Below are 72,089 nucleotides of genomic sequence, written 5' to 3' on the forward strand. Positions count from 1 at the left end.
TGCACATTGGGAATCACTCAGGGAGCTTGTTCAATATGAAAATTTGCAGATCTCATCTCCAAAGGATCTGATTCACCAGGAATATTGTAGGGCCTGACAGGCTGCACTTTAATGAAGCAGCCCAGTGACCCCGATAGAGGTGATTTGCAGACCATAGTTTGGGAACACATTGGTGGTAGAAAATGATAAAACAGGATCCAGGTTTGTGTTCTCTCGGGAGACAGAGACATGTGGATGTTAAAGTTTTACTTAGGGTAACTCAATTAGGATTAAACTGGGAATGATAATAATAGGACTTACAGCAAAAGATTTTTAGTCTTCCAGTCAAGATGCTGGAGTAGGTAAATGCTGTGCTTGCCTCCTCCCATGAACATATCAGAATTACAACTAAAATCCCGAACAACCTTCCTTGAGAACCACCTGAAGATTAGCTCAACAGAACTTTTTTATAACTAAACATACAAAGAAGAAGCCACGTTAAGACTGTAGGAGGAGTGGAGACACGAAACAGGCTGATCCCACACCCATGTGTGGTGGTTAAGAATCAGGAAGGATATCTTGGCTGTGGAGGTCCCCCTGAGGAGCAAGGGACCCCAGCCCCACACCTGGCTCGCCAGTCTGGAGCATGAGTGCTGGGAAGAGGAGTCTCCACAACAGTTGAAAATCAGCTGTGAAAATTAGCAGGGACTCAGTGAGACGGTGGGCTGCTGTAGACCCAGTGGTCCTCTTAAAGGTTTTGAGCACAGACTCACTCACAACACTTGCCCTAAGCTCCAGAGAAGGGATAACAGCTTGAAAAGTGCCAGGGACATATGAAGGGGAATTGTGTGGCTTCAGGGTGAGGGCTGGAGAGGCAGTGACTAAAGTGCCAACAGGTGCCATTGTTTCTTTGTTGAGTCCTTCCCCCACACAGCCTGCAGGCACAGGCGGGCGCTAAATCTGAGCTCTCCATTATTCTCGCTAACACTGCTCTCACCCCACTCTGGTGATTCTCCGAGACCTCACCCCACCTAATTCCTGTGCCCAGCCTTAACCTCTTTCAGAGACTAATCCACATAAGTGGCTGGCCTGGGCCTGTGCTGTGGACTTTCCTAAAACCTCTCAAAGGTCCGCATACCCCAAACAAGCAGTTGCTGGCTTCAGCATGCCCTGTACCTCTTGCTAAGCAGACCCAAGCCTCAGGGAGCTTGTTCAATATGAAAAGGTAGTGGCAGCTAGCCTGGTACTAGTGGCAGCTAGCCTTTGTTCACAGCATAATCACTCCCAGGTGCCTCCAAGCCCAAAACAGGCAACTACCAACCAGATCACTTTGTAACTCCTACCACATGGTGCCAGGCGGGACACAGGCAGCAGCTGACCTTGGCCTGCACCAGAACCTGCCAAGAGGTCTGAGAACCAACACACCTAGTGGTCGGCTTCAGACCACACCAGCGTACTGCCCAATTAATGCCACAAATGACACACCCAAAGGGTGGACTTGGTAGGCAGCAGAGCTCTGCAAAAGTGAATCCCACTCTATGGGGTCAGCCCCAGTACAGCAGCTTGTCTGCTGAAGGCCATTCCTGACAGCCAGTCAGCCTGCGGGTCAGTTCCTCACTGGCATGCCACCAACACGCACGTTGTAACTAAAATTGGAGAGCACACACAACCACACAAGGGACACCCCTGGGCCCCTTGATCAGATGAATGGGGAGACTGGGCCCACCAGGACACCTACAATGTAAGGCCACCCTGCCAAGCCTAGGGGATGTAGCAGATCTACCCAATACATAGAAACAAATACAGGGAGGTAGTCAAAATGAGACAAACATGTCCCAAACAGAAAGAACAGGACAAAACTCCAGAAAAATAACTAAATAAAATGGAGGCAAGCAATCTACCAGATGCAGAGTTCAAAACACTGGTTATAAGGATGCTCAATGAACTTAAGGAAAGAATAGATAATCTCAGGGAGAACTTCAACAAAAAGATAGGACATAAAAAAGGACATAGAAAACATAAAAAAGAACCAGTCAGAAATAAAGAATACAAGTGAAATGAAGAATACACTAGAAAGAATCAACAGCAGTTTAGATGAAGCAAAGGATAGAATCAGCAATTTGGAAGACAAGGTAGCAGAGAACACCCAATCTGAACAGCAAAAGAAAAAGAAAAAAAAATGAGGCCAGTTTAAGGGGCCTTTGGGACAACATCACGGGCAACAACATTTGCATCATAGGGGTACCAGAAGGAGAAGAAATGGATTGAGAACCTATTTAAAGAAATGACTAAAATCTTCCCTAACCTGGTGAAGGAAATAGACATTACAAGTCCAGGAAGTGCAGAGTCCCAAACAAGATAAACCCAAAGAGGTCCACACCAAGACATATCATATTTAAAATGCCACAGGTTGAAGACAAAGAGAATCTTAAAAGCAGGAAGAGAAAAGCAGTTAGTTACCTATAAGGGAACTCCATAAGACTATTAGCTAATTTCTCAACAGAAACTTTGCAGGCAGAAGGGATTGGCATGAAATATTTAAAGTGATGTAAAGCGAGGACCTACAACCAAGATTACTCTTTGCAATAAGGCTATCATTTAGAATTGTAGGAGAGATAAAAGAACTTCCCAGACAAGAAAAAGCTAAAGGAGTTTGTCACCATCAAAACAATATTATAGGAAATGTCAAAGGGATTTCTTGAAGGAGAAGGAGAGGAGAAGGAGAAGGAAAAAGAAAATAAAAAATATGAATAAGAAAATTTCATGAAGGAAAAAAGTTCGCACAAAGGTAAACACATAATAAAAGCAGTGGATCAACCAACAGTAAAGATAGTACAGTGGTTAAAAGGCAAAGTAGGAAGATCATGCATAATTTTAACAGTAAATGAAGGGATACACACACAAAAGTAAAAAACAATAAACAAACAAGCAAACATGGAGGATGTGAGTAAAAATGATACTGATTTTAGAAAGTGTTTGAACTTAAGCAGCCATCAATTTAGACTGTTTGATAAATGTGAAATGCATTGTAACCACAAACCAAAAATCTGTAAGAGATACAAGAAACAAAGAGAAAGGAATCCAAATACAACACTACAGAAAGCCATCAACATAGAGAAGAGAAAGCAAGGGAATAAGAAAGGAACAAAGAAGAACTACAAAAACAATCATAAAACACTAAAATGGCAATAACTGTACCTGTCAATAATTACTTTATATGTAAATGGATTTAATGCTCCAATCCAAAGACAAATGTATAAAGAAGTGGTACATATATACAATGGAATACTACTTGGCCATAAAAAGAATGAAATCTTGCCATTTGCGACAACATGGATGGACCTAGGGGTATTATGCTAAGTGAAATAACTGAGACAGACAAATACTGTGTTTCCCGAAAATAAGCCCCAGTTAAGATCGTCAGCATGATGGACGCATTTAGTATGTTATGACAATGTTCCAGAAGAAGATGACATGACTGTATTTGAATAAATGAAGATTGTTGTACATGAAAAAACAAGACATCCCCTGAAAATGCACCATAATGTGTCTTTTGGATCAACAATTAATGTAAGACCCGGTCTTATTTTCAGGGAAATATGGTACCATATGATTTCACTTATATGTGAAATCTGTAAAACAAAATAAATGAACGAACAAAACAGAAATAAACTCATAGATACAGAGAACAAACTGATGGTTGCCAGATGGGAAGGGTATTTGCTGGGTGAAAAAGGTGAAGGGATTAAGAAGTACAAATTGGCAGTTACAAAATAGTCATGGGGATGTAAAGTACAGCTTAGAGAATATAGTCAATAATGTAATAACTATATATAGTGTCAGGTGGGTGCAGGACTTATTGGGGGATCACTTTGTAAATTATCTAAATGTCTAACCACTATGCTGTACACCTGAAACTAATATAATATTGAATGTCAACTATAATTGAAAAATTAAAGGTTTTATAGAGGATTGAATGAAAGAGTACACAGTGCCTGGCACACAGTAAGTGTTCTGTAACATAACTCTGACTCATTACTGAACTTAATACTTTGCTTATTAGTGTTCTTAGTTTACTTGCTTGTTTTTGGTGAAAGCTACTCATTTAATAATATTTTTTTACTTTTAATTATCAACAGTGTCCTTGGTTCCTTTTTGAGATCATTTTTCACTATACACAAATTTGTTGTTTAAAATTATAGTTAAAACTGTAGTTGAAAACTACAAAATCTCTGCATAAATTGAAATGGGGATGGGAGGGCATCAGCTAGGTTTCCTCATCAGCTGAATAGTTTCACCCACTGTTCTTTTAGTGCTCACGTTTCGAAGAATTACCACAAAAATTGATAGGGAATAGTTGAAATTAAAACTGTTAAATCCACAAATGCTATCGATTTGTATTATTAGTTAGTTACGTACACTGCTAGTTTTTTTTTTTTTTTTTTTTTTTTTGAGAATCTATTGAGTTACATAGACATGATAATATACTTGCAGAACAGAACAAGCAAATGAGAGTAATGTTAGGTACTAAATTAAGCCAAAAGCTTCTTGAGGCGTTGCTTGATTCCTAAGCTATAAATGATATTCTGGTGAGAAAATTGGAGAAATGGCAGTACAGGGTTGTTCATTTAGATGTATAGAGGGTGGAGGAACTGGAAAGATGGATGGCTAATGGATCAATGCAATGTCTGAAGGCTCTAGAGGCATCCTGTAGAAATCCACCTTATATCAGGCCTGCCCAAGCTTTTCTTAATATATATGGTATATCGTCACCATATTTGAGTATGACATAAAAGTAGGAGTATTAGTAAATATGTAAGATGATAGACTCTAAAACATCAATGATGTTGGAAGGCTAGATCGAGAGTTGAATGTTAAAAAAAAAAAAAAAAAAAAAAATCACACCTTAAAAGAAAAGTCCTGCATTTAGATGACTAAAATCAACCATCCAACCAACCACTCAACTAACCAACAAATGTTATAAGTATGGAGTGTGGAGAGGGGGGTGGCTTAACAGAAGTTCTTGACTCAGAGGTTTAGTTCGCTCATTCATTCAGCCAGTACTTATTGACCACTTTCTGTGTGCTCCTTTCCTAGAAGTGTGCTCTCCATTAAGAAAGCCACAAGCCACATGTGGCTATTGAGCATTTGAAATGTGGCGAGTGGGAATTGAGATGTGCTGTAAATATAAAATACATGCTTCACGTCAAAGATTTGATATAAAGAAAAGAATGTAAGCTATCATTAATTTTTGATATTAATTACATGTTGAAATGTTAATATTTTGAGTATATAGTTGCTAAAATAATTATCTAAATCAATTTAACTGATTTCTCTTTAGCTTTTTAATGTGGCTACTCGGAAATTTAAAATTGTGTATGTGGCTCACGTGATGTTTCTATTGGGCAGTAGACACTGGGCATACGTCATTGAATACAACAGACAAGGTTTCTGCCCACTTTTTCAACCTGTAATTATTGAGCACCTTTTATGTACCAGGCACCATTCTTTTAGAGCCTACATATCAAGAGAAGGAAGACAAATCATAAAAACTAATCAAATAAACAAGATATTTTTACGTAGCGTGAAGTGCTGTGATGAAAATATGAGAGTGATGTAATAATGGTTGGGGGGAAGGGCAGTAACATATATTGTGAGGTTGGGGAAGGTCTCACTGGAGAGGTGTCATTTTAGCTGAGACCTGAGTTACCAGGAGGAGCTATACATAGGAGAATGGTCAGAGCCTGACAGTCATAGGAAGCACCAAGTACAAAGGCTCCAAGGAGGGAAATAGTTGGGCATATTTGAGAAGCAGCAATAAGGCCAGTGTGGTAGGGGCTGAGTTGGTGAGGTGAGGCAAGACCCAAATAATGTGGGGACCTCGGCTGTGGTGAGGAGTTGGCTTTTTGTTTCAAGGGCAAGGTGAAGTCATTGGCTGGTATAAAGCAGGTGAGTGTCATGATTGAATGTAAGTTTCTATAGGATTATTCTGTTCAGAAGGAGAGTAAGAATGGGTGCAGTGATGCTAGCATTTTGGGCAAGAGGTGATGATGCCCTGCTGCAGGGTGACAGCAGTGAAGTTGGAACGAACCCTCTGAGTTGGGAGCTCTCTGGGAGGTAGGACTGCTGAGCTGTATTGGTAGGTTCATGTGGGGTATGAGGAGTTAAGGAACCAAGTGCACATGTAGCCCTGATCAGAGTGAGGTGTCACTACCAGAAACAAAGGAACCCACCCCACCCCGAGGGTCAGTGTGATGTGAGGCCAGTCTGGTAGAATTTGGCGTTCGCAGCGGAGCGCGAACGCTCCATGTTGTTCAGTCACTGCTAGCCTGTGGATGGGGAGCTGTGTTGTGCCCACGGAGGTGGTATGCTGGCAGGTGGGAGAACACGGGAGCGTGACCTCAGTGGCGGGGGCTTCGTATTGTGCATCTGAGCCCTAGCTAAAGACATATTCATTGAGGGAGCACATACTGACGGACCTCTGTGTGATTCTGCATCTCATCTGTGGTGAGGACAGAAGGAGAAGGGATGGGAGGGCAGATTTGGTCTTTTTCACTGTTGTTCAAAAATGAATGAGCTGACTGCTGAAGATGTGATCTCCAAGTCACGGGAGGTATGAAAGCAAGAGCCAGATTAGAGGCCGCAAGCTGGAAGTCTGGGAGCTCACTGATTAGCTCAGGTGTTTTCTTTGGCATTCCCATTTTTATTCCTCCTTAAATATTGAACCAATTACCAGCATTACAAAAATTAACTTAAGAATTTTAGGATTTTTGTTTCTCTCAAGAAAGAGCAAATGTCTGACAGCCTTGGGTCCACATTCTTGCACAGCACAAATTGACTAGGTGTGAGCAGGATCTGTACTTTGCCAGAAGAGAAAAGCCTCCTCTGGTGTTTCGCCAGCCACCTGGTCCCATTCAGTCTCTTAATTCCTGTAGCCATTGTGTTTATGACCCCGAGACTCCTTAGGAGTGTCCCAAATGATAGTCCAACATTCTCTGGGGACTGGGCAACAAGGTCTCTCAGGTTACTCATGGACACCATCAAGATTCTTGGCTTCCTTGATGAATACTTCCAGGGCTTAAGTTCTCATTTGTTCTAAGATCTTTTTTCTACCAGCCTATTCTGGGTTATTACGTGTTGTGGTATGTATGGCGGTTAGGAGTGCAGGCTCCAAAATTAGGTCCATCTCAGTACTAATCTCATCACCAGACACAATTACTCTGTACCTGTACCTCTCTGGGCCTTGTTAGCCTCATCTGGAAAATTGACTGAAACATTTTAGTACCTACGTCAGGGAGCTACTATGACTGTTAAATGACACATGCATGTAAACGACTTAGCCCAAAGCCTGGAACACAATAAGCACCCAGTAAAGGCTACCATTAAATATTTATTGAGCATCTACTATGCTTTCAGGCTTTGTGCGAACTCCTTAGTGTTGTCAACTGTAAGTGAGCATTATGATTCCAGTGCAACCTTCTCATTTTACAGCTGAGGAGCCTGACGCCCCAAATGCTGATCTGATTGACCTAGACCTGGATTTAGGGCTCCTTTGTCCTGAAGACTCTTGGATTCAGTCTCTGCTTTGCCCATTCATTTCCTGGCCAACCTCTCTTCCAGTCTCTTCTCTTTTTCCTTCTCAGTTCGCTAAGCGTGTATGGAGCACCTGTTATGTTCTTGGAACAAGTTATATGTAGATCAGTGGTGCTCAGCTGAAGGGGATTCCCCTGCCGCCCCAGGGACATTTGGCGATGCCTGGTGACATTTATGGTGACTACAATGGGGTGTCACAACTGGCATCTAGTGGATAGAGGCCAAGGATACTGCTAAATATCCTATAACACACAGGACAGCCCCTCCTAACAAAGAATTGGCTCCAAAAGTCAGTTGCGCTGAGCTTGAGAAACTCAGAGGTAGAGGATATAGACATAAATGAAGCATATACATTTTGTTGCCTGCAAGGGATTCCTGCTCCGAGGTGGGGGCGAGGTGGTAGAGATTACTCTGACACACTGTGAGAACAGTAGTGCCCACCACGAGCTCTTTCTGAATTTTCGGGCCTGAACCCCTTTCCGTCAGACAACACTTACAGAGGGTCCACACAGGCAGCGTAACTATTAAATGGGGGGAGCACAGCCGAATGAAGCCATGTTACAATACACATGGCTTCCCTGAGGGCGCAAACTGGGAAGAAACTTCTGGCTGCTCAGAGCCCCTCAGCAAAGGCCCCCCTTTCCATTTCAGGCAGTGCCCCAGGTGAGTAAAACCAAATTAAACAGGGACAGTTGACAATATTGGCAATATATACATTTATTCTTTTTAACAGCAAACTCTTCACCCATTATTACTCTAATAATTAATGCTTATTATAGGAAATTACTCATCAACATTTTGCTTTTTTTTCCCTTCGGGCTTTTCATCTCCCCTGTGCTTGGCTGTTTACATGGTGCTGACCTTAGTTAATGAATAAACTCGTAGACTGCTTGTAAGTTGGCGTTCTTTCATTGTATACATGTTACCGCTATGGACATCTTTGTGGGAAATACTATTCCTATATTAAGATTATTTTTTTGATGAATTCTCAGAAGTGAAATTATTTATTTAAAACTATAAGCAATTTTAAGGATCTTGAATATATCTAAAATTGCTTTCCAAAGAGATTATTCCAATTACATTCTCACTGACAGTGTGTGGAGTTGCCTTCAAAAATTAATCTTAAAAATCATGAGCTTGGGTAATATGATTCTAAGCTAGCCAATGGCAGGGATCACACTATACGTATTTTTTGAACTATATTGGATACACACACACACACACACACACACACACACACAGAGAATATAGTAAGCACTTAATACATGTTCATTTAACATTCAGTTTTGGGCAGTATTGAGTTCAGTGTTCACAGTTCACATTTGTTAAAGAAGATTAAAATATCTCAGCTTTATAATACTGAAAATGTACTCTTGCATTCATAATATGAAATTCTTACTATATTTTGAGCTACTTTCGTGATTGTAGCATTTCATAAATATATATGTAGTGGTATCAGTGTTTGCTATCCCTATGGTTTTGTATGACTCTTTTTCTCTGGTCTGCACAAATGTGGATGAGAGTTGTTTTTCTCTATGTCTTTTTCTTTCTTTCTTTTTTAAAATTAAAAACTGTCATGCAAACAACCATCCCTGAAGGAGTGGAATACAGAATTTGCCTTTCCTTGCTACAAGTTGGAACACGGAAATGTTATGGCAAAGAAAAAGTATGGTTTCCGTTTCAATTTTATGGTAGAATCTGTCTGCAGCATCTGAGAAGGCCCTTCCTTGAAGTCAGTGTAGGAATATGTTCTCACAACTTAGCAATAAACTGAATTTCTTTAAAGGAGCCTTTATTTTTCCCTACTACTTCAATTATAAAATTGGAGATAGAGCCTCATAAAAAGGGGGAAAAATCAATGACAGACTGAGTTGAAGCATTTGACAAGGGAGTAATTTAAGACTGGTCCAACAGAGGCCATAGACCATTTACTGGAGAAGAAATGTAAATGACTGATAACATGAAAAGTTCAACTTCACTAATAAAGAAATGAAAATTGAAATGAAATACTATTTCTGCTGATCAAATTGGCAAAAACAGATATTTTTCAATGTTGATAAGGATGTAGTGAAATACATTGCAGACATCGCTGTTTGGAATGTAAATTGGTATAAGCATTCTAGAAATCAATTTAGCAATATGTACTAAAAACTTAAAAGGAATTTACATCCTTTTTTGACTCAGTAATTTCCCTTTTATAAATCTATTAAAAATAAATTATTCATAAATTTGTACTAATATGTATGTTCAAAGATGTTTGTTGCATTTTTATTTACAATAGTAAAATAATAAAAAAGCACTTAACTATCCAACAATAGGAAATTGGCTAAGTAATTATGGTGCATACACCTTACTACTCAAAGTGTGGCTCAAAGACCAACAGCATTGCCCTACTCCATGCGTAATGAATAAGAATCATCTAGGTGATGATTCAAAAAGCCCCAACACTAGACATTTTAGGGGAAGGTGAATCAGCAGTAGTTTTCGAAAGCTCATAGGTGAATCTAATTTATAACCAAATTTGAGAACAATAGATATATAATGTGACGCTACTAGTAAAACTGCCAACTTCTCTGCTGTCTTCTACAGCACAAGTTAATTTCCTGCATTACCTTTTGCCTTACACTGAACAGTTGTATAACGCCCCCTCTCCCCCTGCATCGCATTTGCAATAGGGAAGCCACTGAGGACACTTTCTAGATTATCCCTAAGAGCGAGGATATCATTATTTCCTCAGAACCGTGACTGGCACATGAAGCTCAATGGATATTGTTGAAGGAATGAAAACATGGGCAGTGGTTCCTATGGTTTGCATTCTAATGTTCTGTTTTTAAACTATTGTTAGAAAAGAAATATTTTTCTTAGGTTCCCCAAATCTACATTTTATTGGGTTAGTCCTTTGTTTGTAGGTATGATTTTGACTATGGCAGGCAGGATTCTTGCAAGAAATAAATGGCACATTCAAACTAGGAATTTGCAAGTGAATCACAAAGGTGTAAGCAGAGTTAAAGGAAACCAGCAGAGGCAGGGCAGTACTCTGGGGAAGCATCAGTGGGGAGTGGTCACCACCTGGAGGTCTAAGAGGCGAGAGAAGAGCCGGATGGAAGGACAGGATGGCAGCTGCATGGAGAGGGCTGCCTGGTGGGAGCCAAAGCCTAGTACAGGAACACAGCCAACCCAGAGTCACCTGCAGGAAAAATGGCGGAAACGAACACTTCGCTTTCACTCTCTGCCTCCTCTCAGTGTCTTCATGGGCCAAAACCAGCTGAAAGCCAGTGGTCCAGGGAGGCCCTGGTGTACCCTGTATATCTACCGTGTTTCCCTGAAAATAAGACCTAGCTGGACAATCAGCTCTTATACATCTTTTGGAGCAAAAATTAATATAAGACTGGGTCTTATTTTATTATAAGACTGGGTCTTATATGATATGATATGATATGATATGATATGATTAATATAATATAATACCCGATCTTATATTTTTGCTCCAAAAGATGCATTAGAGCTGATGGTCCGGCTAGGTCTTATTTTCGGGGAAACACGGCATAACCTACTTTTCCTGCAGGTGACCCTGAGTTGGCTGTGTTCTTCTACTAGGCTCCCACCAGGCAGCCCTCTGCATGCAGCTGCCATCCTGTCCTTCCATCCGGCTCTTCTCTCGCCTCTAAGACCTCCAGGTGGTAACCACTCCCCACTGATGCTTCCCCAGAGTACTGCCCTGCCTCTGCTGGTTTCCTTTAACTCTGCTTACACCTTTGTGATTCACTTTGCAAATTTCTAGTTTGAGTGTGCCATTTACTTCTCGCAAGAATCTATATATGTCATGTGTCAGTCACTTGGGGCACAGAGGTGAGTGGGGAGGTGTGGAAAGGGCATCTGGAATCACAGGGGAAGACACCCAGCACAGTGATGAATTTATGACCGCAAGAATAACATGTAAGCGTGTTACCCTCAACCTCACTGGCTAAGTGAATGAATCAGGTTTCTGGCAGCTTCTTTGTCTTAGTCTTAGAATCACAACACAGACCAAGGAGAAGAGAGCAAGCAGTATTTTTCTTCCCCATGACTTCTCAAAGCATTAAGGTTTCAGGTGGATAATATTTATAAAAGATAGGAGTTACAAACCCTTCTGTGCAGGGAAAACCACATAGAGCTTTCACTTGCCGATGGATGTTTTCTGCTGAAAGCTCCAATTGGATGTGGTTGTCTTTTTTTGGACTTTTATACCCAGAGATGCGTCCTCTGGGCACATGTCACATAAAAGACAGGCACTAAGTATGTGGAACACCATTGTCCCCTCCCTGGGCCCACTGCTTTTGGAAATAGAGTACACAGATCCTAGAACTTCTAGCTCATGCTCTTTGGACATAGCCCTCATGTGTTTTGTTGGTGGATAGGTATGTTCATGCCCAGAGACTGCCTCCTCCTATTTTCAGCAATATTAGATGTTTTAAGTGGGAGAAAAACCAAGAGAATACCAGGAGGGTCTGTAACTACACAACATGAATAAAGAAACTGAAATGGAATAATCATTTCATGAAGGGACTCGATTCACCCAGGGCATCAGGAACTACCTGGGGATATGTAGGGTCCTTTAAGGATCACAGGGTAATGCAGTAAGTCTTTCAAACAAGGGGGGACATCATCGCGGCTAATGCTAGTCTGGGATCCTGACCCACCCTCTTGTGTCTCAGGTGACCAGTTTAATTCCTGGGCTGTACATAGTAGCTTGGAATGTGGATGTAAAATCTACAAGAAGATTGTAATGGAATGGTATTTGAACTTTGCCTTATAGGCATGTGGGGAGTAGTCCATTGGCATGGAGGCAAGAGTGTCGAAATAAATAGCAGAACAGAGGCCATTTTTATGTATTTTATTTCAAGCGCATCTTACGCTTTAGATGACTAATGCCCTCTGTGAACTTCTGCAAGTGGAACCAAAACTGTTTAATGAATAAGTGACTTTTAGTGCTTTATTTTCATCTAGAGCTTCATTTGAAACAGATCACCATTAGCTTTATGGTTTTAATTGTATTGAAATTCCTTATTGTAACCTATTGCTTTATTGCATTAATCCATTAACCTGGGTGCCACAGAGCGTAGTTTTAGAGCCTGTATTTATATCTGGACTAATTGCATGGATGCTTTCAGTATAGAATGAGGTATTTTTCAGATCACCACAGGAAAAATAATCTGAATCCCTTTCCAAACTTCAGGATTTGAGATAATAAGAACCAACACACAGCACAACAAAACAAAAAGACCCTGAACATTATTCTGAATTTTTCTTGCTTTGAAATACCTACTACTCTATCAACAAGGAATTGCAAAACAGTAATTCTCACAGTACGTGTTGCTTCCACGTGGTTCTCATTTGGAAGTGTTGTGAGACGCATTGGTCTGTGGGCTCTCCAATCAAAACCAGGTGGTTAATGATTACAAAATGGGGGACTATGAGGAGATTCGTGCCTTGATCAGTAGGACAGATGGAGATGGAGCATCCAGGCCACTGGCTGCGGGCTTAGGCTCTCAGACAAACCAAGAATGACAAAGGGCCTGTGGAGACCTTTGTTAATAACCGGGAAGGTGGCACAGCTGTTAACGCCTAGTTGACCTGAAACATTTCTTCCTGAAGTGAGAAAGTGACTGGTGGAGACTCAGTTTCTAGCACATAAGAGTATTTTTCACTTCCACTGAAGGAAGGAACATTGAAGTTGGAATTGGGCTCTTTGTTACCTCCCAGATGCTCAGGAGCAGGGGTGTTTATAATGCCCATCAACCAGGCTTTCCGTTGCACCTGTTGGGGGACCAGCTGCAGAAAGCAGGTGTATCTGGGGACAGAGGACGGGTGACTGTGGAGAATGCTGAGGGCTGGCAGATGTATTCCACATAAGCACCGGGCCAACAGCTGGGGGGACAGGAAAGATGTGGATTGAATTAAAAATGATGTGCAGATTTGATTATTAATTTCAACCCACTGTGTGAATGTAATACACACACATACATAATATGTATTTCAGAACAACTCGGTGGAATGTATTGCAAGCATGAGATTCACTTTTCACCAATTCCATGCACATTATGTTTTGTTCGTTACATTTTCATGTACATTTAAAGAAATATTCCCAGGCAGAAAGCTAAAATGCCAACTTAATTGTGAATGCCTCGCAGTCCTAAGAACACATGGTTGTCAGTTTAAAACAGAGAAACTGAAGCAGGCAGCCTCTGACGTCTGAATTTATATCTGGCTTAATTATATGGCTCATACAGTGTAGGATGGGCAAGTTTTGTTTGTTCTGTGGATGGGGGGACTCTCATGAGATTGGAGAGTCCTTAGTTTCTCATGTGCTGCCTACACCAGAGTTGAGAGACAGCGATGCTTCATGAGAGGGGCAACGCTTGGGGGATTGATGCCCTGGGTTCCGTAGACTGCCCATAAAATGTGCAGGAAGCCCGAGGGGTTTCCTGTGGCCAGCTTTCGGATGCTGTGTGCTGTAGGTCTTCTCACTAGGGGAGTCACCGGGCATCGCCCGTCAGTCAAAAGAGCTGGAGCTGAGAATAGTCTCTACCGTAAGAACAACACCCTTTTGGGGCAGTTTTGAGCAGCACTTGAAATGGGCACTGGCCAAAGAAGATAGTCACAACATTTTGTCATCAGAGCGGAGGGTAAAATCAGAGGTCCTAAGAGGACCTCTGGGGTCCGCTGTTTTCTTGGGGTCTTCAGGGGACTCTCCCACTTGCCGTAGAGTGCCACATTCTCCGTATTCTTTTAGAACATTGGTTCTTATCCGAGGAAACTGAAGGCAAAATGTTGTGTTATGTGAATGTGTGCATTTTTCTTGGTAGTGGTTAGTATGTCATTTTCTTCAGATTCTCAATGCTCCCAAAAGCTTACCTACGTCCTAAGGAGAGTAATGTTTCTTAAGTGAGCCTTTGTCTTGAACAGCACCTTCTTCTCTTGAGGAATTTTCTTCATAACCAGAAATAATAATGATAATAGCAGCAACGATAATAGTGTATACTTACAGCATTTATTACATTTCAGGCACTGTGCTGAGCACCCTATATATGGTAGTTCATTTAAAAAGGTGTCTGTAGACTGCAGATCAGACACCTCGTTTGCGCACCTCACTCTGCTTCCTCTGCAACCATGTCTGACAAACCCCCTATGGCTGAGGTTGAGAAATTCGATGAGGTCGAAGTTGAAGAAGACAGAATTGCAAGAGGAAAACCTACTGCCTTCAAAAGAAACGACTGAACAGGAGAAGCAAACACGCAAATCATAACGAGGCACGCTCCGCCAGTACGCACTGTGCATTCCACAAGCATTGCCTTCTTATTCTACTTCTTTTAGCCGTTTAATTTTGTAACATGCAGAGAGGTTGGATCCAGTTTAAAAGGACTGCACTGCCCCTTTTCACATCAGAACCACTGACAATGAAGGCTGCACTTGTCTTTCGCATATGCATGTCTGGCTGGCAGGGAAGGAAAAGAACTTGCATGTTGGTGAAGGCAGAAGCTGGGTGGGATGACAGGAAATCTAGAATAAAAACCAAGCTAGTCCGAGGTGTCCTGTAGGCTGTAATATGAAGTTTCATCAGAGTGCCATTTTGTTTTTATTTAACTGATTTTAATTATCGGGATGCACAATTTTTAAAATAACACAAATAAAAAGTTGTAAAACCTGGGGACTAAAAGGTGTCTGTAATTGGCAACTACCCTCCCGCCCCCAAGAGTGTAGGGCCATAATGAATAATTACTCTTCCATGAAGGGATTCAGTTCCTCTAATATGATATTCAAGGGCCTCCCTGCTCTGGTCTTGAATGCCAATCCTTTTCAATATTTATTTACCTAATCCCAATGTGTTAGTTCTCTGTGCTGGATAACAAATTACCACAAATTTAGTGGCTTAAAAAAACGCTCATTTGTTTCATAGTTTCTGTGGCCTAGGAGTCCAGACAATGGTTATCTAGATTATCAAAGTTTACTAGGCTGTAATACAGGTGTCACTGGCCGCCTGACTGGGGAAAGATCTGCTTCCATGCTCCCTCTGATTGTTGGCAGAATCCATCTTCTGTTTTGCTGGCTGGCTGCTGGCTGAGGGATGCCGTGCAGCTCTGAGAGGCTGCCTACTACGTGACCTCATAATACGGCGGTTTGCTTCTCTAGAGCCAGTAAGGAGCCTCTTTCTCGTGTCTATGAAGATAAAGCCTTATAAGTATAGCATAACATGATCACAGGAATAACAGCCTGTGACACATAATGTAATGTAATCAAGGGAGTTACATCCTGTCACTTGTCACAGATTCTGTTGGTTAGATGCAAGTCACAGGTGCCACTCAGGCTCAAGGAGAGGATTATACAAGGGTGAGGTTCATTGGGGGTCACTTTTGGGTGTGTTGTCTGTACCCAGCACTCTGTGCTGGCAGCTAGTTTTAGCTAGTTGTTTGAAATATACATTAGGTAGCCGCATTTTCCATTTTAACTTTTTGCTTCCAGTCTGCAGTGTGCCCCCAGATGTGCTTTGCACACCCATGCTCTGAGCCTTTGCTCTCAGCTGTGCTTCCAGCTTGCAGTGCCCACCCACGGCCTCTCCTTTCCATCTGTTACAATCACCGTCGGACTAACAGGCTCTGCCCAAATACTGTGGCTTTCCCCAAACCTTTCCTGATCCCTCCATTGTTGTGGGTGGCATGGGGACACTTGGGTGTTGTTTTCCTATAGCAAGTATTTACTTCTGAATTATATTCTATCTAGAATTCTGAATTATATTCTGAATTGTGTACATATCTAGATTCTTTGAAAAAGGCACCATGCCTTACATATTGATTTCTTTCTGTTTTTTTTTTCTTTTTTCTAGAGCCTATCATTTTCACATGGGAAGTACTAAATAAGTATTTGTTGAATACATTTCCCACAAACAACGGGCCAAACTTTTAAATTTCTCCCTTTTATCAGGAATGACAATCATCAACATCCTTAGCCTTGGTTTAGGCCTCTTCGTTTAAAATGGGGACAGAAAACTCTTTCCTTTTCTCTTCCCTGGAGCCCCAGCAAACTACAGCCAGTAACCCTGCAGGAGCTGCTCAGGGCCTTGGTAGCCCAGCTTGAAAAGATCTAAAGGTGAAAGCTACTGAAGGACCCGATTTCACAGTGTTCTACTTCTTAGTGTGGTTTTATGCCCCACTGGCCCTGCGTTTCCTTCCTGCCATTTTGATGCCTAAAGCAGAACGTACTGCTGACCAATCACTCCTGATCCTGCTGAAAAAGCATCCAGACTCTGTGGCAGGCCGGTTTTCCAGCCATTGAAAGGGGTTTCTGGTGGGGCTTGTCATCCCAGTAGCCGTTTAGGTGCTTTTGTGCAGATTGAAATTGCATTTTATTCTCCCTAATTACTGACTGGATGTTAGAAATGGTTTGGCCTCTGTTACTTTAGCTTCATGTAAAGTGATAAACAGCTTCACCACACAACCAATTTAAATAACTACCATCCACTTTTGGGGGTGCTGTTGGCACTACATCAGTACAATATAATCTGAATGATGTTTTCTGATGCATTTCTTTCTCTTCAACCTGAGGCTGATTACCTCTTGGAGTGGGATTAAAAAAAAAAATTAAAAAGCAGAGGAAAGGGAAATTCAAGTAAAGCAAGAAATATTCCTGACATTGGACTCTGCAAAGGCAAAGGGTCTAGCATTGATTTCTTACATTTAATATGATAGTAAAGTGAGCCAGATATTGCAGAGCTGGAAAAGAGAAAAATCCACGTTAGCAGAATGGTCCTTTATGGATAATGTGGACGTGACAGTTTCGGTGCATTGCAGGACAGGGTTGCTGGCAGTCCTTAGAGTTGCTTTGTCTCCTTACCTCCCGCAGTGCACCTGTGGAATCCCTTTCTGAATCCCCATGAATTAAAAAAACACTAGTATCTAAACACTCAGTCATTTCTACAAGGCATCAATCAGCCAAACGTGGAATTTGTAGTTTGTCCAGTGACTGATGCTTTAATGAGGTGGCTCCGGGGGATGGGTCATGTTCCAAGAGAACGGAAGACAGAGCTAGTCCTAATATAAGCATGGCCACTTGGTCACCAAGATGGTGCCGAGGGATAGTGATGGCTGCTCTATCATTTCCGAAGCCCTCAGAGCAAGTAGAACTGCAGACAAGTTTCAAGCTGGGTCTGAGGTAAATCCTTTATACAATACTAAGAGGATGACAATGGAAAAACTGAAGGAATGGATAGCCTGTGAAGTCAAGGGCTGTTCGGTGTCAGGGATCAGATGGGGATGAGATTTCCTCTAGAAGTCCTGCTTGCACTTCCCCATGAAATAGAATTTTTTAAAAGCTCTTGGGGTTGTAGTCAGAAATAACTAACCAGTACTGGGGGTGGGGAGGGGGGGCTGGAGGGAAAAAGCCCTAACTTGTAGGAATCACTATGAGTTTTAATAATTCTTATTTGAAAAACATTTTCCAAGATCTCTTTGTGTGCGTATGATTTTATCAGAAGTAGTTGTGAACACCTATTCAAACGCCGAGGGTCTTAGGATCTGAATAGTCTGAGACAGAGCCCTGAGTTCTGCTGTTTGGTGTTGGCCTCTTCATTCTCCAAACAACCTTCAAGCATTTACAGAGCACCTAGTCCGCTGGGCTAGACCTCAGTTCCAGAACAACCTTTACTCTCTCCACCTACTCTGTCCTTGAATAAAAGTTCACCTCATCTCCACCTCTGAAGTGTCAGCTATAATAACACTCAGATGATGGCAAGAATGTCACAATACTTCCAAGCTGTGGCTCACAGTGTTTTTGAGAGTTAAATGAGGTAATAGATATAAAGCCCTTAGTTACTTTCATTACTGTTACTATTTTTTAAAAACATTATTGGTAATGGGCCAACTCCCTGCATGAGTCTGATATTAACCTTTATCTTTCACACCTTCTCATTTGCTTGCTATAGACTGAGGCTTGCTTTTTCCTGGTATAATAATGAATGATGGAATTTTTTTTGTTTGATTAAAAAAAAAGGTTTTTTCCAAAATAAAAATCACTGTTTTTTTACACTATAGTTGGTCTGGAAGTTTGAGGTTAAGGATGTATTTATGCCCAGATGGTGAGAAGAGGGTATTATTCTAAAAATAAATAGGTCAGATAGTGCTAGGGCAGTGGTTCTCAGCCAGGGGCGGTTTTTGCCCCTCAGGATACATTGGGCAGTGTCTGGAGACATTTTGATTGTTCTAACTTGAGGGATTGTCCTACTGGCATCTACAAGGTAGAGGCCGTGGACGCTGCTGAACGTCCTACAATGTACAGAATGGCCCTCCATTACTTTTTAAATTTAAGGACTGTCATAACAATTGCTGCCATAGCAAGTTACCACAAATTTAGTAGCTTAAAACAATACAAATTGATTATTCTACAGTTCTGTAGGTCAGAAGTCTGACATGGGCTCCCAGAGGTGTGACATGGGAGCCAGAAGTCTGACATGGGCTCCCAAGGTGTGAGCAGGGCTCCGTTCCTTTCTGGAGCCTGTAGGGGAGAACTCACTCCCTTGCCTTTCCAGTGTCTGGATGCTGCCTGCATTCCTTGGTTGTGGCCCCTTTTCCCATATTCAAAGCCAGCAATGGTGGGTCAAGTCCCTCTCATGTTTCCAGTCTCTCCTGCCTCTTCCTTGCATCATCATCTCTCTCTGACCAGCTGTTTTACATTCCTCTTTGGGCCTACCAAGATAATCCAGGATAATGTTCCTGTTTTAAGGTTGGCTGATTAGCACATCTTATCAGTAAACCTCAGTTTCCCTTTGCCATGGGAGGTGACATATTCATAGGTTCCAGGGATTTGGATGTGAACATCTTTGCGAGGCCATTATTCTGCGTGCTGCATCCCCTACAACAAAAAATGACCCACCCCCACACATCAGTAGTGCTGAGGCTGAAAAGTCTGTCCTAGAACAAGCCCCTTCTTAGTCCTAGAAGACGGTGCTTCATTCAATGTGGATAAAAGAAAAAGATGAGCTACCTTTAAACCAACTCGCTTGAAGTGTGAACCTCACAGCACATTTAACAATTTGGACAATTTGCATTAAAAGGCACTGCTGGGTAAGGTTGCTGGTCTGCTGCCGGCCAAGATACGATGATCACTTGGTCTCACCAGTGGGGAAGTGAAAATCCTCCTATTAAATGAAGCGGCGGCTTCTGGTAACAAACATATGAAACAGAATATTCATCTTTTCTTCAATGGGAATAACACATGACAAAAGTGAGGCTTTCTTCACATTGTTTGTTTATCGAAAATTCATTTCCACCGAGGCCTTATGTTAAATTTGCTCTCTGATGTTATCATTTCCAGGATGCATAGGGCCACTGGAGTGTGTTCTTATGATCTTACCATTTATTTACCTTCCTACGAAACTCCAATTACTGTCAGAGATGCTTCTTGTTAAATATGGTAAGAGCTTCAGCTTCTGAGGGTGTGAATATGTATTTGATTCTCTGGGGCCAGGCTCAGATGCAAGGTAAGGAATCAGAGTCCTGGGGACGTGGGTGCCAATTAATTAACTACCTAAAGGTAAGAGCGGAGGAAGTCTGGGCTTTAGAGAAAAGGCTGGAATTTAGGGACAGAGGATTGTACAGCAAGAGAGTGAGGTTGGTTTATCCTCCACAGAAGGCTCCTCTCTTTGTCTTGCACACACGTGCCTGCTCCTTCACTGGCAGCGTTACTATGCTTTGGTGTTGTTTTCTAGTGTCTTTTGACATGTAAAGTGACTCTTCTGGATTATCTGCAATCAGGAATCTGAATATAACACGAAACTTCCAATGGCATCAGGGGAGACAGTTCTCCAGATAAAACACTAGAATTCTCCTGATTATTCAGGCTGTCATAGTTAGTTACCAGCTTTCCTTGGGTAATCCAACTGTATTTTATTCCTGGGCTATTCTAAAAGTACAATCAAAGGACACCTACTGGCTACAAGCGACTTTGCTCATGTCTAATAGGGCTGCGAAGAATGGTTTGAATTTAGTGCAGATGGAGGAAAATATGTGCTGTCATCAGGAGCCTATCACACTTTCAACTTATAAAATATCTCGACTGGAGTCTGGCCAGAGCGAGCCTGAGGTGGGCGCTTTAGTGAGGATGAATGTATCAGGTCAGATAAAGTAAGTACCAAAGCAGACCTTAAGTAGACTGTAAATTGAACAGAATGGGATACTATTATTTTTGGCTCGATAAGTAGAAAAATGTTACTCTCCTTGTCTCTTCTTCCATTCTTTTTTTAGCGTTGCATTTAGTCTCCATTTTAGGGTTAGATATATATTTTATTTCTGGGAGCCACAGAGGCCCGCTTTGGGGAAGCACTGAAGTTCTGTGGTTCTGAATGTGAAAAATAAATGATTGCATCATTGTTGTTGCTGTGCTGGGGAATTTTCTGGGAAAACATTTCCATCCCTTTACAGAAATGTGCTCTGTGCTTAGGCCTAGGAGAATGGTCGTTTCCTGGGCATAAAGCACATGCCTGCAGCAACTCAGTTATGCTTTATAACCCCGGAGCATATAAACAATTTGATTTGGAAAGCCAGTTCAGTTGCTCTTTTGCCTTTCATCGTATCGGTTGCATGAGTTGCTTTGCCATTCTTCTCTGGTATGGAGAAGACAAAGGCATTGTACTTTAGGTCATGAGAGGTAATATGTTTGTAGCCATGTTTGAACAGACTACCTTTTGTATGATAGTAGTTAGCACAGAGGGGTTATAACATGTCAAAACCTCAAAGACCTTCCAGGACTTAAATGCAAAGTGGCAGGAAAGAATTCCGAAAATGGAGAAACCGTGGTGTAGCATAGTGTGATGATTTCAAACTTGAGTGCTATCAGAATCCCCGAGAGGGCTCATTAAAGCACAGATCACTGGACCCCACCCCCAGAGTTTTTGATTCAGTGGATCTGGGGTGAGACCCTAGGACTTGCATTTCTAACACATTCCCAGGGGATGCTACTGGGGGTCCCGGATCCATTGGCATAGTGGGTAGGAGTGGAACTAAGGATTTTGAACCTTACGTCCACCATTCTCAAGTTCTAGGTCTTGGTCCCACCTAGATCCACTGAATCAAAATTTGCATTTTAGTAAGATCCTCAGGTCATTTGTTTACACATTAAATTTGAGAATCACTGACTTATTTTCGTTGCTCCTCATTTCTCTCATCTGTAAAATGGGAATAATACTTATTTTCTAGGGATGTTGTGAAGTGAAATGTTTTTCACAGGCTCAGCAGTAGCAGTTGGCACAAAGTATGTTCTCAGTAAATGTTCCCAGTCATAATTATTAAGCCAATTTGTGATGGAAAAGCAAGTAATTTCTTTCCTTACAGCAACTTGTTTTTCAAAAGTCAAAGTTGGGTGTTTCTACTTTTTTTTTTTTTTTTTCCTTCCTTCCTTCCTTCCTTCCTTCCTTCCTTCCTTCCTTCCTTCCTTCCTTCCTTCCATCCATCCATCCTTCTGTGAGCTTCTGCTTTCCTTGGAATTACAAACATTGAGTGGCAGTTGCAGATTGAAGGACAAATGGGTTTCCTGTTTTACTCATTCCCATCCTGTATGCCTTGACTAAGTTATCTTCAGTTACCTTAAGGGACATTCTGAGAGCAAAATTTGTATTAAATGGAAAGATAAGTACATCTAGCAGTTTGTACAGCCTGTGGACGGCCTTAAGGCCAGTCAGGCTTCAATAGGGTGTGGACACTGAAAAAAGTTGGAAATTACCGTTAGACTTTCCCCCTCTTCCATAGCTTACCTTCCTTTTCCCATTCCTTCCAATTCAATTGTGAAATTGTTTTCAGAATTATGTGAAAGTGTTCTGCCCCAGTAGGACCTCAGAATGGTTGGTGTGCCTTAAAAAGGCTTCTTGGCAATGAAGCCTTTCAGTATTTCCTGGGGAGGCTCTGTGATCTGACTGACGTCTGTTCCAGCTCTGGGATGGGCCTCTGAATTCTTCCCCTCCCCCACTTCCTCCTAGGCTCTGGGTCTAAACCGTAGAAGCCGTAGGCACCTTGCAGTCACGAGAATCACCTCTGGGTCTGTAATTAGTGGGCCTGCTGTCTGGCCTGGGACCTGGGCAGATTCCTCACCTGCACTAAGTTCTAGTTTCCTCATCTTTAAGTGGAAATCCTTACAATTTTTCTGCCTTTATGTCAAGGCTGGAGTGAGGAACAAATAAAGTATGTAGAGTTGTCTTGAATAACAACAGCTCATTGTCACTTGGGGGATTCCTGGCGTTCAAGAGTAAAGCTGGTTTCAGGTAACTGGTGTGCCCTGGTGTCAGAGGTCGGCTCTCCATACTCTGATTGGGGAAGCCTATACAAAGTGTTCCTAGAGACATTGGCCCGTAAAAACTGGACATACACATGCATGAGGAAGGCCTGGGCGTGGCTTCTAATTTATGCAGTTTGGAAGCTGGCAACCTCATTTCAGTGGCCAGCAGGTGAAACACTGCGAGAAGCCCGAGGCCATGACAGCTGTAGTCAACCCTGCGGTGGCTGAACAAGTGACTTTGTCCTCATCTCCCCTGTGCTGGAACTTGCCGCTACATGCAAAGCCCTGGCTGCATCCCGAGGGTTGTAGCATGTTGTCCAATAGAGAGAGGGGATTGTGAGGGGCTAAAGAAGATGACATGAGTTGAATTCAATGAAGACCCTCCCTTTCCATCCAGTCTCTCTGACAGCCTTAGCTGCTTAAAGGATCTTACCAGGAAGCTCTTCGATGCCTGGTTAGATAAATCGGTGAGCAAACAAACAAACTGAGAACAACATTTGCCAGCAAATCCTGTTAGTAAGCTTTTCCTCATAGGGAGAAATTTGAGCTGTTGACTGTGATGAATATGGTCTCTACCACGTACTCTCCAGGCTTGACTCCTGGCTACCTTTGTAAGTTCCCATCTTTGATTGTTTTCCCCCTTTGAGCTAGTCTACCTCTTTGGATAAGAAGCCAGATTTTCTTCTTTCTTACATCCCATCAAGTCCCTGACCCTCCCTTGCTCCATAGCTGATATACTTTTCCAGTGTAAACTCCAAGCTTCCCATCTGTGGTCTTAACATCCATTTCAACATCCTGGGATGCAGATACTGGAAAACAAAAAGCTGCTTGAAAAAACTTCTGTAGAGCTCAGTTTCTCGGTACTGTGTCGGTTCTACCTCCATGTGAGGCTAGGTTTCAGAGCTGCATTAAATGGTGTCAAGCTGGGCATGAGGCGTTCACTTTGCTGCCACCTCTCAGGCCACAGGCTGTCATGTCCCACTCACCAGCTTGCAGCTGCAGTGGTGATGGTTTCCTCCACTGTGACAGGGCCTTGGGAATTATTCCTGGAAGCTCTGCATAGGTGTTTTAAGCCACCTAATGCCTAGCAGTAAATCACTTTACACTGAAACTAGCTAGTGTGGTTTCTGTTGGCTGCCGCTGATCCTAACTGAGACCCTGACTGGGCGTTTGCCATTGTCCCTGAGAGGATTCAGCAATTTTCATTCCCGTGTCCTTGCCCAGCCAACCTTGCCACTGTAGTGGCCACACCTGTTATCCCAGTCAGCTAGGGGTCATTTCATCCCTTTACTTCCAGGTACATTCCTTGGCATGAACTCTTTGCTATCACAGCCAGTCAAGGTATGTCCTGTGGCTTGCGTCATCAAAAATGTAACTGAACTGAGATTGTTTAAACTTTGGATGCAGAAGGGTGAGTTATATTGAGTTTACATAGCTTTATGGCCTGGTTTCATTTGTTCTGGTTTCAAATGCATTGGTTTGTTGGAGGCCGATCAGAAATTCTCCCCACCTTTTGTCCTATTAGGTATCCTAGCCTTTCCAGACATCTGGAATTTTTCACTCATTCATTTGCCACACTTAACTTACTCTCTGAAGTGAATGACAAGGGCACTTTTCATTTCAAAAATTGCTGTTTATGCAGTTTTCTAGGTGTAATCAAATAGTATCCTGTAGTGAATCCTTTTAGAAGAAGAATTGAACATATGTGCTGAAGATAAGAAACGTTGTGAAAAAATACAGACATTTCAGGAATCGGAAATAGTCAAAGGACATCCAGAGTCATAATGAAGTCTGTGACGTGGACTTTGGAGTTGTGGCGTCTTCAGGTGGGTTCTGTGCCATCATACCACGATCTTCCCTAAGTCCATCTCAGAGGAAGCAACGGAACTTACTCTTGACTCACTAAAAAGGGGGAGAAGCCAGGGACTGAAGTTACTGAGATTTCCTGCTACCTGCAGTGGGGAAATGGTATGTGAGGTGCCAGTATGACTTTTGTTCTTGGGATGTGTACTGGACGTGTGGATAATTACATGTAGCCCTTCCTTCTCCATCACTAAACCTGTGTGAATGGTGCAAAACATCTCAAAGGGATTAGTGTGTCTTCTCCAAGCCTGAGTGGAGGAAGTGAGTACATAGTGATATGTCTTGTTTAGAGAGGGGTCTTATATGTGCACAGTGTAGTGTGTGCACACATGCGTGCATGTGCATACACATACACACTCATTCTCATTCTTAAGTATTGTTTCTTTCAAAGCACAGTTTCTGCCTTTGATCACAAACCATTCCTGGAAACTCTGTCATAAAGCAGTCACATTTTCCTATAAGAACAATGTCATAATTGGGCATTGCATTCCTGACCAAGGACTTGCCATTAAATAAGCTGTAGGGGCAGCTGGAAGGCTCAGTTAGTTAGAGCACAAGCTCTGAACAACAGGGTTGCCGGTTCAATTCCCATATGGGATGGTGGGCTGTGCCCCCTGCAACTAAGATTGAACACGGTGACTGGAATTGGTGAGCTGTGCCTCCATAATTAGATTGAAAGACAATGACTTGGAGCTGATGGGCCCTGGAAAAACATGGTGTTCCCCAATATAAAAAAATTAAAAACAAAAAACTGTACATGTGACAAAAATATGTCATAAAAGCGAATATGCAACAGCTATAAACCCCTGTAATAATTTTAAAGAGTAAAATTACGCTTTGTCATATATATGGGCTCAAATATACTATACATATTGATTATATAAGAAATCTCAGTGAACTATAAAGTCTATATAATAACATAAAAAGCACAGATCTAGTGCATCATAAATTTGACCTAAAACTAATATTCTAACTATACTAAACATTAAACATTTAATTAAGAATGATTTTTCTTGCCTTTTTGGAGGTTAGGAGGACATTGTAATATGTAATTTGAACGGCCCAGTTTCTGCAAAGAGAGCCAACCATATGCTTATTATCTTATTATCATAGCAAACTTCCCATTAACGATTAGAGGCATTTCAGAAAGTGTCCCAATGACCTTGACACAATAGCTCCCAGGAACACTTATTGTCACTAGATAGAAAGTTTCAAACCACTGAATGAAGAATAGATATTGTAAAGGATGGTACAGGTTTGTTCTATGAAATGCTGAGTGGATGGATGGTTATGTTGGAAGAGGTGAGGGCTGGCAGCTCTGTCAATACATAGTTCTGAGCCTTGAGCTTTCTTCAAACTCTAATGTGTCTCCCTTTAATAACACATCCCATGTTTATTATCCCAGTGCTCTAGTGCTCGGTGACTTAGAAAGATCATCTGTACCTTCAGTAACTATATGGTGCACTTTTGCTTCCCTTTAGAACATCAAGTTCCAGAGATGGCAAAGCCCTCCTACTATTTTCTTAACAAGGAAAAATTTTAAAAATTAGTAAAAATAACTCTTAGCCATTGAGGATATGCTATAGTAATACCATGCTTTTTGGTTCATTGCTTATAGTGTCTGGAGTAATCCCTAGTGCATGATTGGTGCGTAATAAATATTTGTGGAAAATAAATAAATATTTGTGGAAAAGAAAGCAAGCAAGCAAGAGAAAGGAGAAAAAAAGAAAGAAAATGAATTGCTCAGATAAGAGGTTTAACTACCGTAGGGCTCCCAGGACAAACCTTAGAGTGTGCTTGCAGAGAAGATGCCTTGAGGAGGTCAGGAAAACTGGGCTTCTGGGAATGGTGCAGAATAGTCCATCTAGCAAAAGAGTAACTGTCCAGTTCAAAATCAGCAAGGTGAAGAGACAGGAAATTAGATCAGTGGAATCCAGAGCTGTGCACTGTAAGAATATGATTCAAGGGACCAGGCAGGATATTCATCCCCTGCCTCCTCTGTCCTCACTCATTCTCCCTAGGACATCTCATCTGCCCCATTTCATCTCATCCATTTCAACTTCTACCTGTAACCCAGTGGCTCCTAACCCTGTCTTTCTCGTGCCATCTCTTATCTCAGCCCCAGGTACTTAAATCTGAATATGTACTGGATGTATGTTTGTCCCAATTCACCTTATTCAAAACTAAATTAATTACCCTTTCTCCCAATCTTTAATACCTTTCTAGTTTTACTTTCTTGATGAAAGGCTAAAACGTTCTTCACTTATTGGGCTTTCTTAAGCAAAAGATAAGAAAAGGGATGTCTATACAAGTTTGAATCCTTTTCACTGCTACCATCCTGTCTTAGTTTTCAGGTGAAAGGAATTCAGCACCTAGAGTCTTGGCTAGCAGGTCCCATTGTGTTGGTCTGTGTGCTGGAAGCAATTTCTTAAGAGCTATGCATACTGGGAAATCATACATTTTTGGAAAAAGTCATTTACATTGTATATCAGTGGTGCTTTCAACACATTTTGAGAGTAGGCTTTATGGTGTCAGAATGAATTAGCGTTGGGGAGGGTGGCTGGAAGGAAGGTTTAGGAAGAGCCTGGAACTGAGAAGTTTCCTGTGATACAGAACTTGCAGTGCTGAAAGCAGGACAGTCCCAGGTAAACTGGGACAGTTGGTCACCCCATGAAGGGATTTTTTTCAATACTGTATAATAATAGGAAGCAAGTCAATGAAAGTGATGTGTAGAAAATCTTTTGGTCAACATCAAGTCTTTTGTGCCATATCAACACGTAAGAGTAAAGTACTATCTTTTTATTAACTTGTTTAGATTATGAAAATCAATAGATTTGTAATGCTGGACCATTTAAAATTGTTTTCATTGATAAAGATTTGTGAAGGTATTTACTGTTGAATCCATGAGCTACTTGCTAGTGTTCAGACAATTAATACCGACAAGTAATATAAATCCATGAACAGTTGTCTGTATTTAAATAATTGTCCAGTTTCATCCATAAAAATATGCTCTGAGGGAGCAGCATATATTCATGTAATGTGTAAGCATTGGTTTGACCAAGTGCAAGGATGCAAAGGGATATTTGAAATACTGATATTCCAAAGACATATTCAAGCAAATATTCCATTCACTACAATGGGCATTTTGAATTACTTAAGAATAGTTGGCTTTTATGGTCAATTGGCTCTAGCTATATTGCTGGTAATAACCTATAAATCTTAATGCATCACCTTTTAAGACCATCAGGGACAATATTTTAAGGTAAAGAGAATATATAAGAATTTATACAGCATGCCAATTTTGTTGTAATTGTTATTAATAAATTAGCAAGGAAGGGGTATCAAAACGATAAATTGCTGGAATTCATTAAATTGAGGATAACTTTTTGTGCTTGAGCCAATTATTTCTAAGACAAAATGCTCAGAGGAGGCAGTAACATCCAAAGCCAAGATATCATAAAAATGGAGAAAAATCACTAGCAGTACCTCATAGCAGGGGCTGTTGTCCAGGAATTATAATCCTGGTTAAAGAGTAACTGCAAAGGAACTTGCCAATTTCCCAGAAAGCTCACTTTGTATTTTAGTGGGTAAGCGTGGGGACAGATTGCCTGGGTTCTCATCCCTCATGGGACCTCGCACAAGTCAGCTACCCTCTTCAAACTTTTATTTTTCCATCTGTAAAATTAGAATGCAGGAGTTACCTGTTGAAGCTGTTGGGTTAAGACAATGAATATAAAAACATTAACAGAGTCCCTGAAAGAGTGTTGGTTGATATTATTTCATCATTATGTGTTGTTATATGTTCATCTTAAGGTAATGTATGATATAACAATTATCGTATTACATAATACATTTATGTATTGTCTTAGCTTGGGCTGCTATGACAAAATGCCATAGGCTGGATGGCTTGAACAACACACTTATTTCTCACAGTACCGAAGGCTGAGAGGTCCAAGATCAAGGCAGAGTCAGTTTGTTCTTGGTGAAGGTCCTCCTCGTGGCTTGCATGGTAGAGAGAGAGAAAGCGCTGGTGTCTTTTCCTCTTCTTATAAGGGCACTAATTCCATCACGGGGGGCTCTACTCTTAGGACCTCCTTTAAACCTAATTACGTTCTAAAGGTCCCACCTCCAAATACCATCACAGTAGGGGTTAGGGTGTCAGCATACCTATGTGTGTGTGTTTGTGTGTGTGGGGGGCACAAACGTTCAGCCCACTATATATATATATATATATATATATATATATATATATATATATATATATATATGTTGTGTATATATATATATATATGTTGTATATATATATATATATGTTGAACAATAAAAACAAAACAACTAATATTTGCTAGTTATTAAATTTTGGGATTATTAGTGTTGAGATCTGCAATTGAATGAAATGACACGTGATATTACATTAGAATAATTGACATCTTTTGGGTCATTATTTGGCCCTCGCCATGAGCATGCCTTGAATATGATGACTTGAAGGATCCCACATTATCCAAAATGGGTTAAGTGTCTATGTACTGTTTAAAAACACGGAAACTTGGGCAAACATCATTAGTTTGGAAAAAAAAATCTTGTAGTCATTGCATTCATTTGAGTTCCAAATGTAAACCCCATCACGAAGGATGACTGTTCATTAGCGTAACACATCCTGTCTTTTTGGGAGCTGTCAGACGTAGGACTCCGGGTTGGCCTTGCACTCTTTGAACATGCAAGATCTTTGCAATTCTCCTACTTTTGGTGAAATGTAAGCAGTTCTTCTATGGAGTTAATCACAGGAATAAATTAAAGAGACTTCATTTCAAACCAACAACTGATTATCATTAACACTGGAAGTCTAAGCCTGACCCTGGGCACTAATATACTGATAGTCTCTTTACAGACACATATAAGCATTAGGAGGGGGCTAAGAGTGGGTTGAAATAAGTGATAAACTGAATGATTTCCGATACATATAGAAGAGCTCAGTTGTGTGTTCAGTGACAGGGATGAAGAACAGATGGATTTCATGACGAAGGTTGATCCGGGTGGGTGGGATGATCTGTTTCAAGAATTGGAGAAAGCAAAGGGTGTATACAGGTGTTTGTTGAATGAATAAGTAGTGAGGGAATGTGGACTTGGATTGGTTCAGGGAAAGACCTAGATTTATACTGCCGCTCTCAGCAGCTTTTGGATGAGGAAAGGAACCCGAGTTGGTAGAGATCCCAAGTCCTGAAAGGAGAGATGGGAACCGGCGGGGCAGATGGAACTATGGCTCTCTCTACAGGGTCTTCACAATTGTCAGTAATTACAAGTTCCATTTCCTGATAGGTGGTTCCTGGGGGAGGGTTGGGAGGAAGCATTGTTCCCTGCTGATAAAGTTTAATGTCAAGTGTGGACTGATTTGCTTTACCTCCAGGCCCTTTTTTCTCAACTTAGAGATGGTGGCTGTTTTTCTGTCAGACACAAGCTTCACTTAATGACTGTGTAGTTTATTACCCAGTAGGTCATATCCTGTATATTTTAAGAACAAACACCTCAGAGACTGTGACTTGGTGGAAGGAGATGACATGTGTCACTGCTGTTATTTTCACTACAGCCTGGTGGAAAAACTAATTACCTTTTCGTCTGAGCAAATTCAGAGGTCAGTTTACCACTAGTATATCACTACATGACAGGGAACATGGGTAATTAGGTGGGAAGTGTAACCTGGATATTCCATGGATCTCATTACATCTTAGTTAGAAAGGCTGTAATTTGATTGGTGGAAAATTAAGGCATCTTCTCATGGGTCATTTTATCTTTCTGCAATAATAATTCTTGGCTTGATTAAAAATTGATCCAGTGTCTTCAAGTGAATTTATTATTGCTGCAATCTATCACCCCCAGACAGATAATCTGGTTCCCATCTTTATCTGATTTGAAAAATCTGTCACTTATTATGTGTTGTTTTTTTCAATCATTTAAATTGATAGCATTCTAGGAAGGCGTTCGCAGCCCCAGGTTTCTTGGAGAAAATCTTGCAGAGAGTGTGGGTGCATCCTTTTATGGTAAAGGATTGGATAATCTGTCAATTTTAATAAATCAATTTTGAATTGTTCTATGGCAACATTTTCCCTATTAAAAATAATCAAACCCCATTTTCAGGAACGAAAACAATTGAAGGATAGTAGGAGGGCAAACTACTTTTCTTTCTTTTCTCTCCTTCCCTCCCTCCTTCCCCCTTCTCTCTCCCCCCCCCTCTTCTTTTTTGAACCAAAGGGACTTTAGTTCTTTTAAAGATTCCAGGACTGCAAAACTTAACCCGAAGTCCTGGAGAGCCAAGCACAATATGTTTAATGAGCCTCAAGAAATGACAGAACATCAGTCTATACACAGGAAAAACACTTCGAGTTAATTTAGGCATTCAAGGAAACATAATACATTTCATTATTCACATTTTACAGGTTCTCTCAGCTCATAGTACTAGCCCAATAGAAGATATAAAACTTGCAAACAGCAAATATATTTTTTGACCTCTACTCTAATAATAGTTATCTTTTTTTTATAGTGTATATGCTGCTGAAGCAAGCACTAGGTATCTTTTATTAAGTGCTTACTGCATGTAAGTGAGAACCTAAGTGCTTTATGTGGGTTAGTTTATTTAGACATCATAGCAGCTCTGTGGGTTGGGTTTAGGCACAGAGAGGTTCAGTAATACCCTGAAGTCACACCAGTGGTCCACGGGGCCACCAGGCTTTGAGTCCTGGGGGTCTGACTTGAGCATGCTTGTTACCACCACTGTGACACTTCTTGCCTTAGAATTGCCTTTCTGAGGACAGAAAGAAGGAAGTCTTTAGAATAAGAATAAAGCAATTAATAGATATTTATTAAAGGCTTGCTCTAATTGAAGCATCACTCTTAGCCACTTGCAAGATACAAAAAATAATGACAAGATTTTCATTAAGATATAAACAGAAAAATTAAATAATGGAAATGATAAAAGGTAACAGTGTAACACCACCATACAAAAAACATTTATTCCAAACAGCTACTAGAAGGCAGGGGCTATAGGAATTCAGAGGAGAGTCAGCAACTGTAGGCACAGCAATCCTGGAATATGAATACTTCATGGGGAGGAGGATTTTGCTTTGGGTCTTGAAGACCAGTATAAGATCGGGAGAGATTGAGAGAAGGGACATGGTTTGCTTGATAGGAAGAATTTGTGAGAAAATCATGGAATTGGGATGGAGTCAGATGAATTAGGGAATGCGTGGAACAGAAGACGTGGGATTGTGGCAGGGTGGAGAAAGGGCCAGTAGGTTGTTTGGGGCCAGATGTGGAAACCTTGAGCAGTAAAGCCAGGAGAATGGAATTGTATAAGGGGCCAGGGCAAGACATTGGAAGCTTTTGTGCAAAAGGAGGTTTTGAGCAAAGCAGACCTGACGTGGGTGAGTTGATCACAGGACAAACTAGAGAGGCCGGTGATGTCAGAGTGCTGCTCGCTGAACCCCCTGCAAAAGGCAGGCAGTATTCGCCCTGGGGAGAGGTAGAGGGAAGGTCTTCAAAAGCATCACACGGAGGCTGATGACATGGTCTCATGACTGGGGCCCGTGAAACCGGGACTGTATGTTCTGCCTCAGCCCCCACCGGCTCTCAGTCTCATGTTCTATATGTTGTACATTTGCATCCTGACTTCCTCTCCCATTCTGATTGCTCTCTCTGATGTTCCTGGTTATCTCCTGCCCCAACGGATACTTTTAGCCTCGTGTCTTACCTTCGCTTTTCTGGCCACTTCTTGGGTTGGCTTGGCCTCGATCAGAACCTGCCTCCATCTGGTACTCACGGTTTACAACCCTCGAGGTCTCCCCTGCCTGTGGGCCTTATCAACCCCAGTCAGAGCCAGTGAGGCCAGGTAGGGGGTAATTGCCATAAAAAAATAGATCACAAGTGGAGGTGGCCGATGGTGGGTGCTGACAATGGAGCTTTAGAGGAAGCTCCAGTTACCATAGTATGTAAAAAGGTTTTTATAACAAACTTTAGGTCATCGTTAGGATGTTAGATACATTTAGCTCTTTTAAGATTAGTGTATATTTTAATCCAACTTATAGCTTTTATTTCAACAAAATATGTAAAATATAGGTTTTATTCATTCATATACTCATTTAACAAATCTTTCACTGAGAGCCGAGATTCCAATAATATAAATTTTACAGTTTTTACTTCTGCACAACTTATAAGAAAACCTCTTAAGTTTACGTAGTGTTGTCAGACATTCACTTAATCTGAGGATAACTCTGTTGGTAGCTACTGTTATTGCACTTTTCCAAGGGTAGAAAATGAAGTTTGGATTCCTAACCCACACCTGAATTCCCACCAGTTTATAAATAGTGGGGTTTGAGAATTGAACCTGAGCTCTCTGACTCAAAGAACAGTGTTTTTCTCCCATAATACAGTTGTTTACAAAATGACGTTGGCTGGGAAGCGTGGTGTGGGCTCTCGTAGCCCAGACTGCACTGGTGGTGAGACCAGGCCATCTTGTTGGTAAGCTGAGGAGGACGGGGGAAATGGGCTGGGAAAGGGCTGACCACGGGGACTAACAGTTGTAGGCTGGCTTTCACAGGAATGTCTAAAGAATGCAGTCAACTTGGCCTTGGTTGGGTTAGGCCCATTGTTGGCTTTAACAACAACCATGTGGAAGACAATTGTGACGAGATCTGGGAAGGGCTGCCGTTGGGTGAGAATGTGGTTTGGTTGTTTGGGACTCCAGGGCAGCAAGACCAACCTGAGCCTCACCAGCTAGTCAGAGAGGAGACACTGGCTCAGGCCCAGGGTGGAGCTGAGATGGGTGGTTGAAGGGCTTTAGTACTGGCTGGTGGGCAGGGCCCGTATGGCCAAGAGTCTCCATTACTGAGCTGAGCCCGGAGAGGCTTCACTTCCCTCCGTGTTTTCTTACTGCAGTGTTCATCAGCAAGGGGCCCTGCATTTACCATGTTTGCATTTTGAGATGATTCCTTTTCATAAACTGTAGTGACTGTTTTTCAGTTCCATGACCTTCCTGGTAAGTGGCTCAGCTGATGACCCAATAGTTTTACTAGCTCTGTAGAAGATGCTAAATGTTATGGGCTTTGATGTTCAGAACTCGGTTCTGGAGCCCCCAAGAATCCTAGCAAGCACATGGCTCCTGGCTTTATTACCTTCCTGTTCTTTTTGTATCTTTAGGTCACATAGAAAATGTCATTTGTGTAATCGTTGCGTGAGCCCATTAATATGTCTAATAATACCTTCCACATGATTTCTGATGTACACTTTTCAAAGCATTTCCACACGAATTATTATTTGGAATGCTTTTAGGATCCCTGTTAGATACATTGGGAGGTATTTTATTTCATACATGGGGACACTGAGGTTCAAAAGCTGTAAAACAGGAGAGCAGCAAAAGTAAATCTTGCTGGAGACCTCCTGACTTGTGGGCATGTGCCTTGCCTAACGCATGTGCTCTCTTTTTGGATTCTCTGTTGGATTCTAAGAGAGTAAACCTGGGATTTTAATTGGGTGAGTGGAGGTGGTGAGGGAGGCTTACTTGTCCTTTTACATTAACTTTTCAATAATGCTGAGGAGGAGGATGATGATGACAAATCATATAAGATGTGCCCATTCAGAAATCTCTCATGTAGTTCCTGGAATTTCAACAGAATTCATTAAAAACCAACCTGAACCCCAGGTGACCTAAGGTCTTCTAATATGCCAATCATTCATCTAAGGAAACAGAACTAAATTACTTGTACCTGAAAGAAAGCCTTTTGCAAAACAAAGAGTGTATACACGCTCTCACCTGAGCCCAGCAGTTACACTCAACAGTAGTGGTTATTATAAATGGCTATATTCCTACAGCAACCCTGGAGAAAGAATGAAAGAAAATTGTGCAACCAATTTAATGAGGTGTGTGTGTAAGAGGGATGGTTAGCAATTTGTCTTTAACAATCTTGTTATATGGCAAGAGGCTCTGAGGGGAAAGAGAGAGAAAGAAAGAGATCGGGAGTCAATGCTCTATTTTCTAACAATCCTCAAGAGAAAGGAGATAAAGACCAAGAGAATTCACTGAGCAAATGTTTTCTCTTTGGCAACAAATGCAGGCTTCGTGCTCGCAGAACCACTAGGCAATATGTACTGAGAAGGGTTATAAATCTGGATTTAACAAAGGTTTCACCCCAGCGGTAATAGAGTTAGAGGGTGAAAGGTTGCATCTTGTTCAACCTTCTCCGGAATCATTTTCTATAATACTGGAGAGTAACTTTGTGGCATTTCTAGAAGCTCAATTGAATGCAAATAAATCTCATTTGGTAGTTGAACCACTGTTACCAAAGTGGGTACTTAGAAAACCACCCGAGTATCTAGTAAAGTTCAAATGCAGAAGCAGAAAACCATTTTAATTGCAACATCTAGTGCCTCCAGACATGTGGGTACTCAACCTCCCACAACCTCCCTTGTTGTGCGATACAATATAGAGGGCTATTTAATTGGGTTTTTCAGAGAGGGGAGCCCCTTTTAATAGGGACCGCATCTTGAGTTCACGTTTAGAAGCCATTCAGGGCTGTACTGGTGCATTTTCCTCTGCTTCTGTAGTTCCATTTAGGTCCATAAAATTCCAATAAGTCATTAAATTAGTTAATTCAGAGACTAAATGGTTATTTATTGAGCAGCTATTATGTTCCTGGCCTTATTCTGGACTTAACTAAGGTTTAGAAAGGTAAATATTTACAAGTCTCCATTTGTCCAGACTCTTTGGTTCCCAGTGAGAGACAGACATCCAGTGGAAGCAAAAGGAGGTAATTCAAGGGACTTCTCCCTCTTCTGATTTCATTATCACCATTGCTTTCCCAAGCCAATGTTAATATTAAAAACATCATAATTTGTGAAAATCAAGATACCATCTATTGTAAAAAGTACTATTATTTTATGTACCACTGGCATAATGAAAACGTGTCCAAGATAGGAAGTCTAATAGGAGATCTCTACATAAAGGCAGGATATCGAAGAGTTACTCAGTGTAAGGGTAAAGGAAAATTCTCTGGAAGAGCCAGTACGGAAACATACATGTCTCAACCCTGGGCCTCTATGGAGAGGAGAAATCCCAGAACTCTGAGAATTTGAGCCACAAGCTGGTACTCACACAGTTCTTAGGAGTACCAGTGGTGTAGAAATTAATTTCAAGTAGGCTCAGAAAACTCGGATTGGCAGTAACAAATGCCAATCCTCTGAGGAAGAATTCAACTTCACTTCAAGCCCAGAGATTATATGATCCCATTGATTTTGTGATCATTCTGATTTTGGGGGTGTTAAAATGTGAGAATAATGTGCATTTAATAATGAAGAATGGTATAATAATGATTTTCATGTTTGACATAATTTTATATAATTATTATTTTTTTCCCTTTGCTTTGGGTAGTGTAGTGTTATGTGGATTACTTTGTGTAAGGAAAAGCATCTTAAAAATCTTGCTATTTTTATTGATCTGCAATAAACAAGATTGCTTTCAATACTCAGTTCCCAGAAAGTTCCGTAGTTTCTTTTAGGAAAGAGAGTGCCCACCAAAGCCTCTCCCACAAAGAAATAAGGAGCCCCTAACTGAACCCGATTCCCACTGACTTAAACAAAGCAAGGAAACACATAGTTCATGTACACCCAAAAGTCCGGGGCTTAGGTCTAGTGGGATGCAGCGACTCAAATGTTGTCAGGACCTGGAACTGAGCATCCCTTGGTTCTTTCTCCAGGATGGATTTGAACTTGGGCTCCTATAAGCTCCATCATCTTCCCTGTTGGCAATCTCAGCAGAAATTGAGCTTCTCCTTGCCTCTGTCATCAACAATCTCAGAATGGAGCTGCATGGGGTTCATTGGATCATGTATCCATCCCTGGTCAGAATGGAGGATTTGACTACCCCCAAGTCATAGAGACCGAGAGTGGAGAGGGGTGATTCCCAACAAAGCAAACACCAGGATCAGGGGACGGGGATGCTGGTGAAGATGAAAGCAATTGGTTGTGTGCTGGAAACAACAGATGTCCACTCCACATCCTCCCTGTGCTTAAGGAAGTGAAGCGTATTTGTGGGCATACCCATAATTACATAAAAGGCAATTCCAGGTATCAAGTAAAATTCAAGACAGCGAGGTGAGAGAGGTAACCGTTACGTGTGACAAGTGCCATGAGAGGTACACATGTAAAAACTTGAAGGAGAAAGAAGTGACTGGACTAACACTTCATGAAAGAATTTGGGAAGGTGGTGAAGGATGTGGGAAGAGGGAAGCAGAACAGCAAGAGCAGAACAGTGGCCGTGGGGAGGGATGAGCAAGGTAGCGATAGTATCGTAATTCTGGGAAATTGGTCAGCTTTATATGTGCCTAAGGTTCTGTAGACTTCTCAGCTGGTGTGCAATCACTATTTTTATTCCTGGCCAGAGGGCATACTTTCTAATTAACATGAGAACTTCCTCAGGATGGAGAAGACTCTGGGATGAAAATATTCTTGGGTCTAATTTTGATCCCCTGTCAAACAAGCCATGTTTTGTGAGTGAGGCATTTAACTTCTCCTGGCTTCTGCTGCCTCATCTAAAAATGGCAGTGATTTTCCTGCTGCGTCTCTCACAGAGCTGTTGTAAGGATCCAAAGTAGTGTTCCTGAAGATGTTTTCAAACATGAAAATCTGATAGAAAATGCAAAGCACCATCGATGGCATTCAGACTGGGGCTGGTCTAATTTAAATCTTGTATCCTGCTTGCTTCACTTTTTGTTTTTCTATTAGAGCTGTTCTGTAGGTTGTGAAAATAAACAACAAATTCACATGGATTACTAGCAATATGAAAAATGGGGAATGGAACCTCTGATCCATGAATTAACCAGTTTTCCCCTGCGCCAGTTTATGTAAGGCAGGGAGTGTATTTCTAGGCTGTAGTGACCCCCACTCCCTCCCTGTCTTCTTTCCTGCCTTCCTTACATTCCATCCATCTATCCAGCCAGCCATTCAGCCATTTGATATTTGTTAGTTGGACACACTATTTAGCATATAAAGAAAATGGAATTAAAGGCAATTAACTTAGGATCACATTTTATATTATTGCTAAATAATTTGTTTTCAAAGTCTGAGGACATAATCAGAAGCACAGAACATTATCTTATTCTTAGGACTGTGAAGAGTCTTATGGGACTTATGAGCAGTAATTATTACTGCTCTACAAATGTAAAGTTGTGCTAGTTAACAGAGAGTTGTGATTGGTGTGAGTTCAAGAAAACTCACTTTCATTATTCACCCCCTCCCAAAAAAACCCCTTGTATCAGAAAAATCATTTTCTTGAATGTGAGCATCTTGATTTGGGCTCCCCATTGGATTGGGCATAAGATTTCAGGGGTTTGACTTCTCCAACTTCTTGCTGATACAAACTCTTTGGAGAAAGGATGAAGTTTAAATAAATTTTTCAAAATGGCCTATTTAAGCTGCATATTACCCTGCATAGAATATTGATGGCATGATAGCAAGATATCTTTTGCACTTACCACAGCCTGTCGCGATGGAGGAAATTCATGGGACGACAAGTCTCCATAGAAATTGTCAGAATATGGTAACTTCCTAATGAAATCTCTCCTGTTAGGGAAAAGAAGTGTTTAACTGGTCCCATATGTTTTCCAGGGGGCGTCTCTTTCCCCTGTCACTTCCCTCAGCCAGTTCGTACCTTTTGTGATGAAAAGGAAAGAAACATAATTTTAGGGAGGGCCTCAATCTGAAGCATTCCTTCTCCTGATTCATCCTAATGCAGTTGTATGTAGATATTAGGGGAATTTTTTGGGTTATTTCTGCCACTTGGAATTTCTCCATTAGTGGAGTCTCTGAAGACATTTTAGGAATGAATAATATCTTTTATCTAGTTGGAATATGCATGGGATTTCCATCACATCTGTCCTCATGTGACTCTGAGCAGACAGCCAGTAAGATTTCCTCTTTCAAGTCTCTGTCAGGAATAAATACTCAGCTCTTCAGTAGTGCCTAGATGAAACCTGATAGTGGATGCTTTTCTCTGAGAGCAGACTGTGGCCCAGCTGTTCTGTGGTTTATGAATTTTTTAGCAAGGCTGGGGCTGGCGGCTGAGCCAGCATTGGCTGAGTTCAGGCATACGCTGGGGGTTTGATTATTTCAAGCAGGGGTTAGAAAAACCTGGCAGTGTTTTCTGGGTTTCCCCTCTGAGGTTTAGAGATTTGTTCAACTTTTGTTCAAAGCCAAGCTCGGAGAATGGAAAATGGGAGAAGCAAACTGAATGTAGAAACTTGAGAGCTGGACCAGTCCTGGGCGATGCTCCCGTGAACAGTGTGCACAGGGGCCGTGCTGAGGCCAGTTCAACACCCACCAGGAGGACACAGCTCTCTAGGGAGGGACACTGCCTGAGGCGGCCCCTCTGCAGATCCTCTCCGCAGTGGAAAGACCACTGTTTGGGGCCCTACCCCTGTGAAAGGCTGACTTTCTGTCAAAGCCCACTTCAGGTGTGCTGGGGGAAGAAGTAGGGAGAATCAGTGTTTGAGCCAAAGGGGAGAGAGCCATGTCTTAGCAGTTGAGAGAAAGTGGCACTTCAGAAACCGGAAGTTGCCCAGAAAGTCTTCAGGGCAACTTCTCCTTTGCTGTATTTCCCCTCCACAACAAGGCTGCTGAGGGCTGGGGGCCATATTTTTATATCTTGTCTTAGTTTATTCAATCTAGTGAGTTTTAACATCAGGGCAAAGGAAAATACTCATTGGTCAGATGTCACTTTTTGTCACTGACCACTGGGAAGCCAGCCTAGGAACCGGGAATTAAGATAAATTATTTCCACCTTGGGGTGAGGGTGGGGTGGGGGTCTGACATTGGGGTCTGTGTAGAACAAAGAAGTGAAAATAGCCTTTGCCTTAATCCACTTATGATTAGAGAATCATTATTTGATGATGTAGATGCTCAAAATAGACCATCTCCATTAAATGACTGACTGAGTCCATCTGACTGTGCATCAGAGGTTCTCAACTCTTACTTGGGGGAGATTTAACACATACTGATGTCTGGAGCCCACGGCCAGACCGAGTGAATTAGGATGGGGGAGCGGGAGGGCAGCTGGGCAGTGACTTCCAAGCTCCCAGGTGAATCTAATGAGCAGCTGGTGCTAATATCCCTTGGTCCACGCTGTTCACATCAGCCAGGTGCCTCGCAGTTGCCAGATCTTCATTTTGTGTAGGGAGGTCGGCGTACAGTTGTGGGGATGGGGTTGCTCTTTTACTTGGATGGTCAGGAGGGACCTTACTGATGAGATAAGCATCTGAGTAACGCATCTGATAACGCGTGAGTATGGACATGAAGGAAGCGAGGGGTGGGCTATGCGGGGGTGGAGGTGAGAGCATTCTAGGCGGCTTCGTACCCATCCCACAACAGAAGGCGCGTTTCTGAGAGTGTGTGTGTGTTGGGGGGGCGGTAAGTGAGGAGATGGGGGAGACATAATGGCATTTATGTTGCTTCTAGCACACTGGCTCAGATAAAATTAGTTCCCTTCAATGCCTCATCAGTGTGGAAAGAACGCATTGGTTGGACATAATGATTAAAAACAATCTGAATCTTATGGTAATTATTAAATTAAATATGTGATTAAAACTAAGTTTAGTTTAGTTTAAACATGGTAAGATTTCATAGGATTCAGCCTTGTCGAGGCATTTAAAAAGATAAAAAAGTTGTTTGAGAGAAGAAAAAATACAGAGTTGCTGGTAGGAAAAGGGCAATATGGTCCCTTGTTTTCTTGACTTTGATCTGTGTATGATAGAAGCCTGGGGAAGGAGCCCGTAGGCAGGTCACAGTTACGCTTTTAAGGTGACCAGTGGCACTGATGTACCCCAAGTGTGACTCCTTCGTCGCCCTATGCCTAATTAGGTAAGCAAGGCACTCACAGTGGAGATTATTTCATTTATTACGTTTGAATGAAACCTGTGGGAATTGGTAAGATGTGGTCTTAAATTAACATACTTCCTTGCAGCACCTGCGATGTGGTATTATCAGAATTAATTAAACAGTCTGAAATTGTGGGCGCGGTGTCAGGCTGATATCACCAGATGCCTGAGAGCCTGCATGCCCAGGCTGAGTCTCCAAACGCTCGACAGTGTCTTTTTCTCTTCCTGTCTCCACATCCTGACGGGTTCGTTGTGGAGCCTTTGAAGCTTCTGTAGACGTGGCGGGGGATTCTATGGGGATGCATATAAACAAGTAAACCAATGTTGCTCAAATTTTAATACTTTTCTAAGTATTGCCCGGGATGCCAATGATTTTCTGAACGGGTAGATGGAAAGCCTCAGAGACCTGGCTTTGTTTTCCTCTCCTCTGAGTTCGATCAGTTTTAAGTTGTTTGGTGGAACAATAGGAGTCTACCTTTGAACGTCTCTTTTTCCCTCATCTGCTTGCAAAAGGCACTATTACCCAGATGAAGTGCATGTGTCAAAACATACAGTAAAATGTTGTGTGTACACATGTATGAGCTGGTATGCAGTTCTTTTCTGGAGGTCATGCCAATTAGGAACATGCAGATTTCACCTGATCAACAAACTTTGTAATTAAGGTTCTTTTGATTTGAAACCCTCGTTGCCTTAACAGACAGTGGCCTGGCTTTGTGGCTAAAATGGAACTCTCATTGTGTGTGGGCATTTGTCATGAAAAAAGTCTCTCTGTACCTAATGAGTCCGATGCATTTCAGCAAGCAAGGAAAGGGCTGGGCCAAGGATCAAATACCTTCAGACAATAGTGCAGTGTACAGAGAGGGGCTGGGTTAGAGGCCTCAGCAGTTCATTTTCTAGATTTATTTGACCCAGGAGCAGAGGGAACTTGCCTGCTATTCAGTCAGTTGTAGAAGCATCATGGACAGGGGGGTCTAGAAGACAAACAAAAATGACTATTACTTGTACCATCTTGACAAATTTCCCCTCTACCTTTTTTGAAAAGTTGCTCACTCTTCAAGCCCCAGCTTTCTAAATAGCCCTTCCCCATTAATTTATTTCTTCCTCTCTCCCCCTAAACACCGTCCATACTGCAAAAGTAGCTCTTTTCTTTGCATTATAGTTAGTTGTATAGTTCCACTGTTTCCTTCAGTGGATTATAATCTCCTCGGATACCATGTTTTATTCATGTTTGGTATTCTAGGATTGAACCTGGGACAGTTTTATGATTCATGTGCTTGAGGAGAGACAAGTTACATTTTCCAAAAAGGAAAGTAGTTGCAGGAGGGAAGACAGGTCAGAGAGGAAAAAGGCAACTTACTCAAGATCACGACCTGGTTGGGAGTGGAGCAGAGGCACACCTAGTCTTTTCCTATAGCGTGCTGCCATCAATGTCCCGAACCATAGCATCCTGAGAGCTTTTCGGGGAGTACTAGCTTCCAAGTTATTTGGGCCTACAATATTTTATGACAAGTCACTTTTCTTGGGAAAGTCTGAGAAATAATTTTCTTAATGATGAAAGTGAAGTTCATTTTGTTCTGTGCAGTTTTGTCTGTTGAGGACACAGGACCTTGTAGACATCGCTTCTTCATTGGGTCACCAGGAGTTGGAACTGCCTCAGTGGCATGTAACACACAGTTTTATCTGCCAAAGGCCATGAGGTTATACATTTGCCCACTGTTTTTAAAGTTGTTCTTCATAGAGCCACTCACCAAAGTTCTCATCTACTTAGATAGTGTCTCTAGGATAATGCCTGTGCCTCATCCAATTCCTTCTTTTCTCTTCCCTTCAAAATGGAGCAGGGCTAGGGCCCACTTGCTGAGGGTCCTGCCCTCTGTTGATGAATTCTCCACGTCCTTCTTGTTCCACAGATGCTTGTTTATATAGTCTATTCTCAGGACTACTGTTCTCTGAGTGTTGAGGGCTTGCATGGGGCACCTCAGCCTCCAGAATCCTTCCGGAACCTTTCGAGTACATTTTTAGGCACATTAATTGCCACAAGAGAGGATGTGGGCTATCAGTGGTCGGAGTCCAGTCATTTTGACAGTGGTTCTGTGATTTTTATAATAGAATTACAGAGCTAGAAGGGGACTTAGAAATTTTCTGTACAGTCTTTCCTTTCACAGATGTAGAACCAGGCTCAGAGATGAGTCACAGAGCATGGCACGGCCAGGTCTAGAATCAGGCTTTGTGATGGCCAGGTCATTGCTGTCTTTAACACATATTGATGGCGAGTTCTTAATCCTTTGTTCCTGTTTTCTGTCTTGGTTCATGATAGGATCCGATAACCTCTCACTTCTGTGAGAAAGAAACTCACCCCCAATTAAAAAAAGACAACGTATAAATGTAAATATTCATTTTATAAATATGCATATCAATTAAATATACATTTATTTTAAATACATGTGTTAATTATACATGTTACATCAGATCACAATTAAGTCAGCAGAAAGTGATAATTTGCATATAATCAAGCTTGTGTATTAACTCAGTTGTCAATCCTGAATGCCATTTTTCTTCAGATGGCACCTTCCATGCAGCCATATCAGAGCCAGAGATTTGAAGCAAGTGACCAACATACACATTTGAAAGTGTGCTGCGGCTCTGCTCTGTGCTGGCTTCCTTTCCCTCACTGGCCCCCTGGGTTCTCTGATTAACCCTGCTTTTCTCTCAGCCTTTAGAAGGAGGAGAGAAGTTTCTCTTCGCCTGGAGGCAAATGTCTCTGAAGTTTCTCACTCTGTTCTAAAGGCGTTTCTAGACGGTAGAGGTTGTATGCAACGTTAGCAATGACCAGTGAAGGAGTATCAGTTGTTGTGAAGAGGAAAGAAGAGAACCAGTTAATTTTCCAACCGGCAAGACCCTGAGTACAATTATTTAACCCAAACCCCTCCCTGGACAGATAAGGAAATCCAGGCCCAGAGATGTAAGTGTCTCCCACAGGAATCCTACCCACCTTTAAGGCCTTTTGAATTTCAAGCCTCTTCGTGAAGTTCTCCACATACGTTTGCACCGACAGATCTGCTCTTCCTTTACTGGCCTGAAGCACTTATTAAGCTACAGCCTATGTGGAAGGGTTTGTCTGAGTATAGCTTTTTCCCCTTAATGGATTTCTTTCCCTAACAATCTGAAACTACCAGAGTATGTGGCATACAGTAGGTGCTCAATATGTATAGAAATGAAATGGTTGTCAGTTGGGAGGTTGTGAATTCATTTTGAAAATGTATGGAAATCTCTCCTTTTTATGGGTAAGCATGGTTTAAATGATCTAAGTGCATTTGTCTCTCAGAAAACCAGAGAATTGTTTCTTAGGAGGGCAGAGGATATCAAGAGTAGACCTATAGCTTTATCACTAGACTATACTCTTTCCTCATGCTGGGCCTGGTTCCAAAGGTAATTAATCAACAAGGACATTTTCTTTGTCCCCTTGTCCTTTGGTCCGTGGTATGAAAAATGTTATTTCAGCTAGAGGAATTGTGTTCGCTTAGCATTCTCTCTGCATTTAGTCCCTGATATTGTTGTGAGATAGTAGGAAAAGGTTTTTCATTTGATTTCTTGATTAATTAAAGTCAGACATGTCCCTTTTTATATTATTCTAGTGAAAATATCTCACTGTCACCTGACCCTCTCTACTTTTAGAGGAAATGTTTTTCATTAGAAGCATTCTTTTTTTTTTAAGTAGTATAGTTTACAAGGAAGAACGACTATCTTAGAAAACCACTCAGAAGATGGGCATTTTAATCTTCTGAAACAATACTGCATGTACCTGGACATCACTACCTTTTGCCATATGGAAAGTCAACAGGAGAAATGTGTTGGCCCTTTTCAATAATCCATGGACCATTTACCATAAGCAGAAAGAAAACCGCAACACAATGTCTGAAGGCCTTGCTGTATTTCTAGGAAAATGATTTGTATTCATTTACTTTTTGCATCTTTTTTGAGCACGTACTATGAGGGATATAGTAGTGAATCAGCCAGTTAGGGCCCTATGCTCATGTTGCGTACTTTGTAGTGGGTTATAAGGGTGAAGCTGGGACCACAGGCCAAGATGGCAGAATAAGTTCATGCTTTTGACCCATCCTCGTAACCATATATGTAAACTATAAAACCCAAAAGACATAGCTAATTTCAAAAACAAGATAAACAGTCTTGTAGATCAGAGAGAGAAGACCTACCTAAGATGGTTTACAGAGTTGGATGAAATCCATACCTACTGGGCTTTAGGCTGAGAAACAGTTAGGGGTGGACGAGAGTTTGGCCGAAAGCTAGACTAAAAATGATCAGTGTAAGGATGGAGGCCGGGGGAAGAGGGTTGGATCCAGGCTTACTGCTGCTAGGAATAAAGCTTAAAAGGATCTACATACCTAGGAAAGATAGGAGACTTGGAATCTTGAGATCCTGAACTACATCAAACTTTTTGGCTGATGTTTGTGTTGTGGTGCCCCTAAATCACTGAGGAGCAGGAACCTCAAACTATTTTCGTGGTGAGCTTCAGGACTGTGGCTATAGGAGTAAGATATCGTATAAGAAGAATAGGCAGAAATAAAACCAGAAAGATTGTATGCAAAAAAGAATCAATTCCAAAATTAGAAGTAAATCTTGGAAATGAAAATATGACCATAGAATAAGATGCTCAGTAGGTGAGATAAACTCTAGGTAAGACAGATGATGGGAGAATTAGTTTATTGGAAGTCAATACAGAGGTGGTTATCCAGAATATAGCAAAGAGAAATAAAAAATTAAGAATGTTAAATAAAACAAAGCAGAGAAGACATGAAGGATGGATTGAGAAGTTTAACATACATCGAATCAGATTTCCAGAAAAAAGAGAATGGAAGAAATGATGGAAGAGCAACAGTTGAAGAGATAATAGCTGATAATTTTCAGTATTGAGCAAAGACAGGAGTACTCAGATTAAAAAGTACTCTAAGAACTGAGCTACATAAATAAATATAAACACACATTTAGTGACATCTTTAGTAGAACATCAAGGATTTAAAGAAAATTTTAGACACTGCGAGAAAGAGAAGAAATATTAAATTTAGAAGAAGAATAATTAGACTAAAGGAACATTTATTATTAGGAAAATTAGGTGCCAGAAGACACTTACTATATTCAAAGTGCTCTGGGAAAATATCTGTCTATCTATAATTTTATATACAGCTAAAATGTCATTCGAAGTGAAAACAAAACAAGGACATTTTACATGTACCAAGGCTGAGAAAATGTTATACTTATAAAATATTAAAGGTTGTCGTTTAGCAAGACAAAAAATGCATCAGAGGAAAGACATAGGTAGAAAGAAACATTGATTAATACAGAAATTGATAAAAAAATTGGTAAATTTACTTAACTATTGACTAAAATAAAATCTTCATTTGTGTGTGTGTATATTTAAAACAAGTCAAAGTAGAACACTGGATAAAAATATGGGGATTGTTCAATAGTTGTAGTTACACATGAGCTTGGAATAAAACCAAATGAAACAAAACCAATATTCATATGTAGGAAACTTATAGTAAAGCCATACAGAAATGTTGAAAGTAGAGAGATGGGAAAAAAGTATGTACTAGAAAAAATACTAACCAAATGAAGTCTTGTGTAGCAATATTAATAACAAAGTAGAATTTAAGAAAAAAAGCACTGATGGATGTAATCATGGACATTGCATAATAACCAAAAGAAAAATCCACCAAGAAGTCATCAGAATCATAAATTTGTATTACCTAACAATACAGTCTCATAACATATGAAGCAAAAGCTAACAGAAATATATGAGAAATTTAATAAATATACAATTGTAGATGTCTACACATTTTATCACACATTTATCTATTGAATATGGAAAATTAGAATCACAAATTTATGCCCTTCAAATGTTTTGAGGTACACATCAAGCATTTGTAAAATTAACTGCATTCTAGATTTTTAAGGAACTCAACAAATTTCAAGGAGTTGATATCAGAAGATCATGTTCTCCCATCTCAACGGAATTAAATTAGAAATCTTATAGGAAAAATAGCAACAATGAAATTCTCTCTTAAAAACTCATGTTTCAAAGAGGAAATTTTTATAAGTTAAAATTTATTGGCGTGACAATGGTCAACAAAACTACATAGTTTTCAAGTGTACAAGTCTATAACACATTATCTATGTATTGCATTTTGTGTTCACCACCCAGAGTCAGTTGTCCTTCCATTATATATTTGACCCCCTTTGCCATTTTCTACCACCCCCCTCCCCTGTTACCCTCTGGTAACCACTAAACTGTTGTCTATGTCTATGAGTTTTTGTTTCTTTATTTGTTTGTCTTGTTCCTTTGTTGCCTTCAGTTTTATATCCCACATCTATGAGTGAAGTGATACGGCTCTTGATTTTTTCTGTCTGACTTATTTCACTTAGCATAATAATCTCAAGATCCATCCATGTTATTGCAAATGGCAATATTTCATCTTATGGCAGAATAGTATTCCATTATGTATGTATACCACAACTTCTTTATCCAATCATCTATCGAAGGACACTTTGGTTGTTTCCATGTCTTGGCCACCATAAATAAAGCTGCAGTGAACATTGGAGTACATATATCTTGATGGATAAATGTTTTCAGATTTTTTGGGTAGATACCCAGGAGAGGGATTGGTGGGTCATATGGTAATTCTATTCGTAATTTTTTGAGGAACCTCCACACTGCCTTCCATAGCGGCTGCACCAATCGGCATCCCCACCAACAATGTATAAGGGTTTCTTTTTCTCCACAGCACAAAGAGGCAATTTTAGTGGCAGTAACAGCATACATGAAGAACAAGAAAAGTACATGTCACATTTATAAATATCCATTTACCTTATATGGCTATTTCAGAAGTTAATAAAATAGAGAATGCTACTGAATCCATTTGGAACTCATTGCTAGTAAAAAATGGACAAGGACATAACGAGAAAATAAAATCATAGAATATAGAAGCATTTTTTCCTCCCAAATTGAGTTTAACAGAATCTTTAAGAAGTAATGCATTAAGACTAAGTAAGGTTTGTCTTTGGTATGATAATAATCATTAGGAAATCTATTAATGTAATATTCGATTATCAGATAAAAAAAGGAGCCATTTCATCTGCTCCATAGATACAGAATTATTAAGTTAGTTCAATATTCATTTATGATAAGAATCTTAAGAAAATTAGGGAAAGAGGAGATCCTCCTAAACCTCGTAAAGACTATCTTTAAACAACTCACAGTAAACCTATTATCTAATGGTAAGAGTTTAGAAATATCTCCATCAAAGTTAGGAACAGGGAAGTGATGTTAACTTTCTGGCTTCTGTTAACATCGTGGTGGAGTCATAACCAATGCAGTAGAAAAAGAAAAAAAAAAAAGAACTAAAAAGGAAGAAGTAAAACTGTTATTTCTAGGCAACATGATTGCCTACATTGAAAATTTAAGACAATATGCAGACAATTGAGAGTTAAAATTGTGGAATCAAAGATCAATACAGAAAATCAGTCATATTCCTAAATTCCATCCTTTCCTAAGTTTTCACAGAGCTAAAATATTAAGCTGTAAACTTAAATGGGTACTAGAAGAGACAGTTCTGGAGTAAAGGGCAAAAGTCAAACTGTCAGAAGAAGCCGTGTATTGTAGAGATCATATAGCAGTGCTACCAATTACAAAGTATAATGGGAAGAAGCTCCCAGTTACAAAAGCAACAACAATGAATTAAGAATGAATATAAATATATAGGAATAAACAAAAAATGACTTTTACAGAGAATTTTACCAAACATTTAGGACATAAAAGATCCAAGTAAATGTAGCATTATACCATGTCCTGAGATGAGAAGATCGAATATCATAAAGATCTTAATTTATTCTAAGTTAATCTATAAATTCAATGCTATTATAATAAAACTTCTGTCAGGATTTTTGATGGAACTTGACAGTATGATCCTAAAATTTATAGGGAAGAATAAAATCTTACATCTGTCAAAGACGATTTAAAAAGAAGACTAAAGTAGGGAGACATGGCCTATCAGATATCAGGAATTATTATAAGCTATAATAATAAGACGGTGTGTTATTGGCTTAGGGACAGACAGATCAGTGGGATAGAATGGAGAACCAGAACAGACCAACACATATATGGATGCTTGACATTTGACAGAAGTCGTATTTCAAATCACTGGGGAAATATTCAGATAATGGTGCTAGGGCAAGTGGTTATCTATATTGTAAAAAGTAAAATTAAATCTTTATCTTATAATGTATATAAAAAAATGAAAAACAAATCCTGAAAATTTAAACAAATATTTGACCGTATCTTTGTGGCTTTGAGGTTTGGAAATCACTTATATTGGACTCAAGGATCACAAATCATAAACACTTGGTAATTTGACGTATACTGTATAATGTATGTAAAAAATATACGGACACCTACACAGAGGCATATGTGTGTGTGTGTGTGTGTGTGTGTGTGTGTGTATGTATTTGATTTGCATGTGTGTATATTTCTGAACAATTACACAGTGAATGAATTGAAAAGCTAAGCTGCAGATTGGAAGAAGATATTCACAATTTATAAAGCTGAAAAGAATTTGCATCTTTTGAAATAGAGAGGGAGAAGGCCATGACACTCTGCTTCAGATTCCTGGGTTTAAATCTTGGCTTCACTTACTAACTGTATGTAACCTTATGCAAGTTATTTAAACTTTTTTAACCTCAATTTTTTCATTTTTAAAAACAGGGATAACAATCTTACCTACCTGACAGTGTTGTAGGGTTGTCATGAGGAGTTAATATGCATAAAGCCCTAATAATAATTAGGGCTTTACGTCTTGCGTTTAGTGAGCACCCCCAAAATATTATTTTTTACTAATATTATTCAGAATATATAAAAATTACCCTTTAGGACATAAATCAGTGAGACTAACACACCAGTGGACAAGTGAACAGTGGAATGAATTAATAATAGAGGAATTCTGTATGGCTAATAAGCGTGTAAAAAGATGCTCAATGTCCCTGGTTATTTGGAAAATGCAAACTAAAACAATAGTGAGGTATAAGTTTGCACCCATTAGATTGACAGAAATCCAGAAGCCTGACATTGTAAGCGTGTGTAACCACGTGAACTCTCAGACACTGCTGGTGTAAGTGTAAATTTTCAAAATTGGCGTTACCAGTTGAGAGAGTGTGATATCTAGTAAATCTGAAAATTTATGTACCTTACGACTCAGAGCTTCCATTGCTAAGAATACACTATAGGGAATCTCTTGCCAACGTGTACAAGAACATGCATGTAAGAATGTTTATTAAAGTCTTGCATGTAGTGGTGAAGAAACAGAAACAACCGAAATATACACTGTGAGGGGAATGGATAAATCAATTGTTATATAGTCATATGATAAAATGCAGACTACATCACTAAAATGAACTATTGCTACATTTATCTCATTATAAATTTCAAAACTTAGAGATGGATTTTAAAAAAGCAGGTTAAAGCTAATACACAGGTTAGATACCCTTTATATAAAATTTTAAAACATGTAAAACGATATTATATACTGTTTATGGTTATATTCATAAGTAGAACTTCTGAGAATGATAAACACCAAATCCAAGATACTGGTTTTCTCTGAGGAGGGCAATAAAGCAATGCATTTGGATATGGGTACACAGGTAGTTTGAAGTATATCTATTATTGTTTATGACTTTGAAATAAAATGAAAAAATCTGAAACAAATATGACAAAGTATAAATGTTCAAGTTGGGGGATGGGAGCTGTGCCATTTTTCTTTTGTGTTTTCCTGTGTGTTTGAAATATTTCATAAAAATACAAAAAGAAAACCAATATTTGAAATTTACTCAAATATATATGTATGCATGCATGTACATTCATTTTTTTAAATTTTATTTTTATTTTTTATTTTTTTATTTTTTATTTTTATTTTTTTTGTACATTCATTTTTAAAGAGCAACGTCTAAGTGACAGATAATGTTAGAGCTTGGCTCTTTACATTGTAACATTAAGTTAAAGCTCACATGTAACTTCACATGACAGAATAAAAGCTAACAACCAAACTGTTTAAACATTTTTTTCCCTTTGAAATCATCATTTCTTTTAACATAATTAGTGAATCTCACTAATCAGATTGATCACAAACTAAAGGAAAATGTATTTGTGTGTCAACGATGGCCAGTCCTTAGGAACTGACCCATAAGCTCCTTACATTGGCTGTCATGGAGATGACTTGAGCGAACAACTATGAACTTGCAGTATTTAATATTTCCATGTTGAAATATGGGAAACGATTCATGAAGAGATCTGGGGTAAGAGAGAAGGGGCTCAGGGAGCCGGGGAAAGGGTAGTGGCCTGGTGCAGTGACAAAAATACTGTGCTGGCTTCAGGAGGTACTAGGGCTGGACCCATCTTGTTTGTTCCCACTGTGTCTTTATTTCTCCTTGATAAGTGGGGAGTGGGCTGTGGTCTCAACAGTCCATTAAAGCTCTTAAATTGTTATTCTACTAACACAAAATATGCTCTTTTCTGTGCCATTTTGAAAAGGAGACATAATTATATGCCCACCTCTCTATGCTGACCCCTAATAGTATGGGGAATGCTCAGCGTATTTACTTTCTACTCAAGACTTCTCTCACTTCAGTCTGCTATTCAATGCACACTCAATCCAGGACACGTATTTGATTCATTAAACTAAATGCATATGTGACTTATCCTTGGGTGACCTTGGTGTTCTCATAACCTTCCATTTTCCTGTGGAGTGGATAAGAGTTGGTGTGACCTTAAAAAATGGCTGCCAAGTGCACCTGCATCAGCTCTCTAACTACTTGGTTCTTAGTGAGTGAGGATGTAAATTATGTGCATTTTTGAGAACTTGGCTCTATAAATAGACCCCTACCTATCTTACAACCAAAGGTATTTTAAGATAAATGAAATACGTCTCTGAAATTGTTAAAGAGGCTCCCCTTCTGTAATAAAAACTAAAACTAAAACCCTTTTCACCTAATATTAGGGTTACATTAGAAATGGACCAACATGCCTCAAACTACAGAGAGAGATATATTCGTGATGGTGATGATGACCCTTTTGTTCTGAGCTATTAGAAGTAAGTGGAATATAAAGCAATTAAAATAACAGAATTCTGGGAAATGGTGAAATGAGAAATTAAAAGCTATGATTAGTTTTACGTTCTTGTGGAAATCCATTGATCATAATTAGCACAGAAGCTACATTAGAATGAGTGGCTAGATTCTAAAGTACAGGCGTAATATTGTAGGTTATGGATAATGTCTTTTCTTTTTGTTTAATGGACATATGATTGGTTCTCGAATGCTGTTCAGCTGGTAATGGAAATGGGTTTCCCTTAAAAGCCCTTCTTCTAGGCTTTCACAGCACCAAGACTTTACGGTTTTCTTCAGGCATGATGTAGACGCAGTGTACGTGCTGTCAACTTAAACAGGTAGTAGAATAGACTGCTCTGGGGTGAAGGGCGAAGGTCAAACAATCAGAAGTGGCCATCTATTGCAGAGATCATCAAACAGGCGTGCCATCAATGGACTCAGGCGAGAATGTTAGAAATTAATCAGCTCGGGTCTCAGTGTTTAGCCAGGCTGATTATATATGCCCTGGAATGTGAGCATGTGATGACAGGCCTGAGAAACTAAAGTAATAGGGGTCCATTCCCAACAAAGGCTGGGAAGACAGATCAATTTGCAATATTCTTTTCTGCACCCACGCAACAAAGCAGAAACATGAAAGCAGAACATTAAGGGATGCTCCCTATGAACCGGACAAATCAATAAACATCAGTGGTAAAGAAAAAAAGTTTCTCATTCTCTTGAGTACCCCGAGGGCTTTTCCATCTCGGGGAACTGATGAGCAGTGGTGGCCTTTGTTATGTTCCTTTCACCTACATGGTGTTATCTCCTGCCTTCTCAAGGTGAACACTGCTAAACATCAGCTGAAGGATGATTTTGGGGGAGTTTAAGGAAATGACTGCCTCTTCGTTAGAAAGAGATGTCCGTGCTGCCTGCGAGGCAGATGGGCAACTGTGTCTGTGGCCTCAGAGGGAGACATTGAAGGCAGGGTCACAACAGAGTAAGATGGCGGGTTCCCCTGCCCCCCAAACATAGTAAAAGTACCAGGCAAGTGTTTTCTCCTGTCAGGGTTGAATGGCTGCATAATATCGAAGCTCCTCTTTATTTTCCTGGACTTGAGTCAGCGATAGAGAGCTGGAAAAATATCAGACAAAGAGTAGGCAGGAAGCAATTTAGAGATAGAATAGACTTAGGTCTAAGATAGGCCATTAATGGCATGTGCAAATGTGTGCATGCATGTGTGCAAGAGTGTGTACGTGTGTATGTGAGTGTGTGTGCATATGTGTTTATATATAGGGATGAGAAGAAATAGGACAAGCAAGAAAGGGACTGTCAGGGTAAGCACTTTCTGAAACTTATGAGACTGTCAGACCAATTCTTTTCTCTTCTAAATCATTTCCCGTAAAACAAGGAGATGATTATCTGACTGCTAGAGGAAAGTGGGGGTATTATATTTCATTTGGGGGGAATGTAGATTTATGGCAGATGGAATGGTTTTTTTTTTTTAAACCAACAACCCAACAATGGCAGAGTTCATAGAGCGAGTTACAGCGCCTGGCTATGTTTTGTGTTTTAAGCTGATGGGATTTACACACATTTGTAGTGGTTTCGGGGGCTATGCTATTGGAGGGACTCTTGTTCAAGGAGTACAGGGTAGGAGAAAGAAACAATCTTGTACCTGTTTAACAAAGGTAGTGCTTTTCCAGTATTTGCCCAAGGTATTCTGCAATCAGAGGCATCTGTTCCCTGGGAAAATGGTTAAAAGGGATTTTTGCGAAGGCAGAGGAGCTTAATTCATTCACCAGTTGTAACAGAGCATCTATTCAGTATGAGACTGTGTGCCAAACACTGGGGATGAAACTGAACTGGCAGGCTCCTGGCTGCAGGAAACTCAGTCAGTGGTGAAGGTGGATATCTAACCAGATCACTCCATTATACGGTGATACTTTGCAGTGGAGGCACCCACGGGTCTCATGGGAGCACAGAAGGGAAAGGACAGCTATCCTGGGAGGTCAGAGGAGTGAGTCATGAAAAAGGGATCAGGAGGGCAGTGGGGAAAGTTCTGGAGAATGGGAAGAACGAGGAGGGCTGGAAGAGTAGTGCATTTAAGGATCTGTGAATGGCTTGGACAGACCAGGCTGCCCGTGCATATTGGCGAGGGCTGGCATACAGAGAGTGGGTAAGTCCTGCAGCAAGGGAGGTCGGAGTCCAGTTTTGGACATTTTGATCTAGTTGGAAATGTGCCACAATTACTTTGGTTGAGGAAATTAAGCTTTCTGACTAAAAGAAAAGGCACTCATCCCTCATCATTTTTAACCAGATGAAAAAAAAAGTACCTTTTAAAGAAACTACCATCCACAAGATGAGAATCATAAAAATGTGACATCTTCTCCAGGTAAATATTCTCCTCTTCCCTCAGCAGTTCTTCATATTGAAATAGAGGAGTTTTCAGACCTCTATTTCATCATGTTGGTTTATCCCCTGTGGAGCTAATCTGGTTTAACAGAGTTCCTCTCAAGGCTTGATACAGAAAGCTAGAGCATTCCCAAGGTGGAATCTGATTGTCAGGGAGTGCAGGGGACAAATTCATCCCGAGTTGCTTTATTAGCACAATCTGAATTACTCTCATGTTAACAGCCACATTGCACTGTTTGCTTATCTAAAACCTGCAAGGATGAAAACTTCCAGGTTTTTTTCATGTCAATGACAGGAAACCACTTCTCTGTCTTACTGTGCAACTAATGTTTTGAACCCCAGTAAGAGGGGAATCCTTAATAAGTCTTAATTTTTTTTTCCTTTTGAATCCTGATTGCGTCCACCACAAGTGTGATAGACCTTGTAATCTTACAACAGATAAAATTTTGTAGTCTGGTTTTAAAAGAATACATCTTAAGTATTTTTCAGATTGTAACAATCTGCAAAATGAAAATGTACAGCCGTTCCATAATAGTTCCTTTCATGGTTATGCCATAATATTACTACACATCATGCTGTGGTTGGACAATCAGGTTGTTTTCTGTATTTAACCGTTATACAAATGCTGCAATCGTGATATTTTTGCATATTTTTCATTTCTTGATTTGTACTATTTTTCCATGATAAATTCCTTGTATAAATGACAGGGGTCAAAGTGCTAGGTCAAAGACAAGCAGTGTTTTTATGGTTTTTGAAATGCCGTGCTTTCTAAAACCCAATTTTACTCCTGCTAGAAATGTGACAAACCATCTAGGTTTTCAACCTCATTAGTAATGGCAGAGCCAAGAGTAGTTATTGTTTGTTGATTCAGCCATTACAGATTCAGGTCAGTGTAATGTCATTAATTTCTCCATTTGGTGCTACATACAGGAAAGCATTGGCGGGCTACACACAGGCAGGGATCCTGCCCACTGCCATAGTCCCAGCTTCTAATGCACAGTGAAGGCTCAGTAAACATGTGTTGACTAAATAAAATGCCTTCTGAATTTTGTAATATTTTTCTGAAATACCATTCATTAATCTCATTAAATAATAAAGGATTGATGTGGAATAATTTGTTCTTGGTGAATCCGTTGGCCACCCCCAGAGCTCACCAGTTTCTTTCTTAAGGACTTTCTTACCATCATGTAGTAATGGATTTTATTTTAAAATCACAATGAAATGAAATGATCTACTTACAGACCAACAAATTTACCTAAGTTGAAAACAAAAAAGCAGTTTCCAATATTGTATACTCTAGATTACAACGTACAACATTGTTTTTTTAAAAGAACATGGTTGGGGATTTGTATATTTTTAGCAATTCTGCATAATACTTTTCTACATGCATTAGTCTCTCAAATGTTTACTGAGGGACTAGTATGTATCAGATACTGGGGATATCGTTTAGAGCAAAACAAACACATTGTTTGGCCTCATGGAGTAGGTAGTCTAGTGGGGAAGGCAGACATCAAGCAGTAATTAGAGAATGCTGAATTGTTTTTAAGTACGGAGTGTTAGGGGAGGCTATTACAGGCTGACATAACCAGTCATGGAAGACTTTCTGGAGGAAATAAAGTATACTGAGTCCTAAAGTATGAATAAGAGTTACCTAGTGGTAACTGGGCATGGTAGGGAAAGGGAGCAGTAAGAGGGAAGAGCATGTGCAAAGTGTTTTGCTCTGGTGCCAGAGAGAGCATACTGAGGAACTCAGAGGAACTGAAAAACCAAATGAAGTCAAGTGTGGGTAGGTCATAATGAGTGATACAAGTTGAGGCAACATGAAAGGTTTTGGTTTCTACCCAAAGGGCGATGGGAAGCCACTAAGAGTTTTAAGCAGGAGAGTATGACCTGATCAGCTGGGCCACAAAAAGGGAGCAATCTTGTATGTTTTGATTTACATTGACCATGATTCCCTTTGTGTTGCAAGATGGATAAATGAGTTGAATTAGTTTTGAGTTTATTCTTTCCTTCTCGATATGTTTTTCCTTAAACTCATCCAAGTTTGTCACCAATATAAGGACGCTCGAATCTGGGCTTTGCACTTGGAAGTCCTGAGCTGGTGGCTTCCACCTTCCGCATTTCAGAGGTGGAAAACCAGTTTTGGAGGGGGCAGCTGTCTCTCTGTAAAGTTAGCATCTGGACAGCAGCTGGAAAAACAACTAATCCAGGCTATCAGCTTTTTTGAAACACACAGCTCTGTTCTGGTCCTGGGTCCCCTGTTCTAGCAAAATTTAGGTATATTTTGTTGGTTTGAAATATATAATTTCATTTACAATGCATGGTTGTACTTCAGTAACCCCCCCCGCCCCCCAAAATAAATAAATAAATAAATAAAATCTGTTACTAAATGATGTTAAGGTGACCATTCTACTATTGGGCCCTGGAAGGAGATTGCAGCTACAGAGTGCGGTACCAGGGAGGTGTATGCAAGATGCAAGGTGTGGGGGCAGCTCCTTTCTCTGATTCTCCAGAGACTTCTCCCACTTGCACAGGATAGTCATATTTACCATCACGCCAGCCGGCCTGTCTACAGAGATCACTCTAGAAGCTAGTTGCTTTGTTGAAATCCTCCTGTCTCTCTCTCTGGGTGTATTTGTTCACATAATTGCTTTGAATGACTTGTCTGTCTGAGAGTTCCTTGGTACTAGCAGAAGCCAGGTGAATTGAGTAATGCCGATTTATGAATTAGAGGACCTACTTGGACCTGAGTACATAGTTTCATACTAACAACAACTAACACAACTGCTATTCCCTTCTACCCCACTATGAGCTGAGTGTCTGTAATGTGCCAGATGCTGTGCTAGATGCCTTGCATACATTTTTCTCTATAGTCTTTACAATGAGCCTACAAGGTAGGCATTCATATTGTTGTCATCTACTGTATCAGTAGGCTCCCAGCAGGAAACAGATGGCCCACTCAAATGAGGATGATTTGCGAAGAGTTTAATAAAGGGACTATTTACAGCAGTGTGGTTAGGGTGAGGGAAATCCCAAGCATAACGTGCCTGGGGCTAGTAACAGTTGAGCTCCTTTGTTACAAGTCTCAGACTGAAGGGGAGGGGAGGGAATGCGTGTAGGGTGGGGAAGGCTGTTTGAGGATACTGTCTACAGGAATTGGGTCTGTTAAAGGAGGAGGTTGGTCCATAGCCATCCTGCATTAGTGGAACAACGAGATAAATATTATAAGGTCACACTTTTTTAATCCAATATTCCATTTGGAAGCCAGAGGGCAGGGGAACCTGTACACATTTCCATGTAGTGCCAGGTGGAGAAGGGTAATGCGGGTGCAAATGGAAACTATCTAGCACATCTGCTGGACTCCTCGATACGTGTCGTATGTAGCTGCCTGCTCTCCTTCCCTCCTTCAGTCCTCTCTCCATTACTGGAGATGGTGACTTCAGTGTTCAGGTATTTCATCCATGGACATTGTGGCTTCTCAGTTGTCTCACCCCTTCACTTCCAAAATCTTTTCCTCCTCCCAGTTTCTTTACCCAGCCTCCCGACCTTATCATGCATCACCTGTGTCCTCCTTCGTTGAGCCCTCCAGGCCAGGGGCACAATCCCACTTCACTGTCCCTTCTTATTCGCATGTCCACTCTTCCTGCTTTTACTGGTTAGGATTCCCTGGTGCATGGTGGTCACCATCCCTGACTCCTTTGCCCCTCTCTGACCCTGGCGTCCTCCTCTACCTCCTCCATGGTTGTACCTCAGTAACCAAAACTTCTTGGAGAAAACATACAGTTGGGCCAACTGACCTCATATTCAAACAAGACCACAAGTCTCAAATGAGCTTGTACCCATCAGTCATTGCTACTGCATTGCCCTAGGAGGGTAATGCCATCTTTCTCACTGAGTTACTTAATGCCTTCCTTCCTCACATTGCCTATACTCTCTCCTCCTGGTTCACTCCCAATTGAAGAGCTTTCCTTGTATTTTACTAAGGAAGCAAAATCAATCAGCTAACAACCTAACCAAGTCACGTACGAGCCTTGAATAAATCAGAGGCAAGATTGTGTTTGAACTTTCATAAGCTACTTCCCACCACCCAAATCTACCTCCTTCTCTGTACCTATAGTCATACTTTCCAGCTTCCCTCTTGTTATAGTGAAGTGTTCTGTCCTTATTTAAATCTAGCCCATCCACTTGTGTTCTAGATCCTATCCCCATCCTTTCTCAAGAAGAAGTTTGTTATGTAATTTTCTCCTTTGTTTTCTGTATCACCATTCCTCAAACCACATTATTCCCATGAGCATCTAAACATGCTCTGACATTTTCTATCGGAAAGCACACCCATGAGCTCACTCACACCGTGTTCATTTCTCTGCTTCTCGTCACAACAAATGTCTTGATACGGTTATTTATAGTTTCTATACTTCCCCACCTCACTTTCCCTTCCAATCTCCTCCCAGTTCTGCTCTTACCAAGGTCACCAGTAACCTTTATATTTTTAAATCCGGCAGTCAGCATTTTGTCAGCAGCTTGTGATACAACTGACCACCCTCCTTGAAACAATTTTTCTCATCTTTTCCATGATAGGTGCTTTCTAGTTTTGCTCCTACCTCCCTGGAAGCTCAGTCTTAGCCTCCTATGCTGACTCCTTCTGCTCTGCTTTGCCTTCAAAGGATGACATCACCAAGGTCTTTCACTCCTCTGTCTCTCTACTATAGATGGATAATCTCATCACATATACAGTGGTTATGCTGAAATTTTTATCTCTAGCTCAGATTACTACCTTGAACGTGTATATTCAAATGCTCCTTAACCTCTCTATTGGATGGCTAGGCGTAGGCATCTGTAAGACACTGCTGTGAGGTCTCCCAACTCATTTCTTCTTCCCGCAGACATACCAGGACTGCACATTCCAGCCTCCCCTACCAGTAAGTGTGGCTGCGCGACAGATTTCTAGCCCGTGGGATGTGAGCCGAAGTGATGTACATCACTTCGAGGTTCGGCCCATTAAAACCTCCCACCTGTGATTGTCTATACTCTTTATCTTTGAAATGGATACAGATGAGCACAGTGACTTTTAAAGCCAAATGTCGAAGATGAATGGGCCATAACATGGAAGGAACATGGGTCTCTGAATCACCACTCGGAGGAGAGCTGCCTACCAATCAAGAATAACTGATTTGGATTTTAACTGAGCAAGAAATAAAATCTTCCTGTATTAAGCCATTGGATTTTGGTGTTTGTCTGTAAGAGCAGCTAGAATTACCTTAATGAATATAGCGTCTTAACCTTAACCTACCCCAAGCAGCACTTTTGATTCCTTTTTATCCCAAACCTGCTCCCACCTCATTCTTTCCCACCTCAGTAAGTGGGGTCACCATCTACCAGCTGTTCTTACCAGGCGAGTGCTCAGCATGTATTAGGTGCTCACTGATACTTGTTGAATAAATGCTTGTTATTCTTGATCATTTCCTTCTCTCTCTCCCTGTCACGGCAGCCTGTTTTGTCTTTATCATTGCACTTAGAACTATATAACATTTCAAATGTGTATTTTATTGTTTTCCTTCTGCCCCCTTAAGGGATTTTGCTTACCTTGTCCAACACTGTATTCTTATCATTAGGAACAGTGTCTGCCATTTAGTACACGCCTGATATGTAGCTCAAAATAATTAAGAAATTTGCCCAAGCTTATGAAAGTTCAGACACAATCTTGCCTCTTTGATTTATTCAAGGCTCATACATGACTTGGTTAGGTTGTTGCCAAGATGAGTGCTATAGATTATTATATATTATTAGTAAAAAAACCTTTTTTAATTTAAAAAAAAGCAATGTTTTCATTGCAGAAAGCCTAGAAAATACAAACAAGCAAAAATAATGAAAAAGTAACTGTAGTACAGCATCCCTGAGCTAATCATCACTGATATTTTGGTATGTTTCTTTCTCATTATTTATACGCATATTAAGCAAAAGTGGCATCATTTTCCTACAGTGGAACACTGGCCAAGTCTTCTCAGGTCACATTAGTCTTGTTCAACAAGCATCTTCTTAGAGGGAACTTTAGCCCAGCTTCAACTTTAGTGGTGGGTGTTTCTTTGGGAAGTTTCTTTGGGTCTGCCAAGTGGATATAGCCTCTGGTCATGGTGTCACACCTCTGCAGGCACTGGATAATGTCAACTTATCACTGCCATTGTCCTGGGGGTGGTGTTGAAAGACAGATAATGCTGTGCTCTCTGTGGTAATTTTTTTTTGTTCTCAAAGCTAAAAAGTGAGACCTATTGCAGAATTCTGCGACCCAGCTGGTTCAGTGGTGACAGGCTAATGTCTCCCAGAGTGACTGTAGCAGCTTGCAGATTGGCAGTAATGAAACTGACCTCCATCACATGTAATAAAAATAGGAATCTTAATAAAAAGCTAAATAAGAGAAGGGCACAGGAAGGGCTGTATCCCTCTTGCCTCAGGTCCTGGCAAATTGTCATGTAGTTATGGATGCCCCCAAAGACAAGACATTCAGTTGTGACTCAGTTACAGTTTAATTTTCAAATGCTATACACTAAAAGAACAATTATAACTAATATAGAATACAAGGCCAAAAGACCAGAAAAATGGAAAATCAAACTTAATACCCTGGAAATAAAGAAAAAAAAAAAAAATATATATATATATTTTAATGGTATATCTTAGTAGACTGCAGGGGTGATTGATCCAAAGACATATTTTGATACTGAATTTGGTCAAAGGATCATTAATGAATTTGGTTTATTAATAATTAGAGATTTTGGTGAATCAGCTTTTCAGTTCATGTATTCAAACCCCACAGACAAATCTTACCAATAGACTTCCGAAGTTCCACAAGGAAGTTTCTACAAGACGTGATGTGGTCGATGGAATCATGACCCCCCTAAAGATGTCTACATCCTAATTCCCGGGGTCTGTGAGGATATTACCGTACATGGCAGAAAGGACTTTGTGGGTGTGATTAAGTTAAGGATCTTGAGATGGGAAGATGATCCTGCCTTTTCAAGATGGGCCCAATGTAATCAATCACAAAGGCCCTTATGAGAAGGAGACAGAGAGAGATGATGTATAGATGAAAGCAGAGGTCAGTGAGGAGGGAAAATGCTGTGCTGTATACTGCTGGCTTCGAAGAGGAAGAAGGGGCCACAGGCCAAGAAATGCAGGTGGCCTCTAGAAGCTGGAAAAGGCAAGGAAACAATTCTTCCTTAATGCCTGAAGAAGGGATGCAGCCATGTCGACACATTTTAGACCGCTAGAACTGTAAGCTAAATTTGTATGGTTTTAAGCCACTAAATTCATGGTAGTTTTTTGTAGCAGTCACAGGCAATTAATACATGTGGTCCATTTATAATTCAGAGGAGACTTTAAGCTAGGATGACATGATCAACTATTAATAGTAGGTGGCACCTAGGCTTCTGGGTTGAGAATGGTTCTGAGACTGAGTCTGGGTGGTCTCAGTGAAAAATATTACTGTGATCAATTAGCGATATTGCCTTAGGTGCGGGAGGCGTATCTGTGCCTCAGACCTAAATCTTTTTGTGGCAACTGGAACAGAGTCTGCAAGCCTACCAAGCACATCTTCCGTACAGCTCTGGAGATGAGCTTCACACTGAGCACTGACTCAACTGGAGATGGCTCAGATATGGGAGTTTCAGTGAACAGCACAGCTAAGTTTCTTAGGGGAAAGTCATTGGATTTCCTCAAATTTTCCAGTATTTTAGAGCCCTTGGTTCCGCTCATGTTTAGTGAGCCGATTGATGTGAAACTTTGGGTCATTTGATGCTCTGTTATTTCATTTTACTGCCAATGGAAAAGCAAACTAAGCAAAAGCTGTTTGAGAAATTTTCCATCTTTTTTAAAAATATGGAAATTAGGAAATTTCACTTGTAAAAATAGAGCTACAGAATGCTTAGTAACACCAAGTGTATTTCCTCTTTAATTCTTCTATCATTTATTCTTAACTTGACCACCTCTTTCCCTTGCCCCTTATCGCCTCTGTGCAGGGACATGGATGCACAGCACCCGCAGGAATGGGACCAGCATCTCCTGGGAACAGTCTAGGAACCTGAGGATGAGTCATGACTTAAATGTAGAGGACTGTCTTGGTGAGTTAGAACCAAGACCTGTTGTTACTAACAGCTTGGTTGCTATTATTTGTCCTCTGCTTTTCATGGTACCACTACTATCTGTGAACTCACAGAGGACACCCTTGGCAGCTGCAGGACATAATTACCACATTCCAGAATATCTTTTAGGCATTTGGATCTATGGCGACCTCTTTGGAATGCTCCCCTGCTAACTAGTATGTTACTGGCTTGACACCATTGACAGCCGGCTGTGCCGGTGGCTAAAGGACTGCCTCTGGGGCTGTCTCAAAATGAGGTTAATGATGGGCTAGATGAGCTCTCTGGGTTTCTTAGACATCATCTACCTGGGAGCGGAATCTATGTGGCGCTCTGGTAGGATGACAAGGGGGTCTCGCCACACACTCAGATGTACCAAGTGGGCCAATTATTCTTCTAGGTGGACTGTGGGGATTGTTTTGCTAATTTTGATTGTAATTAAAACAAAGCAAAGTAAAACAAAGCTAGACAACTCCTGAAACCACAAAAGGCCCAGGAAGGAAAGGATTCAGAAGTGAACAAAGCTGCATCTTCTTCTTCAGTAGACGTAGGGGAGGGGGCTTTCTTTAGCTTGCTCTCCCGTGTTCCCACACATCCTTAGGATAAGACACAGGGTAATGGAGTTCAGGCTGAAGCTGCAATCTCAGACTAAAAAGATGCTTCATAGTTACTCAGTCAACTCACTCACATTGCAGATAAGGAAGCAGTGGCTCTAATGAGGAAAGTGTTTTCTCAGGATTCTTAGCTTGTTAGTAAAGGAGTAAAATCCAGAACACATTTGTCCCAAATTCTATCTGGGGTGGGAGAAATCCTGAAGGTATGCTGACTGTTCATTGAGTTGGAAGAGTCCCACCCAAATATTGAGCATCTTGTGGGCAGGAATTATGCTTGTTCATGACTACATCTGTAGGACCCGGTACCCAGACAATAGAAGATGCTTTGTGAATGTTGAGTGAACCAAGGAATAGATGATTAAATGAATGTTCCACAAAGAGTTCAGGGAGGCAGGAAAGTTGAAAGTTTCATCAACACTCAGAAACCAGAATGGGCTCCTGAAGCATGGGATTGGCTTTAGCTTTATTGCCTTGTTTATTTTTCTTAACCTTCATCAATCTTGCAATTATATTGAAGACAGATCTTGGAGCACCATGTCTAAAAATCTGTCTCTATGGAACTGCACTACCCCCATATATTAGCCAGTAGCCACACGTGGCCATTAAGCACTTGAAATGGGACTTATTTAAACTGTGATATGCTGTTAAGTGAGGAATACACACCCGATTTCAAAGCCAGAACAACACTGGAATGTAAAATATCTCAGTAATTTTTAAAACATTGATTACATGTTGAAATGATAATGTTTTAGATAGACTCAGTTAAATATATTGTTGAAATTAATTTCTCTGTGTTTTAAAAACTTTTTCTAATGTGACTACCAGAAAATTTAAAATTATACGAGTGGCTCATGTTTTGTGGTTTGCATTCTATTTCTGTTGGACAGCACTACTATGGAGTATCCATTTTTGTGTTTGGTGGGCAAGTGAAATATAAGACTGGATTAAGCATCAGCTATTTGTTTGGTGAAGTATTGACCAGTGAATGACTTTTAAGTAAATACCCAAAGGATTACTACTAAGAGTAGCATTTAGTGAAGATGTGTCTTCTTAAGTCAGTCCCATTAGCGAGTCTGTGTCAGCTGGGGACTGGGTCTCAGAGAGGTTAAGTTATGTGGATCAGAATTAGGAGCCAGGATTGTGGGACTCCACAGCCTGTGTTCTATACTTCAGATTTTCAAACATGGTGTTCAGGTTAGGCAAAATCTCAAAGCTTCTGATTGCTTCTTTTTACACATTAGAGCTGATTCAAGGGCATCTCTGTGTCGTTCCTCCTCCTGACTTGCATTCTGACAGGGAATTGGGCACACGTTTAACAGGTTGGTGGAAATCATCTTGTCCTGTGCTATTTTCTCCCTTGGTTATTATGTACTAGGCAAATTAGGCTCCTTTTAATTTTTGAACCCACCAAGTTCTTTCCAACCTCACAGATTTTGCTAGTGTTATTTCCTCTCGAACATAATTGGGAGGTAATGCCCTGAATTTTAGCATTGTAAGTGCTGTCTCATCCTTTTAGTCTCTGCTTAAGTGTTTCATTTGCAGAGGTAGTTCAAAAGTTGGTCCTGCCTGTTAGTTTCTACTTTAGATCCATGTTTGGCTTTTCATGTCACTTATTCTAATCAACAATTATTTCATTCTTTTATTGTTAATTAATTAATATTAGCTTCATAGGTGGAGTCACCAGTTGCACTTATTCACATCAGCATCCAACCCGGTAGAAAATAGAGGCTCCATTTTTATTTGTTGAATGGTGAATGAATGCAAAATTGGTGTATCTAAGAAATTATATTTCATCTCTGAAATGGTCACTGTTGCATACAGGCAGTGGCCATAACTGGGGAGCAAATCTCTTTGTATGATTGCATTTCATGTGAGGCCGGTGTGGAGAAGGAACACAGAAGACAATGGTGCAAGTCCTCACCAGTTTGAGGTTATGTCTGTGAAGGAATGGCTGGATTTGGCTTAGTGAAAATGTAGTTTAATGCAGCAGAGTTCATCTCCATGCACAAAGCAAAAGAGCTGCCTAAAAACCCCTGGGTCCACTACTTCTTTAAAGTTAAAAATGTCCCCAGTGACCCGAATATCTTTGTTCTCCATTCAATACATTAATAATATCATTATTTTCAGGGACACAATAGTATTAGCTGTCCTTTGCTTAATCTTAACACAATTTACTCTCCGTTTCCTCTTGAATGTGGTATAAGACACTTTCAAAAATGAAAGGGAGAGTTACAGTCAAGATCGTAGTGTAGATAAATGCTGTGCTTGCTTCCTCCTGTGACCACATTAAAATTAGAACTAAATTATTGAGCGATCAACCTAGAGGAACATCTGAAGACTAGCTGAACAGAAGTCCTACAACTAAGGATATAAAGAAGAAGCCAACTTTAACCTGGTAGGAGGGACAGACACAAAATAGGCCGGCTCCACACCCATGTGTTACAGTCAAGAACTGAGAGGGATATCTTGACTGCAGAAGTCCCCCTGAAAAGTGAGGGGTCTCAGCGCCATGCCAGGCTCCCCAGCTTGGAGCACCAGTGCTAAGAAGAGGAGCCCCCACAACATCTGGCTGTGAGAATTGGCAGGGATTCTGTCTATCAAGGTGAGATAGAAGGCAGCAAGAAACCCAGGAATCCTCTTAAAGGGTGTGTGCACAGACTCTCTCACTTCTAGGCACTCACCCTGGGCTCTGGTGGAGGGACTGTGGCTCGGGAGGTGCCAGAGACATACAGGGAGAGCCTGAGTTGTGCGGCCTCAAGGTGAGGGCTGGAGGGAAAGCCACCATTGTCCCTGTCTTGAGCCCTTCTCCCATGTAGCCAGTGGGCAGATGCCATCTTTCCTGTGTCTAGCCCTCCCCGCACATGGCCAATTTTGAATTTTCATTGGCTTGGTGAGCTCTGCTCACTCTACCCTGGTGACTCCTTGGGATTCCACTCCACCCAACTTGCACAAAGCCAGATGCTTTTTTTTTTTGCAGCTTCCTGGAAGCTGGTGTTGACCTGGACTGCCACCTTTCTGCAACTCTCAGTGGCCCATGGGCCCCAGGTGGGTGGCCTCTGGCCTTGGTATGCTCTGAGACTTTTGTGGAAGGGACTCAGGCTCAGAACTGGGGTCAAATCTGAATTTGCGTTAACCCATTGAACACCATTTGCCTCATGCTGCTAATTCCCTGAGACATTACATCACCCAATTCCTATACCACCCGAGGCTCTTTCAGTGGCTGAGCCTTAGGGGCAGCCAGCAGGTGGCAGCAGGCCTTGGGGTACCTGGGCCTTTGGCTGAGCTACTCCAGGCCCAGTACTGGTGATGGCCAGCCTGTCCTGTCCCACACACCTCCAGGTCCAGCACAGGCAGAGAACAATTACTGATTGCTTTATAGCTCCTACCAGGTAGCCCCAGACCAGTCAGTCACAGGCAGTGGCTGACCTTGGCCTGCGCAGGAGGCCCTCCCAAAAGGCCCCAGAACCAGAACACCTGGTGGCCAGCTGCAAACTACAAGAGAATACCACTTGATTAGCCCCACAAGTGGCACACCAAAAGAGTGGCCTCGGCAGGCGCCAGAGCCTGCTGGGGAGAATCCCGCTTTGTTGGGTCAACCCCTGCACTGCAGCTTATATTATGTGGTCATGGCCTGTTCTTACAGCCAGTAAGCCTGAGGGTCAGTCTCACCCACTCATGTACCAACAGCAATCAGGGCTCAACTACAACAAGAAGGTACACACAGCCTACATACGGCTCCTGAAGCATCTGGCTCAGGTGACCAGGGATATTGCACCACTCAGCCCCACAGGAGACCTACTACATAAGGCTACTCTACTAAGATTGGGAGACATAGCAGCCCTACCTGATACATAGAAGCAAACACAGAGGGGCAGCCAAAATGAGGAAACAAACAAACAAAAATGTCCCAAATGAAAGAATAGGAGAAAACTCCAGAAAAACATGTAAACAAAATGGAGGCAAGCAATCTACCAGATATAGAGTGCAAAACACTGGTTACACAGATGCTTGAGGAACTTAGTAAGAACTTCAACATAGAGATAGTAAACATAAAAAAGGACATAGAAATCAGAGAAAAGAACCAGTCAGAAATGAAGACCACATTAACTGAAATGAAGAATAAACTAGAAGGAATCAGTAGCAGATTAGATGAAGCAGAGGATTGAATCAGTGATTTAGAAGACAAAGTAACGGAAAACACTTAGAACAGCAAAAAGAAAAAAGATTTAAAAAAATGAGGATAGTTTAAAGGACCTCTGGGACAACATCAAGTCTAACAGCATTTGCATCATAGGGGTACCAGAAGGAGAAGAGAGAGAACAAGGGATTGAGAACCTATTCAAAGAAATAATGACTGAAAACTCCCCTAACCTTGCAAAGAAAATAGACATACAAGCCCTGGGTGCTCAGAGAGTTCCAAACAAGATGAACCCAAACAGATCAACACCAAGACACATCATAATTAAAATGTCAAAGATTAAAGACAGAGAATCTGAAAAGCAGCAAGAGAAAGACAGTTACCTACAAGGCAACTTCCATAAGACAGCTGATTGCTCAACAGAAACTTTGCAGGCCAGAAGGGATTGACAGGAGCTATTCAACGTGATGAAAAGAAAGGACCTAAAACCAAGACTACTCTACCCAAAAGGGCTATTATTTAGAATTGAAGGAGAGATAAAGAGCTTTCCAGACAAAAAGGAGTTCATTACCACCAAACCAGCATTACATGGAATTTTAAAGGGAATTATTTAAGAAGAAGAAGTATGGGGAGGGGGTGGTGGAAGAACATAAAGATGAATAATAAAATGGCAGTAACTACGTACCTATCGATAATCATTTTAAATGTAAATTGTTAAACACTCCAATCAAAAGACATGTGGTAGCTGAATGAATAATAAAAGAAGGCCCATACACATGCTGTCTACAACAGACCTACTTCAGATTGAAAGATATACAGAGGCTGAAAGTGAAGGGGTGGAAAAACATATTTCATGCAAATGGAAATTAAAAAAACACTGGGGTAGCAGTAGTTATGTCAGACATAATAGACTTTGAAACAAAAGCTATAAGAGACAAAGAAGGACATTTCATAATGATGAAGGGATCAATCCAACAAGAGGATACAACCCCTGTAAACAATTATACACCCAACATAGGTGCATTTAAATACATAAAGCAAATATTAACCAACATAAATGGAGAGATTGACAGAAATACAGTCATAGTAGGGGACTTGAACACCCTGTTGACATCAGTAAACAGATCTTCCAAACATCAACAAGGAAACAGTGGCCTTAAATAACACATGAGACCAGATGAATTTAATTGATATTTTTAGAACATTTCACCCTAAAACAACAGAATATACATTCTTTTCCAGTGAACATGGAAAATTTCCCAAGATAGACCACATGTTAGACCACAAAACAAGTCTCAATAAATTTGAGAAGATTTAAATTGTACCAAGCATTTTCTCTGACCACATGGTATGAAACTAGAAATTAATTGCAAGAAAAAAACTGAAAAACAAACAAACACCTGGAGGCTCAATAACATGCTCCTGAACAATGACTGTGTTAACAGTGACTTCAAGGAAGACATCAAAGGCACCTCGAGACAAATGGGAACAAAAACACAATGACCCCAAACCTATGGGCCACAGTGAAAGCTGTCCTAAGAGGGAAATTCATAGCAATGCACGCCTGCCTCAAGAAATAAGAAAAACATCAAATAAACAATCTAATACTTCACTTGAAGGAACTAGAAAAAGAACAGCAAACAAAGCCCAAAGTGAGCAGAAGGAGGGAAATAATACAGATCAGAGTAGAAATAGAGTCTAAAAAAATGCTAAAGATCAATGAAACCAACAGCTAGTTTTTTGAAAAGATAAACAAAACTGATAAACCTGTAACCAGACTCATCAAAAAGAAGTGAGAGGCCCAAATAAAATCAGAAATGAAAGAGGAAAAGTAACAGCTGATGCTATAGAAATACTGTGAGCAGTTATATACCAACAATTTTGACATTCTGGAAGAAATAGATAAATTCCTAGAAATATATAATCTTCAAAGACTGAATCAAGAAGAAACAGAAAATTTGAAAAGACTGGTTACTACAAACGAAATCCAATCAGTAATGAAAAAAAACTCACAAACAAAAGTCCTGGACCAGGTGGTTTCACAGGTGAATTTTATCGAACTTTCAGAGAATGTTCACCTATCCTTCCCAAACTATTCCAAAAAATTCAAGAGGATGGAAAGCTCCTAACCTCATTTTACAAGGCCACCATTATCCTGATTCCAAAGCCAGATAAAGACATTACAAAAAAAAAAAAAAAAAATTACAGGCTGATATTGCTGATGAACATAAATGTAAAAATCTTCAACAAAATATTAGCAAACCAAATTCAGTAATGCATTAAAAAGATCATACACCATGATCAAGTAGGATTTATTTCTGGGATCCAAGTTTGATTCAATCTCTGCAGATCAATTAATGTGATACACCACATAAACAAAATGAGGGATAAAAATTATATGATCATATAAATAGATTCAGAAAGTGTTTTACAAAATCCAACTTCCATTTATGATAAAAACTCTCAGCAAAATGGGAATAGAGGGAACATACCTCAACATAATAAAGGCCATATATGACAAACTCACAGTTAACATCATACTCAATGGTGGAAAGCTAAAATCATTTTCCTTAAGATCAGGAACAAGATATGGGTGTCCAATTTCATCACTTTTATTCAACATAATATTGGAAGTCATAGCCAGAGCAGTCAGACAAGAAAAACTAAAGGTTTCCAAATGGAAAGGATGAAGTAAAACAGTCATTATTTGCAAATGACATGATACTATATATAGAGAACCCTAAAGATTCCACACACACACACACACACACCAGAAACCTTTAGAATTGATAAATGAATTCAGTAAAGTAGCAGGATACAAAATTAATATTCAGAAATTGGTTGCATTTTTTATACACCAATAACAAATTATCAGAAAGAGAAATTAAGAAAATAATCCCATTTCCAATTGCATCAAAAGAAATATGTAGGAATATATTTAATCAAGGCGGTAAAAGACCTGTACTCGGAAAACGGTAAGACACTGAAGAAAGAAACTGAAGAAGATACAAATAAATGGAAGCACATACCATGCTCATGGATAGAGAGAATTAACATCATTAAAATGTCCATACTACTCAAAGCAATCTATAGATTCAATGAAATTCCTATCAAAATTACCAATGGCATTTTTCACAGAACTCAAATAATTCTAAAGTTTATATGAAACCATAAAACAGCCCAAATAAGCCACAGCAATTTTGAGAAAGAAGAACAAAGTTGGATGTATCACAATACCTGATATCAAACTTTACAAACTATAATGCTATAATAATCTAAATAGCATGATACTGGTATAAAAACAGACATGTAGATCAATGGGACAGAATAGAGAACCCAGAAATAAACCCAAGCCTGTTTGGTCATTTAATCTATAGAAATGGAGGCAAAGATTATACAATGGGGTAAAAACAGTTTATTCAATAAATGCTGCTGGGAAAACTGGATAAATACAAAAACATGAAACTAGACCACCTTCTTACACCATATACAATAATAAACTCAAAATGGATTAAAGACTTAAATGTAAGCCCCCAAACCATAAAACTCCTTGAAGAAAACATAGGCAGTAAACTCTCTGACATTAGTCTTAGTAATATTTTTTTCCTGATATGTAGCCTTGGGCAAGGGAAACAGAAAAAAAAATAAACAGAGTTTTTACACAGCAAAGGAAATCATAAACAGAAAGGAAAGACAACCTACTGAATGGAAGAAGATATTGGCCAATGATATATCTAATAAAGGGTTAGTATCCAAAATTTATAAAGAACTCATGCAACTTAACACCAGAAAACCAAATTAAAAAATGGGCAGAGGATCTGAATAGACATTTCTCCAAAGAAGACATACAGATGGCCAATAGACATATGAAAAGATGTTCAAAGGCACTAATTATCAGAGAAATGCAAAATAAAACCACAATGAGATATTGCCTCACACCTGTCAGAATGGCGGTCATCAATAAATCAACAAACAAGTGTTGGCGAGGATGTGGAGAAAGGTAATTCTCATGCACTGTTGGTGGAATTGCAAATTGGTGCAGCCACTATGGAAAACAGTATAGAGGTTTTTCAAAAAATTGAAAATAGAACTACGTTATGACCCAGCAATTCCATGTCTGGGTGTTGATCTGAGGAAATGGAAAACACTAATTCGAAAAGATATATGCACTCCTATGTGTATTGCAGCATTATTTATAATAGCCAATATATGGAAGCAACATAAGTGCCCATCAATAGATGACTGGATAAAGAAGATGTGGTACACATATACAATGGAATATTATTCAGCCATATAAAGAATGAAATCTTGCCATTTGCAACAACATAGATGGACCTAGAAGGTATTACTAAGTGAAATAAGTCTGACAGAGAAAGAGAAATACCACATGATCTCACTTATGTATGGAATCTAAAGCAAAATAAATGAACAGACAAAACAGAAACAGACTCATAGATGCAGGGAACAAGCTGATGGTTGCCAGATGGGAGGTTGGTTGGGGGACCAGATGGGAGGGTGAAAAAGGTGAAGGGATTAAGAAGTACAAATTGGTAGTTACGAAATAGTCATGGGGATGTAAAGTAAAGCATAGGGAATATAGCCAGTAATCTTGCAACAACTATGTATATTGCCAGGTGGGTACTAGACTAATTGGGGGGATCACTGCATAAATTGTATAAATGTCTAACCGCTATGTTATACACCTGAAACTAATATTAAAATAATATTGAATGTCAACTGTAATTGAAAAATTAAAAAATGGTTGGGGAATGGTGAAGGGGAATAAGATTCAACCTTTTAGGTATGAAACAAATAAGTCACGTGGATGTAATGTACAGCATGGGGAATATAGTCAATATTGTGGTGGCAGTACAGTGTCAGATGGACTTACGGTGACACTTATGGTGCTGGACTTACAGTGATCACTTCTTTAGGTATATAAATGTTGAATAAGTATAATGTACACCCAAAACTAATATAGTATGTTAGCTGTATTTTAATAAACATTTTT

At 40.5% G+C, this 72,089-nt stretch overlaps 1 pseudogene; it reads left to right on the top strand.

Moving 5' to 3' along the window:
• Positions 1 to 14,721: 14,721 nt before the first annotated feature.
• Positions 14,722 to 14,857, top strand: LOC109437625 (thymosin beta-4; annotated as a pseudogene).
• The last annotated feature ends 57,232 nt before the right edge of the window (positions 14,858 to 72,089 follow it).

This window comes from Rhinolophus sinicus, linkage group LG05 (genome assembly GCF_036562045.2).
Source record: "Rhinolophus sinicus isolate RSC01 linkage group LG05, ASM3656204v1, whole genome shotgun sequence".
Lineage (NCBI taxonomy): Eukaryota > Metazoa > Chordata > Mammalia > Chiroptera > Rhinolophidae > Rhinolophus > Rhinolophus sinicus.